Below are 69,718 nucleotides of genomic sequence, written 5' to 3'. Positions count from 1 at the left end.
TTTACACACACTGATTTGTTTGCATCATCAACACATTTTTCAATCACTTTTTTATGTCACATACATCACATCAAAAAAGTGCTACAGTACTTTTTCACAAAATTATCTCAAATAATTTACAACCCAAACAGAAAAAAAGACTAGAATAGAATAGATTATACAATAATTATTGTCTCCGAACAAAGAAAGACTAGGTTAGAGTAAAAATGTTGAAGAAGGATGTCATGAATATACTTTTGGTCGCATATGTAACAAAACACCGTTGAAAAGCCTATAAAAATTATATTACATGGTGTTTTTAAACTTCAAATGAAAATTGTGAAGTTTATAACTAAAATTTATAAGATCTATTTTGATGAAATTAGCATAGGAGCATAAGCGTTGCACATAGTGGGCATTTGTTTTAGGAATACGTTCTAAGATAATTTTTAAAATTAATTAAAAAGAATAGAAATTTAACTATTTAAATTTCTTATTGCTATCAATTTTCTCCTCCAACAAAACATATAAATCATTTGTTTAACAAAACATTATCGATAGTACGTCTTGGTAGCAAAGTATAGAAAATGGTTAGCTATATTGTCAAAACAATTATATTCTTGCCAGAGCAATTTCACTCTAAATAATAGTAATACCTTCACGGACCAAAAGTAATCATATTTTGTATTGTAAAGATCCACGGAATACAAAAGCGCCAAAATTGAAAACCAAGCGAAAGTGGGACTTGGTTCATCTCTAATTGATTCTCTCTCCATTTTCCACAGTATTCATCTAGATGTATGACATGTATTTTCATTTATTAATAAGAGTTAGAATTAGTCAAATTTAAAATGACCATGATGTGTGATGAAAGTGAGCCAGCATGTGTGATGAAAGTGGGGCATGACTTGAAAAGATTATTTACTGACAGTTAATATCCCTAACCTATAAAAGACTAATTGAGACATGATTTGCTGTAAAAAATCATAATCTCAACCTTTGGAAGTTCTGTAAAAAGATAACATACTCATTTATAATCTTGATATACTAAGCACAAAGTGTTATCAAGTAGTAGTAAAGAGAAATTTTCCATTGATTTGCAATAAATAGAGAAGCGAAAATAGATTGCGAGTTGAAGTCCATTCTCATCAATTCATCACAGGTATTCAGAACAAATCATTAGTTGAGATTAGGAACTCGAGAAATGCATGCGTGAAACAGTTGCTAAAATTTGGGCCTTACAAGATCAATACAATGTGGGTTGAGGTGAGAGAGAGTCCAAAATGTCCCGTAAACATTAAATGAGTCTATTTTTCAGCTTGAAAGGAGCATATGGGCTTACGCATCGTCCCTGAGAGCCCAGTTTTTTAGGGCGCCGTAGAACCCTATTTCCTGTTTGTTTTGGAAGTTTCAACGTTTAATCGTTTATGTGTTTCCTTTGTTTTAGGCCCGATGTTGGCAAAATGTGATTCCTATTTTATCCAATTAAATTTCATTCATGTATTTAGAAAGAGTGAGATTACTTTTTTGGTTCTTTTACGCATCACGAAGAATTTAGTTGGCTGCTCTTTTTTTTTATTTTTTTACACTATGAAAATCTCCAAATCTCATTTTTTTTTCTTTTGATTATATGTTAATTAGCCCAAAATTCATTGCACTCACTTGACATAGCGTATAAATAAAGGCATTGACCCATTGTACAATTGTGAAATTTATACTCGTTTTCTCTCCAATTTGGGTATATATCATCTAAAACATTTGGTGTGGAATTCAAAAATGGAAAATTAAATATTCATACAAACATATCACATTCAAAGCTCTTTGAAGAATCAATTATTTTACTAATGCCCTTTCGAGCAATTAGCTCAAGCAGCAGAAAAACCAAGTTGCAGACATCCTTCTTAAAGGAACTTAAGTCCCATACTTCATTCTTTGCAAAAATTCTCTAACTTGAAGAAGTAAAATGTGTGATTCTGAAAAGTTAGCAAATCTTCAACCAATTCTATTGCAATCCCCATTGCAATTTTTACCGTAAACCTGTTGTGAGCAGAAAAGAAATGATCATAGAGGTTTCCAAATTGGGCTATCATATTCTTCCAAGAATCATGAATTGTTAATCAATTCTATCAAAATGATGGAGTTTGAACCTCAAATAGAAAAAAAAAAAAAAAAAAAAGATAACAAAGTTCCTTGACGGCAAATTGACACATGTTTGGAAAGAAATAGCACAAAACCATCATTAAATTCAGCAAAACGAAATTACACAAAATAGGCCAACAGCAAAATATCTGAATAATCTCATTGATTGTTTCCACCATATCTTGACAAGAAAAGAGCCATCGATCCTTTCCAACTTTTACCTCAATCTTCCACAAAAGCACCAAAGAAAGCCAGACCAATTACAATCTCAAGAGCTTCCTGATGATAACATCAAGAGAAAAAATAGTGCAATAATTAGTTGTTTGTTCATCAATTTCAATGTGCTCCTGCATGCATTACAGGCAACTGAAGTACAAAAAAGCTACCAAATGGTAAATATAAATTAAACTTGTTTAAAAATAAAAAGCATGATTATTTCTACCAGCCAATTGATGGTGATGACAAAAAAAAAAAAAAAATACCAGATATTGCCTATGCTGATGATCTTCAAATTCTCATTTCCATTATTATATTCCTGTGCTGCTTCAATTTTCCGTACTAAAGATTCGACGCCATCTCTGCAAGATCTCACATTAATTGTTTCAAGAGTAGATATACTCCCTAAACAAGCAGGCATCGTTTCCAAATAAAAAATTCTTTTAAGATTTAATTGCTGAAGGCACGGGAAGTAATCACCACTGTCAGGGTCTGCCTCTGTCCACTCCACAACCTCTACTTCTTCCAAAGTCAAGACCCTGAGTTTAGGGAATCCTCCTTCCATCAGCTCCCATCTTTGGCCGACCATTGCCCGGCCTCTTAATTTGAGGACTTCAAGATTGGGTAGTTCTTCAATCAATGACATTTTACTTCAAGGAAGACCCAGAGCTTTAAGACTCAACTTCTTCAAATTCTTGGGAAAGGAAAGCTTAACATGTTCCCATGAACCTGAGGAGCAATAGCCCAACCAGGTGAGTGACTCTAGGCATTCTAGTCGACTCATGTTAAACACTTCATTTCCAGTCTGACGATCGGAAATTGTAAGTCGGCGAACGTTGGGAATCCTTCTCAATAAGTTCTCTCCCTCTTTATAAAGACACAAACAAGAGAGTGTGTCTAAATTGGGTAAAGTGGAGAGGTTTTCATCAACGTTGTCGTTGGAAGATACACAAATAACAACGCCAGTCCACAAACATACATGCCTCAACTTCTTCATGTTCCAGATGCTATCTGGCAATGAAACCTCCTCATTAGAATATAGACAAAAGGTTTCCAAATGTGAGAGCTTGGCTATAGATGGTGGAATGAATTCCATTTCCGAAGCTCTAAGGGCTAAGTACCTCAAACAAAGAAGTGATTCAACTTCAGCTGGAAGCTCCTTCAACATTAGGTTAATGCCCTCTAAATTCAAAACTTTAAGATGTTTGTAGATGCAAAAAAGGAAGGAGATATTAAGCAACTTCAACTTATTATATCCTGGAGTAGCATCAAAGAATAGCAGAGTACTTAAACATGGACAAAATAGCTTTGACTTCATAAAATCTTTGCCACTGGAGCAAATGGACAACCGAGGTAGGTTGGGAGGCTCATTAAAGGTAGAAAGCTCATCATATCCTCGCAGGACCTGAAGAAAATTCTTTTCTTTCGCCTCGTCCTTACAGAACTCAAATATCAAATCGTGAATGTAACAAGTTTTGACTCCACCAATGGATCTGTTCTTACCTACCATAACTAGGTTTCGGCCAATTAGGTCCATCAGATATTCTTCTGCAATATCCTCTGATCTCTTTCCTTCAATTTTTTCCACAAACCCTTCTGCAATCCAGAGACGCATCAACTTCTTGGCACCAATTTTTTCATCTTCTCGAAATGCAGCAAAATACAGCAGGCATGCCTTCAAGTGATATGGTAAATGCTCATAACTGAGCTCCAATGACTTCTTCCACTGGTCTGTACCAGACACCATGGTTGAAGTAAAACTTTCAGCAAACTTTTTCCAAACCAAAATATCATGCTCTATAGTTGCTAGGACTCCAGCTACAACAACAACTGCAAATGGCAATCCCCAGCACTTTTTGACAATCTCCATTCCCAATTCATGCAATGCTTGAGGACATTTTTCTTCTTCTCCAAACACCTTCTTCTGCAGCAATTTGAAACTTTCTTTCTCACTGAGTGGGTGAAGATAGTGAGGTTTTCCACCATCTTGAAACTCTGAAGCTACATTAGAAAATCGACTCGTAAAGATGATTCTACTTCCATTCTTGTCATTGGGGAATGCAGTTCTCAGCTCATTCCATACCTCAATGTCCCAGACATCATCAAAAACAACAAGATACCGATTCTTCAATAGCCTTTGATGGAGCTTTTCAAGCAACGCATGTTACATAGAATTATTTGCAATTATTGTATTCCATTCCCGCACAGTTTAATATGTTAAACTTTATGATTAGGAAGAACAGAAAATAAAGAAGCATCAAAATATAAATGATCAAAATATAATGAACCTTCAAGCTAGCTCTCTAATTTTCTTTCATTGTTTTCATTCTTGAGCAAACCACTAAATTTGATCACTTTCTCTTCTAATTATCTCGTATTAATAATCATAACCATTGATCTTGGAGATAAATAACCATGACCAACAAAGTAAAAAGTATGAGAAAAAATAATTGAGGGCTTCTTCAACCCTTGAAATTGTGGAAGCAGAGAATTTGGGATTTCTACAATTACTAGTGTCAATTATATCATAAAATATATGCATTACAATAATAAATGTAAACTCTAAGATAATAAATATAAACAGTAAAACGAGAACTTGCAAAATTAATGTTACCAATATACAATGGTCAAAGAAAATGATTGGATTAAAGAAGTGAAAATTGCTACTAATTAGTAGTAATACTTCTTTTCAAGAATCAGGACTTAAATGCACGCTAATTTTTGTACAAAATTATCTACTTATTTCATAAATATATTTTTCAATCACTTTTTTATTTCATATATATCACGTCAAAAAAAATGATACAATACTTTTTAAAGAAATTATTCCAAATAATCTCATATTCAAACACAAGTATATACCCATTTCAGTCTTACTTGGGCCATTGGAAATTAATTCTAGTCTTCTCATTACTCATTAGTCTTCCTTCCACATTCTGGGGGACCATTTGGAAAATGGGAGAGATGGGAGCAGGCTGTTCTTCGGGTCAGGCACGGCTAGGGAACCATCCCTTTCCTTGCTTTTTAATACAGGGGTCATGGGTATGACACCACAGACCTATTTTTAAATGTTTGATATCAATTCTTAGTATTTAAGCGGAATACTTCCACGAGTCGACTAAGAATTAGTGGTAATACTCTGAAGAGTTAGAACCGAAATGCAAGCTAATACAAGCATATACTATTTACTGGGCTATTTGAAATCAAGTCGACTCTAAACATTTTTAATATTCTTTCTTCCATATTCAGGGGGTCCATGTGGAGAATTCGATAGATTGGTGAAGACCGGATAGTGATCTGGTCAAGCATGGCTAGCGGACGATCCCTTTTCTTGTTCTTTAATTCAAGTTTCGGCCTTTAATTAAGGGACAATGTTTTAGATGGGAGAAGATATCATTCACAATGTGTAACCGATATCTAGCCTTGTGATTCTTACTTGCTCCATTTTTTATATGTGAGCAACTCTACTCAGGTTTTTGGAGACTCAAATGATACAGTGGGAGAGGATTTGAATTCAAAATTTCGTATTTATACTTTTTTCTCTGAACCAGCCAATCCATCTATTTCCTCTTGGCCAATTGATATATGTCCCATGAATATTTTCATATTCTCTTTTGATTAAATTTAAGGAATAATTTCAAAAACCTTGCCTGAGATTTCTAACAATTTCAATGAGATCCCTTGAGATTTTCAAAATTACACTTACCTCCTTGTCCATTTAAAATGACAATATTAGTCTTACCATTTTAATAAAACTCCCTTTGTTGGGTATGCATATAGAAAGAATGATATTTATAATTATTTTTTCTTTTTCTTTTCTCTTCTTATTCCTCTTTTTTTTTTCATATTTTACAAGTAAAACCACAGAACTATAAACTATAAATATTGCTTCTAGTTGTTATCATTACCAAATGTTGAATTAGTGACCTTTTTTTTGACAACTTTGAATTTGATCTAATTTTTTGTTGATCTTTTTTTCCTTTGCACCAAAAACAACAATGATTTAAAAAGAAACTGTCCAAAACTACAACTAAATTATTGATACCTCTAACATTTCAAAAATCTACAAACTCTAAAACAATTATGATACTACTTTCTTCTCCAACCTTCAGGGAATATGTATCCCTAGTAAAGCACTATGTACAATAGCCTGTCATAGTGATAAAACTATTGTAATAATTGTTTATTAAATAATAAATATAGGTATTGAAAATTTGATGCTTTTTTTTAATATTTGATGCTATATATTTTACAATTGTTTTGGAAAGCAATATAAACTATATAAACCAAGGACATTTTAGGATGTTCATTTAAATTTTGACCAGTTCTAAGGTTTGATTACCAAATGTATCAAATCAAGGGCGGTAAGTACAATTTTTAATAATTCAAGGTAGCTCAGTGAAATTATTTATAACCTTAGAGGACGTTTATGAAATTATCCCTACTTATAATCAACTTTGAAGTGCTACAATCAACATGGTGGGCAACGAGAATAAACTCCTAACTATGAAAGTACATGACTTGGAATATAATGCCTATTACACGCATAACAGTCACTACATGCATAATTGAAGCAAAAAAAGCTGAAAGAGTGGGTCTAATTTGTCCAATCATTCAAAGCTTTGCAACAGTTTCATTTTATCCAATTATTCAAAACTTTTGCAGTGGTCCCTTGAATCCAATTTTCAACATGTTTGCAATGGTAAAATAATGGTAGCATTGTTTCAATTTCATCAGTTTGCAACAGTGTTTTTTTTTCACTTTCAATTCTCAAAATTTTGTGTATAAATATTGTTAACGTTTCCTCAATTTCTTACTCTCCCACTCCATCATTTCTTCTACTGTATCATTTGTTTTCTTTAACCTCTTATCTAATTTTTTAAAGTGTTGGGTATTTGTTTAATAATTATCTAATTATTTTTAGAAAATAACAATGTATTATTTTTGAAATACATAGAAATATATACTATTAGTTTTCAAAAATTAATAATATTATTTTTTTAGAAAAAAAAATTTTAGAATGCAAAAATTTCAACAAAAGTTAATAAATTTGTTTTCCAAAAATAAATGAAATTACTTTTCAAAAAATAGATTTATTTATTTATGAAATATGTGTTGAAAACTATTAAGATAAATACTTGATTTGATTATAGGTCCATGCTATTATACTATGTAGAGTATAATTTACAGTGAGTGATAATATAATGAAAGAGGGGATAATAAAGTGATGATATAGCATATGAATTGCACTCTTTAACTCTAAAGAGTGCAATCCATTGTAAATGCTTTAGGACACCTTCAAGACTCTTTCTTGTTTTCATATATTTTTTTTTCAGGTTAAGCATCTAGATTTATCTTACGCTACTCCTACATTGTGGGAAGGAGAGTGCCCAAGTGAGTTGTGTGAAGGCACAAGAATATACACGTACCATCATTATTACAAGTACATGAATTTAGAAGTTATATGAAAGAACGAGTAAATTCGAAGAGATTCATGAATCTACTAATGAATCTAAAAGGGAATGAATGTATTAATGAAGCTTAGGAAAAATGGATGAAAAACACTTAAATTTAAGGCACAATTTTCAACACAAACATGTTATAATCAATATGTTTGTTCACATTATACTTCTATCTAATTTGAATGTCTAACTTCTCTAGCTATTTCTTCCATAAGAATATTAATTCTATTTAAACGAAGACTTTAAACTAGAAATATTCGTTTGTACATTTTATACACCAAAAAATGATAGTCATATGTTGTAAAATCTTTTTTGAGTTCACTAGGCTAATGTAGCAAGGTAAATTCCTTATTTTCTCTAAAAGAGAAATATGTTTTCAACTTTCTCTTAATATCTACATTCAAATACTTACAATTGAGTTAATTAAGGTACTCGACAATTACTAGTATGAAACAAGATGAAAGTTAATGCTTTATGTCAATAAACGAGTTGAAATATATAAAAATCATGTATCAACTCTTAAGCTTTATTCTTAGCGCAAAGGGTAAAGAGCACATTGATGGATAGAGCACGAGTAAAAATTGCAGTTTTTAGTCCTATGAATGCTTGGCTAGTCTTACTATAGCCTAGTATGTTTGACTTTAGATAATATTTTCTTCCTTAAGAATTGCATACTTCTCATTTAGATCTTCAATTCTTAATTTTTCTTGACATATTTGATCCCTCTTATTTCTAACATTATACTCTTGAAAAGCATGTTGGATGCTGGAGGAGTGGACTTGAAGTACAAATTTCATAAAGATAAGAGACCGAATTTAAAATTTTAAAAGGTAAAGGACTAAAGTTAAATTATTTATACCTTAAAGAATCATGTATGGTAAAGATGCAATATGGGGAACTAATAATGAAATTATTTTGTCATACGAGGAACCAAGACTGGTTCTTCCTACATTTTCTTTAATTTGTACTTTGCCCCATATGTGGTAGACATATCACATCATAGTTTTCTGCCTCTAGAGAATTTGAAATGTATCATAACGTGGCTTGTTATATAATGAGAATTTTAGCGTACCAAGTACCCTAGAAGTTTAGTGTATCAAATACTCTTGAAAGAGTTGTAATATACGAAGTAGTTATGTTCGGATTTTTATTTTTTTTTGGAGTTTTTTCTTGAAAAATATATTATAGCAATTTGATGTATATATCAAAAAAGTAATCGAAAATGTATCCGCGAAAAACGTGAAAATATTGTTTTAGAAAACTGCAATCCAAACAAAGGTAGTTTAGCACTAGGAGACATGATGTGCTTGGTTTCGCACCAGGGGACATGATCTGCGAATTTTGTTATCCTCCTCTGCTCCGGTGCTCCCGCATTTATGCCCACCTTTCCCTTCAAATTCAGGTCAGGGAGAGTTTCTCAGCAGAAGATCCTGAGTCTATTTTCAGTTCTTGAGTCTCCTTTTTCTCCGGAAGCAATTGAATCAAGCCTCTCAAAATAATATCAGCCTCATCCTTCTTGATCACTTGAACTTCATCAGGAGACACTTTATTCATCTTTACCAGGTCTTTGATTGCTTCAAGGCTGATTACGTTTGTCTCTCCCTCATTTCCACCTTCTTCCTCAAGCTCAAGGGGAACTGCAGCTTCGGGTGCTTGTTGATTACTTTTATGATTTTCAAATTCGACATTTTTCTTTTTTTCCTCAAGGAACTCAATCAGGCCTTCTAGTGCAGTTTCAGGCTCACCATTCTTCAATAACTGCTCCCCTACCTCTGCAGGAGTCACCTTTGTAACTTTCATCAGCTGCTCAACAACCAAGAAGAGTGGATGATCTGTGATTCCAAGGTAATTGGAAGCAAGCAATTTGAAACCGCACGGGGTGCAATACGACATGTAAATGTGCACATCCATACGACCAGGGCGCAATAAAGCTGGATCTAGCTTATCTTTATGATTAGTTGTAAACACTATGATGCGCTCATCCCCACAGCTCGACCATAGTCCATCAATGAAGTTCAGCAATCCAGACAAGGTAACCTGGAAAGATGGTGAGTTACAAAAGATTTTGCTGAGTGCTGACAATCTAATTTCTCCATGGCTGTAATAAATATATGCATCTCAGGGAGAGATGACTGCAATTACTGGATTCATAGTGAAAATGGAACCTACACTGTCAAATCAGGCTACAAGGAACTGTGCAAAGGGTTAACTGATCAAGAGGAGAGAAGAGGAGCTGAGGGAGAAACCAGCTCAGCTAAATCTGGCAGGAAAACCTGGAAGGTACTGTGGAAGCTGGACGTCAAGTGCAAGCTAAAACACTTTATTTGGAGGTGTATCAATGGAGCATTACCAGTCAATGGACTAATACATTGAAGAACTCAGACTGGTGATCCAATCTGCAAAGGATGCGGAGAGCAAGAGGAATCTATTGATTCCATTGCAGAAAAGCTCAAGAGGTATGGAAAATGTCATCAATACAATGGGATGGAGTAGTAGAGCATACAGGGAACTTTTTAGCTTGGTGGAATGCTGTTATGGGAGCAACAAGCAGGATAAATGGCGGCATGGCCCATATAGAGTTGACAGCCAATATACTCTGGCAAATCTGGAAAAATAGAAATGATTGGAATTTTAATGCCAAACAAAGACATCCAATGAAAGCTGTTCAAAAGGCACAACAGGAATGGCAGGAGCAGGTAACAGTCAGAAGAAAGAATGAGAGAATGAGCTCCGCTGATATCAGTGGAGCCAGGGAAGAGCCAGTGGCAGTAGAAGAGGGGAGTGCAGATATTCAAATCCGAGTAACAACTCAAGTGCAGAAAGATTCAAGCAGAGTTGGGATGGGGATCATTGCAACTAACAGCAATAAACAGGTGGTAATAGCTTGGGCACTTAATGATAGAAGCTCAGGAGGTCAACTACAGGTTACTGCTAAAGCTGTTAAGCTGGCCATCATCAAGGCCAAAAAACAGCAGTGGCAGGAAATTAAAGTACGTATCCCCATCATCCAAGTGCTGAAGGAGATAACATCAAGGAAAACCAGGGACATCAGAATGGCAACATCAATCGATGATATCAACAATCTGAGGTCCTTATTCCAGAAATGCTCCTTTTGTTTGGATAGGATTATAGATCATAGATGTAAATTGATTAATGATTATGCTTTAGGCATCTTTCAAGATGAGGAATGGATTAATCCTCAGTGTACTTTGCACTTTTGTATAGCATCACTTGAGTCTTTGCTCATATAAGTGTACATCTTTTGCCCATCAATACAAATTATATCGTCGCTGAAAAAAAAAGTAATAAATATATGCAAGTATCTAGGTCAGAGCCCAAGAGACTGACAAGGAATTCTGTGAATCTCCAGCCCTTGGTACTTCACTAACGAGAAATGGCAACTGGCATTTGGGTACCTGGCTAGGAGTCTAAGACATACCGTTGTAGATGGAACTTGTTTAGACATTCAATTTAATCGCCTTAAACCGTGATTATCACTTTCTGCCAACTTGTATGATAACATATATGCTTGATAAAGTCTTCTGGTATATGGTATTTGCAAAGCACTCTAGTTTGTCTTTGTGTCAAGAGTTCATCAAGCAATTTCAGCTCACGCAAAGGAGAGAGTCATGCAATGGGCAAAACTGAAACAATATGTATACCCTCGTAATAAAGCACACTGCAAGATTTAATGCTATGTTACTCCAAAGCAGCACAAATCACGTTGGAAACTTACCCTGTTTTCTTGACCATATTGGTGAGGGTGCATAGGTGCCCTTGATGCTTTTGGCCGGTTGTTCGTGAGCTCAATCGAGCAATCAATGTCCTCCACGACGAGTATCGACTGATTAGCTGTTGAAATCAGATACCTTCTCAGATCAGAGTTGGTCCTGATATCAGTGAGCTCCAAGTCATAGATATCAAATTTTAAATAATTGGCAATGGCTGCAATCAAACTTGATTTCCCTGTTCCTGGTGGCCCAAACAGCAAATACCCTCTTTTCCATGCCTTCCCAACTTTCCTATAAAGCTCTTTCCTTCGGACAAAGTTCTCAAGATCATTGATAACCATCTTTTTATCATCTGTATCCATCGCCAACGTGTCAATTGTGGCTGGATGATCAAGATTAACTGATTGCCACGGATTACCACTATGTCCCATCATCCGATCATTTCCCAACATAAACAATTTCAGTGTCTTCTTTTCAACTTCAACAGCCTTGGATCTTTCCAAAACATAAGGCAAGTACTCACCAATAACCATTTCCTTATGCTTCTTGTGAAAGATTAATTCATAATACCGGTGTTCAGATATCATAGTTGAATTGTAGTCACCAGGCATCGTAACGTATCTCGGTTGAATCTGCTCACGAACCATCCTCCATTTTAGCTGGATGCCGTTAAATTGTTGGGTGAGTTCTTCATTGCTTTCCATGCAAACGTTGATTTTCTTTTCTTTTTGAGGCAACGTGGCTCGAAGCCTTTTGGTGGACGGACTTAGAATGGATCCCAAGTAAACTTCTACAGCCTTGAAGAGTTGATTTTGGCCGAGGCCATCGAATTCATCGATGGCTAAGATGACTTCATTGGAGAATGCTGTGAAAAGCTGGTGAACTTTGGTGAAGAAGAAGTGTCTGAACTCCTGGGGGATGATATCATTGGCGAAGGACCTAATAAGCATGGCTGTGGCAGTTACAGAGGCAGCAGCAGAGATGATTGCTTTAGTTGATGGTATTTGGATGTTTGAAGGCATGGCTGACTGTTGAAAAGTTTATGCCCTTGGGGGAATTGTTTTCAGGAAGTCAGATCAATGGGGTTTGATGTAGCTGAAGAGGGTTCCAGGTACTTCAAAATATAAACAAAGAATCAAGAGGAATGACGCTGAGATTCAGTGGAATTCTTCTTGGAATTTTTTTGTTTCCAATCTGTGAAGCTGGAATGACGAGGAAATTAAGCAGAAATAGAAAAAGTCTCGAATAGTACCATTATTGGACAGTAAAGATCGAAGACTTTTGGTAAGTCTTTATGGAAATTGTATGGGAATTTGGGGAAAGACTGGAGAAAAGGTGACTGATCCCTCAATCAGCAAAGACTTGGTAAAGTCTCCCAAAGTTTTCTTCCCTTTGTAGATGACGTTTCTGAACAGCAACGCTGCCAATTAATGACTCCAAACTTCAATTGAGAGAAAAAAAAGAGAGAACAGCAACCCCTTGATAAATATAATATCCGCCAATAAATGAAAAAATAGAGAAATGAACAGACCGTTTAAGGCAAATAAATTGAAACCATTTTACACATCTTAAAATTTCGATCATCTGGAGCAACAAGAATATAAGCCTTGTGTCTGCTTTGTACCGTCACTCCCATCGTTGACAAGGCTAACCCGATTGACAGATAATTCCGCTTTGTAAGAATCAGAGTTCAGTACCTTCCTGCTAACGTTATTTTCTCCATTCATAAAAGTCTTGGGGTTGTTCTTGATTCATTATTGCAACAGATTATAGATTATGATGTTGAAAAATTAGTTTTTGTGACGTTTTTTATTGCTTATAGATTTGGTAGCTAAAATCTATAATACCCAAATAGTAGTTTTTACTGATACTAATTATTCTTTATAATCAATTTCTATAATCAAATTTTATAAAATCTAAAGCAATCGAAAAAACAAGACCTTAACAGGTATCGACTTCATTGTCACTTGGCTCAACAACAATGAGTGAATCATTATATGTTTTCGTCAAAGAGACGTTTACCAGAAAATGAGCATCTTTTGAAGCAGGTACTGGCTCTTTGATGCACTGCCATAACCATGGGACCTAATCTGCTAAAGAATCTCCACTGCAAAAACAATTGGTATATGATGGCAACATTAACAGAAAAGTTACAATTTCAAAGGAAGTGACTGGCGAAGGGTCTTACTAAACAAAGAGGAATATGAAATTATAATCAGAACATTTTGAAGTTGCAGACATCCTTCTTAAAGGAACTTAAAGTCCCATACTTCATTCTTTGCAAAAATTCTCCAGCTTGAAGAAGTAAAATATGATTCTGAAAATTTAGCAAATCTCGAAGTTGGATATCCTAAATCCAAACCCAAGAATATGGAGCAAGCCACGTAATGCCTTTTGCAATCCCCATTGCAATTTTTACCGTAAACCTGTTGTGAGTAAAAAAGAGATGATCATAGAGGTTTCCAAATTGGGCTATCATATTCTTCCAAGAATCATGAGCTCAAACATAAATTGTCAATCAATTCTATCAAAATGATGGAGTTTGAACCTCAAATAGAAAAAAAAAAAAAAAAAAAAAAAAAAAAAAAAAGATAACAAAGTTCCTTGATGGCAAATTGACACATGTTTGAAAACAAAGAGCACAAAACCATCATTAAATTCAGCAAAACGAAATTACACAAAATAGGCCAACGGCAAAATATCTGAATAATCTCGTTGATTGTTTCCACCATATCTTGACAAGAAAAGAGCCATCGATCCTTTCCAATTTTTACCTTAATCTTCCACAAAAGCACCAAAGAAAGTCAGACCACGCAGATGATCAATTACAATTTGAAGAGGAAAACCGCCGCAGCACTCCCTGATGATATCATCAAGAAAAAAACAGAGCAATAATTAGTTGTTTGTCATCAATTTCAATGTGCTCGTGCATGCATTACAGGCAATTGAAGTCCAAATAAGCTACCAAAAGGTAAATATAAATTAACTGAAAAAAGCATGATTATTTCTACAAGCAATTAATGGTAATGACAAAAAAAATTACCAGATATTGCACCAGCTGATGCCCTTCAATATTTTACATAATGATCTTCAGATTCTCATTTCCAAAATCTTTCTGTGCTTCTTCAATTTCCCGTACTAAAGATTTGACACCATCTCCACAAACCTTCAACTGAATTGTTTCAAGAGTTGGAATAAACCCTAAACAAGCAGGCATCATTTTCAATTTAGAAATTCCGTCCAGTTTTAATTGCTGAAGACACGGGAAGTAATAACCATCACTGTTAGGGTCTGCCTCTATCCACTCCGCAACTTTTACATATTCCAAAGTCAAGACCCTGAGTTTAGGGAATCCTCCTTCCATCAGCTCCCATCTTTGGCCGTCCATTGACAGCCATCTTAACTTGAGGACTTCAAGGTTGGGTAGTTGTTGACAGCCATCTTAACTTGAGGACTTCAAGGTTGGGTAGTTGTTCAATCAATGACATTTTACCACAGGGAAGACCCAGAGCTTCAAGACTCAACTTCTTCAAATTCTTGGGAAAGGAAAGCTCAACATGTTCCCGTGAATCTGAGGAGTAATTGCCCCGCCAGGTGAGTGATTCTAGGCATTCTAGTTGCCTCATGTTCAACACTCCATTTCCAGTCTGACGATCGGAAATTTTAAGTCTGCGAACGTTGGGAATCCTTCTCAATAAGTTCTCTCCCTCTTCATAAAGATACAAACAAGGAGCGTGTCTAAATTGGGTAAAGTGGAGAGGTTTTCAACACCGTTGTCGTTGGAAGAAAGACCAATAACAACGCCACCCCTCAAACAGACATGCCTCAACTTCTTCATGTTCCAGATGCTATCTGGCAATGAAACAACCGAGGTGGAATATAGACAAAAGGTTTCCAAATGTGAGAGCTTGGCTACAGATGGTGGAATGAATTTCATGTGCCGAGCTGTAAGGGCTACGTACCTCAAACCAAGAAGTGATTCGACTTCAGTTGGAAGCTCCTTCAGCCTTAGGTTAATGCCCTCTAAATTCAAAACGTTAAGATGTTTGTAGATGCAAAAAAGGAAGGAGATATTAAGCAAGTCAAACTCACATCCTGGAGTAGCACCAAAGAATAGCAGAGTACCTAAATATGGACAAAATAGCTTTGACTTTATAAAATCTTCTCCACTGGAGCAAATGGACAACCGAGGTAGGTTGGGAGGCTCATTAAAGGTAGAAAGCTCATCATATATTCATATCCTCGCAGGACCTGAAGGAAATTCTTTTCTTTCGCCTCGCCCTTACAGAACTCAATTATCAAATCGTGAATGTAACAAGTTTTGACTCCACCAATGGATCTGTTCTTACCTACCATAACTAGGTTTCGGCCAATTAGGTCCATCAGATATTCTTCTGCAATATCCTCTAATCTCTTTCCTTCAATTATTTCCACAAACCCTTCTGCAATCCAGAGACACATCAACTTCTTGGCACCAATTTTTTCATCTTCTCGAAATGCAGCAAAATACAGCAAGCATGCCTTCAAGTGATATGGGAGATGCTCATAACTAAGCTCCATCGACCTTTTGCATTGTTCTGCATCAGACACGGTGGTTGAAGTTAAACTTTCAGCAAATTCTTCCCAAACACAAATATCATGCTCTATAGTTGCTTGGACTCCAGCTACAACAACAAGTGCAAGTGGCAATCCCCAGCACTTTTTGACAATCTCCATGCCCCATCCATGCAATGCTTGAGAACATTCTTCTTCTTCTCCAAACACCTTCTTCTGCAGCAATTCGAAACTCTCTTCGACAGTAAGGCGGCGAATCTTGTGAGGTTCTCCACCATATTGAACCTGTGAAGCTACATTAGAAGATCGACTAGTGAAGATGATTCTACTTTGGTTTTTGCCATCTGGGAATGAAATTCTCAGCTCATTCCATACCTTAATGTCCCAGACATCATCAAAAACAACAAGATACCTCTTCCGCTTCAGCTTTTGTAGAGCTTGTCAAGTAATTCATGTTCATCCAAGTTTTTAAGCTCTTCATCCATCCCAGACTGCTCTTCATCGGAGCACAAAATTTGTATTAACAAGCTTTTCTTGTTAAATTCTTGAGAAACAGTGCACCAAAGACGAATGGGGAAGTGACAGGTTACTGAACTATTATTGTAAACTTTTTTGGCTAAAGTCGACTTACCAAGCCCAGCCATTCCCACAATGGGAACAATTTCCACCTGTTTTGATCCCCTTACAAGTCGTTCAATTACTTTTGCTGCCTCATCATCAAGACCAACCATGATTTCACGAGCTATTGGCATTTTACCTTGTGATAGCATGCGGCTAGAAGTCTGGCTAACTTCTGGTGCTCTTAAGCTATGAGAGGAATTAGGAAGACTCTGTATGGTACTTGAGACACTGAGCCGATCCTCAAAATCCTTGATAAGTGTTTCAATTACTTTTTCATTCTCATCATCGGGACCAACCATGACTTCATGGTCTATTGGCATTTTACCTTTTGATAGCATGCGGCTGGAAGTCTGGCTAATTTCTGGTGCTCTTAAGCTATGAGAGGAATTAGGAACTCTCTATAGTACTTGAGACACTGATCTGATCCTTAAAATGCTTGATATGGATGTTGGTATTGGCCAGCATATCACAAAAATCAAGAACCTGGGTGGATCCTGAGAAGCTAACTTCTCCTTCTATCACTCTGCTCAGAGTGGGCGAGAATATTAAAATGCCTGCCTCACCAAGGAGAGCTGTATGGTACTTGAGACACTGAGCCGATCCTCAAAATCCTTGATAAGTGTTTCAATTACTTTTTCATTCTCATCATCGGGACCAACCATGACTTCATGGTCTATTGGCATTTTACCTTTTGATAGCATGCGGCTGGAAGTCTGGCTAACTTCTGGTGCCCTTAAGCTATGAGAGGAATTAGGAAGACTCTCTATAGTACTTGAGACACTGATCTGATCCTTAAAATGCTTGATATGGATGTTGGTATTGGCCAGCATATCACAAAAATCAAGAACCTGGGTGGATCCTGAGAAGCTAACTTCTCCTTCTATCACTCTGCTCAGAGTGGGCGAGAATATTAAAATGCCTGCCTCACCAAGGAGAGCTCCAATTTTTTCATTTTGTTCATCCATCATCTCATGATGCTCCCTTAAAATGCTTCTCAAAAACCTCAGTCCTGCATAGAGTATTCGCATTTCATCTTTCATAGAATCCACAAAGCTAGAGCTGCAGCATAACAACTCCCAGAGACGACTTATCAGAGAATCATTGAAGTTGTTCAATATCTGCTCATCCATCACTGCTGTATGTAATGATGCTGAGGAGTACTTCATTATAAATCTCGTAGACATGAAAATCAACCGCTCTGATGCTGAGGAGTTCGAAGCTGCAAGTACTTCTGTAGTATAACCCAGGATTGTGAATTGCCTCAAAATCATCCCAAAAGGACCACATGTAAGAGAGGCGTGCTGCGGTCAAAGCCACCACTTCAAACTGAGCCAATAGTAAGGCAGGAATATCTGCGGTTCCTCGCATTTTGGCAAAGGGAATGAAGCTTTTCAAGAATGTCAGCTTTGCTTCAAGATCTTGGACTTGAGCACTCAAAGGACCATAATCACTAATATGCCAATCCATATCGTCATTTGTCAAATCTGCTAGATTTTGGAGGATGAGGTCTATGAATTCCAACAGTTCATCATCTGTCATACAAGAATTTGATTGAAATGACCTGCTGCTTGCCAAAGCAAAGTAAATTTGGATGATTTCTTGCTTCAGTGATTTGATCTGTTTCTCAAGTTCCCTGAACATGCTATCATAACTACCAATAGTATAGTTCTCAATTTCTGATCTAAGGGAAAGAGAGTGAATATCCTCCTCATATTTGTGAAAGGTATCTTCGATGCAAGATAAGAAAGATGGAAGACTCGCCTTCTTCACAACATTGTCAGATTCCAAGTAAAAATCATTGCTTTGGCTCCACTTTCTAGCACACATAAGAAATGTTTTGAGAAATTTCATGTCTTTGATTGCATCACGAACATCGCAAAGAACATAACTGTCTCGGGAGGTTTTCAGAATTAACTCTAGACCAGGTAAGACACGATCGATGCTGCAAGTGGAGGCCATCTCCATCTCTTTTGGAGGGATTTTCGTCAGTTTCATTCCCATATTTTAAGAGAGAAACAAATCTCACTAACTGCAGAGCTAGCAAGTATTTCTTTCCTGAAAATTGCTTATTTGTTTCTGGTGAGAAGGTGAAGAAAAGTATTGAGACAATCAACCGTTCAACTAGGTGGAATTGGCATCAAGGTGGCCCCCAGGCAATGATAATCAATTATTCAACTAGGTGGAATTGGAGCCAGGCACCCAAAATCCAAATTTATCTTAAACTAATTATAAATGAAAATTGATAAAAATTAGTTGACTCTGTCATCAACATTTTATTAGGGAAATTTGATATTAGGGATCACATAAAAGCCTATGTTTTAAGACAATAACAGCAGTGGCTAGGGTGATTTTTGATGATTTTATTGTCCAAAGCAAGAGTTGTCCAGAGGAACAGCCCCTTCTCTATTATACATTTATATTATTGCCTCAATAAAGCAAAAAAGAAAAAACCACTTGCAGACACATTCAAGTAGTGGGTCCGATTTCATAGATTGTAGGGTAAATTACATTTTACCCCCCTGTGGTTTACTCTTTTTTTACATAACCCTTCTATGGTTTCAAAAGCTATACATAACCCCCTCATGGTTTGGATTAAAGTGTCAAAGTAACGGAAATAGTCACTCGTAACGGAACTTCTAAAAATGTCGAAATTACCCTTATAAATACATGACACATTAACCCCCTATGATTTTTATATTTTACCATATAACCCCCTTATGGTTTAATACTTTACCATATAACCCCCTTATGATTTTTAAAATATACACATAACCCCCCTTGGTTAATACATAAATTTCAACCTTACATAAGGGTATTTTTGACATTTTAGGTGATGCCGTTAAGAGTGACTATTTCCGTTACTTTGACACTTTAATCCAAACCATAAGGGGGTTATGTATAGCTTTTGAAACCATATGGGGGTTATGTGAAAAAATGCTAAACCACAGGGGGGTAAAGTGAAATTTGCCCTAGATTGTATTCCATTCCCACACAATGGGGTCCGGTTTTAATATGTTTAATTCCACCTTCTTATCACGAGGCAATCAGTTTAATATATATATATATATTTTTTTTTCTTGCTCCACAGTTTAATACGTTAAACTTTATAATTAGGAAGAACAGAAAACAAAGAAACATCAAAATATAAATGATCCAAGAGACGTCACAATATAAATGATCAAAATATAATGAACCTTCAAGCTACTAGCTCTCTAATTTTCTTCCATTATTGTTTTCTTTCTTGAGCAAACCACTAGATTTGATCACTTTCGCTTCTAATTATTAATAATCATGACCATTGATCTTGGAGATTAATAACCATGACCAACAAAGTAAAAAGTATGAGAAAAAATAATTGAGGGCTTCTTCAACCCTTGAAATTGTGGAAGCAGAGAATTTGGGATTTCTGCAATGAATAGTGTCAATTATATCATAAAATATATGCATTACAATAATAAATGTAAACTCTAAGATAATAAATATAAACAGTAATACGATAACTTGCAAAATTAATGTTACCAATATACAATGATCAAAGAAAATGATTGGATTAAAGAAGTGAAAATTGCTACTAATTCATAGTAGTACTTCTTTTCAAGAGGTCAGGACTTAAATGCACACTCATTATTTGTACAAAATTATCTACGTATTTCATAAACATATTTTTCAATCACTTTTTTATTTCATATATATCACATCAAAAAAATAATATAATACTTTTTAAAAAAATTATTCCAAATAATCTCATATTCAAACACAAGTTATATGCCCATTTCAGTGTTACTTGGGCCATGGGAAATTAATTCTAGTCTTCTCATTACTCATTAGTCTTCCTTCCACATCTGGGGGACCATTTGGAAAGTGATAGGGTGCAATTTTTCTTTTTATTTTATTACTAATTTCCCCTATTACCTGATTTGATGTGGATTAATTACTGGATTCTACTCATTTTTCTTAATTTACACTTACCTCAGGGAGTAGATCAAAAATTACCACAACCACTGCTATTTTGACAGTCATCAGGCAGGAAGTAAAAGAGGAGGCTTGCAAGGGCATTTTTGGGAAAAGGGACACAAGTCCTTTTCGGTCATTTGACCAACGTCTTGTTTTACCTACCTGGGAGCGCCGCACAGTGGAGCGAGAGGGATCCATCAGATAAAAAAGGAAAAAAAGAGGATCAGAGGGGGGAGCTTTTTTCTGATTCGGAGCTTCCTCGGCTGCAGCTTAGCAGAAATGATAGCTTGACTTTTTCCCTTGTTTTCTATTTTTAGCTTCAGATACTCACGGATGATAGGAAAAAGCATTGCTTAGCTTGAGATTGTTGACTTTTCCCCTAGAAATGCTTTTTGCTTGTCATACGCATGGCAGGCATTAGAAATTGGTAGCTTTTGACTTTTCTTCATGTTAAATGTTTAGAGTTTTTCTACCTTTCCTCGTAAGCCATCCGTAGTGAGGCAGAGGATCATTTCATGTAACTTTGCTATTTCCCCCTGGTTGGAGCGGATTGAGTTCTCAAAAATCAATGACAATGGCCGCAGCTTTATCTTCAATTTCTGGTGGGTTTAGTTCATCAATTATGAACTAATTTTCCAATTCTAGTCAAGGAGCAACGAAGGCTCTGGTTCGCCTAAAAATTGTGAGATTGTTTTAATCTAAACTTTTCCTTTTATTTATGGATATCCGCATATTTCGTGATTGCTACGCTTATGGTTATTTAATTAATTGATTGTCTTGGATTCGGATAATTAATTGATTTGGTAACCTATAGTCAATTGGGGCATTAAATCCGTAATTGTTTAATTGTCCTGAAACAATGACAACTGGCACGATTAGATTCGTGTCAGGGGGATACGCGGGCTAATCTAAAATAACCCTGGTAGTGTGTTGTTTGGTTAGAATAGGGCTCCTCTAATACGTAAGGCAATTGGGGAATTAAATGCTACGGGCGTACCTAGGATTATTTCTCAATTAGAGCAGTGATTAACGGGCGTACCTTGATCACCGACACAGTAAGGAGGGGTTGACTGCCATCGCTTGTTTGGTAGTTATAACCTATTTATTGGTAAATAATTGGGATTGTCTTGCATCAATGATCAATTAGATGAACCATTGCTGAAGTTACTTCTTGGCTAGATCTTTAATTAATATTATCTTGATTTTAGTGAAGTGCCATTTGGTTTTTGGTTGTCTACTTTATTGCATTTTTAATTGTTCCCTTGTTTTAATAGATTTAGGACTTTAATTATTGTCATTCTAAGTTCAGTGAATCGTGATTTAATTTATAATTAGTCATTTATTTTTATTTTCTTATTTGAATTCATTTGGTTGTCGTTGTTCCTACAAAATCACCCCCTGTGTTATTTTGAATTTCTTAAGAAACAAATATACCCAATCCCTGTGGATACGACCCTACTTGCCCTGTCTTCAAATTCATAATTATTTGTGAAAATAAATAACCATTCCATTCGGGTATATCGGATCAAGCAAACTCTTCGGGAACAGGGTGAATCAAGTAACCCATTGCACACCTAGAGTCCCTGCTCCAGTACTTGGAATCGGGTTTGGTCATTTTAACTGGCAAATAGGTTTTATTTTATTATTGCACAGGCTTCGACAACCTGTCAATTTTTGGCGCCGCTGCCGGGGACTGGCGTTATTATTTGTTTCTTTTTTTAAATTCAATTTTTGTCCTAATTTTCTGGTTTTCTTCTAGTGTATGCCTCGATCTTCTCGCACAGGTGATTTGATTTTTGACCCTGAGGTAGAGAAGATCGCGCGTAGAACGAGAAAGGAAACCAGACAGCTCCGAGAAGAGCACTCCAGTGCTACATCTCAAAGACCCGAGTCAGAAGTTGAACCAACAGATTCGTTTGGTAACACTTCGAGTGACTCTGACCAGGAGGAGGGCACCATGGCTAATGCACAAACATTAAGGGAGTTGGCTGCTCCTGATTTAACTCAGCAGCCTTTATGCATTACTTTCCCCGCTTTAAATGACAACATTCCATTTGAACTAAAATCTGGTCTGATTCAGCTTTTACCCTCTTTTCATGGTTTACCAGGTGAAGAGCCGTATAAGCATCTGCAGGAGTTTGATGTCGTGTGCAATAGTATGAAACCCCCGGGAATCACAGAAGAGCAGATAAAAATGAGGGCATTCCCCTTCTCCTTGAAAGATTCTGCGAAGGACTGGCTGTACTACCTGTCACCAGATAGCATCACCACGTGGGGCCAATTGAAGAAAAAATTTTTGGATAAATATTTTCCTGCGTCCAGGGCTGCAAGTCTAAGGAAAGAAATTTGTGGGATCAAGCAGCATCCAGGGGAGTCACTTTACGAATATTGGGAACGGTATAAGAACTTGTTGCGCAGGTGCCCCCAACACCAAATAAGTGAGCAGTTGATCATACAATATTTTTATGAGGGGCTCCTTTTTAGAGACAGGAGCATCATTGATGCTGCAAGTGGAGGGACACTGGTGAACAAAACCCCTCAGGAACCACGGGAGTTAATAGAGGGGATGGCAGAGAATTCACAGCAATTCAGTACAAGAGAGGATGTTCCAATACGTAGGGTGAATGAGATAGAGACACCATCTATGCAGCAGCAGCTAAATGAGTTGACTGCGTTTGTTAGGCAACAGGCTGTGAGAAATGCATCACAAGCCAGGGTATGCGGGATTTGCACTGGTATAGGTCACTCTGCAGACATGTGCCCAATGATTCAGGAAGAAACTGCAGAACAGGTGAACATGGCTGACCACGCGCCCGCGCCAAGGAAGCAGTACGACCCTTACTCACGCACCTACAACCCCGGGTGGAGAGATCATCCCAACCTCAGTTATGGAGGGAATAGGCAACCCAACTTCACGCCGAACAGGCAGTCTAACTTTGTGCCAAATAAGTCACTAGGGTACCAGCAGCAATACCAACCCCGACCACCTCCGCCCCCTCAATCTGGTTCATCTATGGAGGAGATGCTGAAATAAATGATGACAACCATGGCGCAAAATCAGCAAAGGACGGAGGCAGCTATTATGCAAAATCAGCAAAGGACGGACTCCGAAATGCAGGACATAAGGAATCAGATAAGTCAAATGGCCACCAAAACTAACCGTTTGGAGTCCCAGAACCAAGGGAAGCTGCCATCTCAACCGGAGTTGAATCCGAAGAACGTGAGCGCAATGACCCTAAGGAGTGGGAAAGAAATTCAGAGGCCTGAACCTGTGATTCATAAGGACAAGGATGAAGAGAAGATCGAAAATGAGTTTGAAAGGGAGGACAGCAATGGTGCAGATCCAAAGGTACTTCCTGACCCAATAAATACAGTTAAAACTAACCCGCCTCCTTTTCCTAGCAGGTTGGAAAAATCGAAGAAACAGGATAAGGAGAAGGAGATCTTGGAGGTTTTTCGCAAGGTTGAGATAAATATCCCCCTCTTAGACGCCATCAAACAAATACCAAAATATGCCAAGTTCCTAAGGGACTTGTGTGTCAACCGAAGGCGATTGAGGGGGGATGAAAGGATTATTGTTGGGGAAAACGTGTCTGCGGTCCTACAGAGAAAGCTCCCACCAAAGTGCGGGGACCCAGGTATGTTTACTATTCCCTGTAGGATAGGTAATACTGTGATCAGAAGGGCCATGTTGGATCTGGGAGCATCAATTAATGTCATGCCTAAATCTATCTATGCTTCTTTGAAACTAGGTCCATTAAAAGAAATTGGAATAATTATTCAATTAGCTGACCGAACTAATGCATATCTTGATGGGTTGATTGAAGATGTGTTGGTAAAGGTTAATGATTTGGTGTTTCCAGCTGATTTTTATGTACTTGATATGGATGATGATCACTCCCCTGATCCCTCACCTTTGTTATTGGGTAGACCTTTTATGAGCACAGCACAGACGAAAATTGATGTTAATAAGGGTACCTTGTCCATGGAATTTGATGGGGAAATTGTGCATTTTAATATTTTTGATACTATGAAGTACCCCTCGAACTCCAACTTTTGCTCAATTTTCTCTGTGAGTACTATTGACCCTGTAGTGCAGGAAGTGTTTGAAACTGATGGCAGGGATGAGCTGGAGGTGGTTTTAACCAAGCACCTCGAGTTGGAGACAACTCCTCAGGTGGAGTGGAGTGAGGATTTAAAATGCACAATAGGTGCATTACACTCATTGCAGACCACCACGAAAAGGTATGAAGTCTTACCTATTTTTACTCCCGAGCCTCACCAGAGGGTATTGCCATCTGTGGTGCAGGCACCTGTACTGGAGTTGAAACCTCTACCAGAGCACCTGAAATATGCATATCTGGGTGATAATGAGACACTTCCAGTGATTATCTCATCAGCACTGTCAAAAATTCAGGAGGAAAAATTGATCCGGGTCCTTCGGGAGCATAAAGAGGCGATAGGCTGGACGATCGCAGACATTAAGGGGATCAGTCCGGCCATCTGTATGCACCGGATTAGGCTAAAAGAGGATGCCAAACCTGTTAGGCAGGCTCAAAGAAGGCTCAATCCCCTCATGATGGAAGTTGTAAAGAAAGAGATTTTAAAATTGTTAGATGTGGGGATTATTTTTGCAATATCAGATAGCCCTTGGGTGAGCCCGGTCCAGGTAGTCCCAAAGAAGGCAGGAGTGACGGTAGAGGCCAACCAAACGGGTGAGCTCGTGCCAGTGCGCAAACCCACTGGATGGAGGCAATGTATAGACTACCGTAGGCTAAACACCGTCACCAAAAAGAACCATTTCTCTCTCCCTTTCATTGACCAAATGGTTGAACATTTAGCTGGTAGAGCTTATTATTGCTTTTTGGATGGATTTTCAGGATACTTTCAGATAGCAATTGTCCCAGAGGATCAAGAGAAGACAACTTTCACGTGCCCGTTCGGGACCTTTGCCTACAGACGAATGCCATTCGGGTTATGCAATGCACCTGCAACATTTCAGAGGTGTATGGTAAGTATTTTTTCTGAATATGTGAAGAAAATTATTGAAGTTTTCATGGACGATTTCAGTGTATATGGTGATAGTTTTGATACGTGTTTAGATAACCTGAAATTGATCCTGATAAGGTGTATAGAGACTAATCTTGTGCTTAATTGGGAAAAATGTCATTTTATGGTTGAGCACGGGATAGTCCTGGGTCATATTGTATCGTCTAAGGGCATAGAAGTTGACAAGGCTAAAATAAACATTATTTCTGCATTACCTTATCCCGCGAGTGTGCGGGAGGTGCGTTCTTTTCTTGGACATGCAGGTTTTTATCGAAGGTTCATCAGGGACTTTTCAAAAATTGGAGCCCCGTTGTTCCAACTCCTACAAAAGGATGTGACCTTCGAATTCAATGACAAATGTGAGAAGGCCTTCGACAAGTTGAAAGAATTGTTGACTTCACCCCCAATCATCCAACCCCCTGACTGGAGTATACCATTTGAGATTATGTGCGATGCCAGTGATCATGCCGTAGGGGCTGTATTGGGGCAAAGAGTAGGGAAGGCAGCTCACGTCATCTATTATGCATCCCGAGCATTGAATGGAGCCCAGTTGAATTACTCCACCACTGAGAAGGAACTTCTTGCAGTTATTTTTGCTTTAGAAAAATTCAGGTCATATTTGCTAGGTGCTAAAGTAATTGTATTTTCTGACCATGCAGCATTAAGGTACCTAATGACCAAGAAAGATGCAAAGCCGAGACTCATCAGGTGGATATTGCTACTACAGGAATTTGACCTGGAGATAAGAGACAAAAAAGGCTCAGAAAATCTAGTAGCAGACCATTTAAGTCGCATACCAATTGGAGAGGATAATGAGCCGTTGAGGGATGCATTCCCTGAAGAGCATTTATTTTCCTTAAATTCTCAATTGCCTTGGTATGCTGATTTGGTCAATTATCTAGTAACGGGTGATTTTCCTGCAGGTTGGCCAAAATCGAAAAAGGATAAATTGAAGAGTGACGCCAAGTATTTCATCTGGGACGACCCGTACCTGTGGAAGAGATGTGCCGACCAAATAATGAGGAGATGTGTAAGTGAAGTGGAGTTTCAATCAATTTTAGCTTTTTGTCATACTTTTGCCTGTGGAGGTCATTTTGAACCTAAGAGAACTGCTCATAAAGTTTTAGAAAGTGGATTTTATTGGCCTTCATTGTTTAAAGATGCCTATGTGTTTTGTAAGTCCTGTGATCGCTGTCAAAGGGTAGGTAATATAGCCCGTAGGGATCAAATGCCCCAGGTTCCGTTGATTTTTGTTGAAATTTTTGATGTCTGGGGTATAGATTTCATGGGGCCTTTTCCTACTTCATTTGGTTTTTTATATATTTTGCTGGCAGTTGATTATGTGTCTAAATGGGTGAAGGCTAAGGCCACTCGAACTAATGACTCGAAAGTAGTTGCAGATTTTATCAGGTCTAATATTTTTGTGCGATTTGGAATGCCTAAAGCTATTGTCAGTGATAGGGGAACGCACTTTTGCAACAAAACCATAGCTGCGTTGTTTCGCAAGTATGGTGTACTCCACAGGGTCTCAACGTCATACCACCCTCAGACCAACGGTCAAGCGGAGGTGTCGAATCGGGAGATTAAGTCCATTTTAGAGAAAATGGTGCGCCCTGATAGGAAAGATTGGAGCCAAAGGTTGGAGGACGCACTCTGGGCCTATCGGACGGCGTACAAGACTCCTATAGGGATGTCACCGTACAGGTTGGTATTTGGGAAGCCGTGTCACCTTCCAGTGGAGTTCGAGCACAAGCCTTTTTGGGCGATAAAGCAATGTAATATGAATCTAGAAGAGGCCGGTGTTCAACGGAAGCTGGATTTGCAAGAATTGGAGGAGATCCGGAACGAAGCATACGAAAACGCCTTGATTTATAAGGAGAAAAGCCGGGCATTTCATGACCAACAAATTTCAAGAAGAACATTTGAAGTTGGTCAGAAGGTCCTCCTATACCAATCAAGGCTCAAGCTATTCCCAGGTAAGCTACGTTCCCGTTGGATTGGACCTTTTATTGTAACTCATGTTTTTCCCTATGGTGCAGTTGAAATCCAGAGTGCTAAGACAGACAACAAATTTGTGGTGAATGGACACCGTTTCAAATATTATTACGAAGGATTTTCAGGTAGGGAGGTGGAGACAATAAGGCTGACGCACCACCGTGTCCTAATTAGTGACACTTTACCATGTCTAGCCAAAGACATTAAAGAAAGGCGCTCATTGGGAGGCAACCCAACTGTTCCTTTTAATTGTTTGTTCAATTTCGTGTGGTAGTTTAGAGGTGTTCTCCTTGAATTCGACTGATTTTGGGTTTCAGTTTTCGTTTTTGCTGATTTATAGGTGCCCTTTAGTCATGACGCGCCCGCGTGGTGATGTGCAGGAGGCTCACGAACAGAAACTTCTGAAACTTCTGGGAGCTCTCTTGCTCTCTTGACTTGCCCGCGTCACGTTCGAGGGAAAGGTAAGGATTCAAAAAAAAAAAAAATTTTATTTAAAAAAAAAGTCGAAATCAATTTCAAGAAAAGAAAAAAAAAGAGAAAGGAAAATTATTTCCGTGGCTCAAAGAGCCTCATAATTGGAAGAAAAAAAAGAAAAGAAACATTTTTGGGGAAAAACAAAACAAACAGCAATTTCTCTCTTTTTCTTTTTCTTCTTTTCTTTCTTTCTTTCTTCTTCTTTCTTTCTCTTTTCTTTCTTTCTTCTCCCCTGTTTCCTCTTCTTCTCTGTTGTCCGATTCCCTTTGCCCGCCGCCGAACTCACGCACGCTGCCACACACCCACGGCCCCGCTGCCCCCCCACATCCGTTCGCCACCCACGGACGTCAACCCTCCGCCAGATCTGCTTCGCTGCTGAAGCTCCATCGACGCCGCCGCTGCTACATCTCCACCGTCGCCCACGCGACTTCCTCCGCACGTGGCCACGAGCCCACGGGTACGCGCAGCAGCCTCTATCCAGCAGCCGTGCTCCGCACACGGACACCGCCATCTACTTCCAGCCCGTCAGCTGCCTTCCACTCCTGCCCGCAACTTCTCGACAAGGCCCGCGACTCCAGTGGCCGGCGCAGCCGCCACTTCCCTCACGCTCCAGCCGCGGCCACACTGCGAGCCACCGCCGCTCTCTCGCGGCTGCCCAGCTCTGCTCCTCCACCCATTGCGCGCCGCCGCGGGCTGCCTCTGATAGGTTGCATTTTAGTGGGTATTTTGGGCATTATTGCACAATTAATTGACTAAATATTTTCGTTAATTGGATGGATTCTACTGATATTTTGTTTTGGTGCTAATTGCAGGAATGGTTGCTGAAAAGCGCTTAAATTTAACTTTTAGAAGATTCATCGGACGTGGGGCCCGTTTGAGAAGCTGAAGAAACCTAATTGTAATAGATTTTATTTTAATATATTTCTAGAGAGTCTGGCTGCAATTTTAAGAAGTAACAATTTGTAATTTATCTCTGGTGCGGCTTAGGTTGAGGGGGTGGTTGTTTTTCCTTTGTTTTAGTTTTTCTTCTCTGGCTCCGGAAAAGGGGAGAGACGGCCGCAGTTTGGTAGAGGGAAAAGGATTGAGAGCCGCATTCTGCACTTTGTATCATTTTTTCCATCTTTCGTTGAATGTGGAGCTCCTGGAGTTTTTAACTATCTTTGACCAAGAAATCAAGCAATTGAAATTGTTTTCTCGTATGCTTGCCTAGCACAAAACACAAAAGGAAGAAAGCAAGGCAGCCGCAATTGTTGACTTGCATCCTTGCTTTTCTAGCTTAAGCAAATTGATTGAAAACAAGGCCAATAAAAGCATTCCCTTTGGTACGCCTGGTGAGAACAAGGCAGGAGAAAAAGGTAAATCTCGCATGACCGCGTAGGCCACTCTGGAAAAAGGCAACAAAAGATCCGATCTGGCAACTTTTTCCAATTCTCCACGCGCCGCTTGCCCTTCATTAATGGAGGGCTAATTCTCCAATTCTAGTCAAGGGGGCAACTGACGAATTGGTTCATCGATTACTGTGAGATCTAAATCATTCTTTATTATTTTCTTCATTTATTGGTATTTATATATTTCCTGTTCCTAATTGTTATAGCCTTATGTATGATTGATTAGTGCGCAATAATTAATTGTTTATATAGGCTATTTTGCTATATAGGGGTAATTGAATCCGTAATTGTTCGTTATCCCTATTCCAGTAGCAACTGGCATAATTGGATTTGTGCCAGGAGAATATTTGATCTGGCTTGAATAAACCCTCGTAGCGTGTTTGTTAGTTAGGATTGGGCCTTTCTAATTATTAATGCAAACCAGAAATTAAATCCTACGGTCGTACCTATGGTTGTTTTTGGGTTAGGGAAATAGTTAACGGTCGTACCTTGACTATCGATAAATTAAGGAAGGGTTGGTTGTTTATCGCGTGTATAACAACTATAACTGATCTATTAATAAATGTTGGAATTATTTCTGTATCAATGATCAGTGCATGAACCATTTCTGAAGTGTACCCTTGGTTAGACTCTCCTAATTATTTCTTTTAATTAATTACTTTTCTGCAGTTAAATTGTTTAGTTAGAATTTAATCCTAAAACCCCCCATACCTTGGACTCTAGAAGAAACGAATTATCCCAAGTCCCTGTGGATTCGATCCTACTCACCGCTATATACAAAATCTGTATTTTTCTCGAGTAGGTATTTATTATTGAACAGGTTCGGCACCTGTCAGCCTCCCCAATTCCAGCTCTTCGCGCACCACCCAGCTGCTCTGCACGCGAAGCTCTCCTCTCTTCGATTCGCCACCAGCCGCGCGCCTCCCTCGGCCCTTCCCCGCTACTATCCCATTTCGTTTGGCTACCCTCTACGGTGAAAGTATTTGGAACCTGTTCCTCAAATTCTTAATATTGCTTGGTATTGTTGGGGTTGCTTAATAGTGGTGTCGTTGCTTATTGGGGGTTATTTCTTCAATTGTGTGATTTCCGCCAGTGGTACTGGATGGTCTATTTTTGCTTGGAACTGCTATTTCTCTTGGGTTGTGTTAAATTATGCAATTAATTGGCCAACTGGAGCCATTTGTTGGGACTTTGGGTGAGCTGAATTGCTGTGATTGTTTGTTGACTTTGGGGGACACTTTGAACCTCACGTTGCTTGTGGACATTGGTTGACTCCTTATGCATTACTGGGCACTATTTTGCTTGAATTGCTGGATAATTTGCTGAGGTTTCTTTTGGGATTTTAGTCGAGTTATTTCTGCAATTTCTTGATGCTTTAGAGAGACTGGCCGCGTGCATTACTTGTTGAGATTGGTAATATTCAGTTTAATTACTTGTTAAATTGCTGATTTGGTGAAGGAGCCTTACTGCATCGGGCTACTTATTGACTGCGGTGGACTGGCATACTTGCTGGGGTTACTTTCATTGCTATAGTCACTGAGCTCATACCAGTTGGTTCGCCATCTGTGGGGCATTGGGCAGTTTTACTTGCTAAAATTCTTTCGTTTGTTATTAATTGGGTTACTACTGGGAGATTTTTGCTTTGTTGTTTGCTGAGTTTCTTTTGCTAGTTGCTTCTGCTGGTTTCTATACTTGTTGGATCTTCTGTTGCTTTGAGTTAACTGGTGGGAGACATGGTGAGACCAAAATCCTCCTCTAGGTCTAGGGCCTCTCAGTCTCAACCCCCTCCACAAGCCTCTATTCCTGTCAACTCACCTACCAACCTACCCTCCTCTTCTAGTGTTCGAACCCGTTTGGGTAGGGGTAGGGGTGCGCAGGTAGATACCCCAACTCACTTTGGGGGGCACCTAACCTTCACTAGACCCGCCGATCAGCAGAGATATGCTAAGGTCTGCGAGCGGCGTATTACACCAAGCAAGACTTGGGAAAAATTAACCGTCATGGGTCTAGGCATACGAGAGGAGGTCGAGCAGATGTTTACAGCCATCGGGTGGCGCTCATATCTCGATATCTTATGCCCCGCCTTTGTCGAGTTGACTCGGGAGTTTTACTCCACCTTTGAGTTCGAGTTACCTACGAGATACACCGTTGACACACCACAGGTCATTCATTTCCGGCTCATGGGTCGAGAGTTCAATTTCTCCATTACCCAATTCAATCGGGCATTTGGGTTTATCACTAGAGAGTATGCTGGGACTAGGGAGTATGCAGAGAGTGCCTGTGACTACATAGAGCCGTTCCTCTCCCACTACCATGATGTGTGGGAAGACATGTCCGTCGATCAGCAGCGCTACGATCCTTCCCGGTCTAGGAGCTCCTTTCTTAAGGACCCTAGTGCCCGCTATGTTCAGCGTTTCTTAGCCTACAGCTACTCGGGGCGCAAGGACAGCTCTGGCATACTCTCTCGCTCTGAGTTCTTCTTCCTCTGGAGTATGAAGAACAATATCAAGGTTAACTTGGGTGTTGGTTGGCCGCACAGTTCAAGACCGTCTTGGCCAAAAAGAACAAACCCCTTATCCTTGGGTCCTATATCACTCACTTGGCGATACAGTTGGGGGTTCTTAACCTGGAGGACCACGACCTACATTTGGCGTGCGAGATGGAGCTCTTGGACGTAGACTGCTTGGAGAGGATGGGAGTCATCGAGCGCCTGCCTGATGGTTCCTACCAGTTCACCCCCCCGGGACCACTTAGAGCTCCGGGTGCGCATCATTTGTCCCGGGCAGGGCCCTCCTCCTTTCCTGGATCAGCCGAGGACACAGCTGGACCATCTTCTTCTGCGCCACCTCCACCGCATGGGACTACTGAATGGCAGCAACTCCGGGGCCAAGTTCAGGCTTTGGAGGCTCGGATGGTCAACGTTGACGCCAATGTTGCTGGCATGGCACAGAATTTGGCGCAGTTTCTGATGCATACAGGCTTTGCACCTCCGTTTCCACCTCGCCCTCCGCTATGACCCGTTTCAGGGAAGTTTGGTTACTTTCACCCTCACTTTTGCTGTTTTATTTGACACATTGAGGACAATGTGTCCTATAGGTGTGGGGGGGCTATAGTCTTTCTAGTTTTTAGTTTTTAGTAGTTTTTAGTTTCATTTCGAGTTGCGTATTTTCTTTCTTTTCTTAGTGCTTATTCCTCATGTGAAAAAAAAAAAAGAGGGAAAGAAAAGGGGGATGTTGGTTTATTGCCTCTAAATCTACTTTTGCCAAGTTTTTAAAATAAAGTGCATCGGGTTAATGTGGTTGGGTCCTGAATATCTCCTTAGTGAATATTGAACTGCTTGACTCTTTCGATTTCTTTGTTAACTTTTCTAGGCATAGGGAATGACTATGGCCTTTTAATGTGAACTGGTCCAATATTGACTCCAATTCTCCATGTTTGGCAATAATGAGGCGAGCTGCTCCTATGTTTGATTGTTAGTGCTGTTATTTTGCGTTTGTGCATTGTTTGGCTGTGAATAAGCTTGCTGTACTCCGCTATTAAGTTACTACTGAGTAATCGGGGATCGGCACCTAAAAGTGTCGATTCTCGCGTCAAAAGGTGGTACTTTATATGAGTACGTGGTCGTATAGCAGTAGGAGCTGAGTAACCGGGCTCCGTCATCTAAAAATGTTGGAGTTCGCGTCAAAAGGCCCCAACGGCTGACGACTAAGTCTTTTTGTGTTAATTATTATTTCTGCGATAAAAAAAAAAAGAGAAAAACAAAAACGAAAAAAAGAGAGAATAAATAATGGGAAGGCTTGCCGGTTTATGGACTTAATATGGAGACTTGTGTGAATATTCGGACCATTAGCTGATAAATGTTGCGTGTCATTCCCTTTTCTTAGAGTAGTTAACCTGGAATTGAAGGAATTTGCAGTTTAGGGGCTAACTGGGGGGATGCTTCTTGGATTTTAATCCCCAATGCTCGATATATGTTTTCCTCTTGAATATCTTGGCAATATAGGAGATTGGGCAATGGCCATCATCGAATTTTGGTGTTCGTTTACTATTCTTATGTTTGAGGACAAGCATGGTTTAGGTGTGGGGGAAATTGATAGGGTGCAATTTATCTATTTATTTTATTACTAATTTTCCCTATTACCTGATTTGATGTGGATTAATTACTGGATTCTACTCATTTTTCTTAATTTACACTTACCTCAGGGAGTAGATCAAAAATTACCACAACCACTGCTATTTTGACAGTCATCAGGCAGGAAGTAAAAGAGGAGGCTTGCAAGGGCATTTTTGGGAAAAGGGAAACAAGCCCTTTTCGGTCATTTGACCAACGTCTTGTTTTACCTACCTGGGAGCGCCGCACAGTGGAGCGAGAGGGATCCATCAGATAAAAAAGGAAAAAAAGAGGATCAGAGGGGGGAGCTTTTTTCTGATTCGGAGCTTCCTCGACTGCAGCTTAGCAGAAATGATAGCTTGACTTTTTCCCTTGTTTTCTATTTTTAGCTTCAGATACTCACGGATGATAGGAAAAAGCATTGCTTAGCTTGAGATTGTTGACTTTTCCCCTAGAAATGCTTTTTGCTTGTCATACGCATGGCAGGCATTAGAAATTGGTAGCTTTTGACTTTTCTTCATGTTAAATGCTTAGAGTTTTTCTACCTTTCCTCGTAAGCCATCCGTAGTGAGGCAGAGGATCATTTCGTGTAACTTTGCTATTTCCCCCTGGTTGGAGCGGATTGAGTTCTCAAAAATCAATGACAATGGCCGCAGCTTTATCTTCAATTTCTGGTGGGTTTAGTTCATCAATTATGAACTAATTTTCCAATTCTAGTCAAGGAGCAACGAAGGCTCTGGTTCGCCTAAAAATTGTGAGATCGTTTTAATCTAAACTTTTCCTTTTATTTATGGATATCCGCATATTTCGTGATTGCTACGCTTATGGTTATTTAATTAATTGATTGTCTTGGATCCGGATAATTAATTGATTTGGTAACCTATAGTCAATTGGGGCATTAAATCCGTAATTGTTTAATTGTCCTGAAACAATGACAACTGGCACGATTAGATTCGTGTCAGGGGGATACGTGGGCTAATCTAAAATAACCCTGATAGTGTGTTGTTTGGTTAGAATAGGGCTCCTCTAATACGTAAGGCAATTGGGGAATTAAATGCTACGGGCGTACCTAGGATTATTTCTCAATTAGAGCAGTGATTAACGGGCGTACCTTGATCACCGACACAGTAAGGAGGGGTTGACTGCCATCGCTTGTTTGGTAGTTATAACCTATTTATTGGTAAATAATTGGGATTGCCTTGCATCAATGATCAATTAGATGAACCATTGCTGAAGTTACTTTTTGGCTAGATCTTTAATTAATATTATCTTGATTTTAGTGAAGTGCCATTTGGTTTTTGGTTGTCTACTTTATTGCATTTTTAATTGTTCCCTTGTTTTAATAGATTTAGGACTTTAATTATTGTCATTCTAAGTTCAGTGAATCGTCGTTTAATTTATAATTAGTCATTTATTTTTATTTTCTTATTTGAATTCATTTGGTTGTCGTTGTTCCTACAAAATCACCCCCTGTGTTACTTTGAATTTCTTAAGAAACAAATATACCCAGTCCCTGTGGATACGACCCTACTTGCCCTGTCTGCAAATTCATAATTATTTGTGAAAATAAATAACCATTCCATTCGGGTATATCGGATCAAGCAAACTCTTCGGGAACAGGGTGAATCAAGTAACCCATTGCACACCTAGAGTCCCTGCTCCAGTACTTGGAATCGGGTTTGGTCATTTTAACTGGCAAATAGGTTTTATTTTATTATTGCACAGGCTTCGACAACCTGTCAGAAAGTGGGAGAGATGGGAGACAGGCTGTTCTTCGGGTCAGGCACGGCGGCTAGGGAGCCTTCCCTTTCCTTGCTTTTTAATACAGGGGTCATGGGTATAATACCACAGACCTATTTTTAAATGTTTGATATCAATTCTTAGTATTTAAGTGGAAAACTTCCAAGGGTCGACTAAGAATTAGTGGTAATAGTCTGAAGAGTTAGAATCGAAATGCTGGCTAATACAAGCATATACTATTTACTGGGCTATTAGAAAACAAGTCGACTCTAAACATTTTTAATATTCTTTCTTCCACATTCAAGGGGTGCATGTGGAGAATTCGATAGATTGGTGAAGACCGGGTAGTGATCTGGTCAAGCATGGCTAGTGGACGATCCCTTTTCTTGTTCTTTAATTCAAGTTTCGCCCTTCAATTAAGGGGCAATGTTTTAGATGGGAGAAGATACCATTCACAATGTGTTACTGATATCTAGCCTTGTGATTCTTACTTGCTCCATTTTTTATATGTGGGCAACTCTACTCAGGTTTTTGGAGACTCAAATGATACAGTGGGAGAGGATTTAAATTCAAAATTTCGTATTTATACTTTTTTCTCTGAACCAACCAATCCATCTATTTCCTCTTGGCCAATTGATATATGTCCCATGAATATTTTCATATTCTCTTTTAATTAAATTTAAGGAATAATTTCAAAAACCTTCCCTGAGATTTCTAACAATTTCAATGAGATCCCTTGAGATTTTAAAAATTACACTTACCTTCCTTGCCCATTTAAAATGACAATATTAGTCTTACCATTTTAATAAAACTCCCTTTGTTGGGTATGCATATAGAAAGAATGATATTTATAATTATTTTTTCTTTTTCTTTTCTCTTCTTATTCCTCTTTTTTTTTCATATTTTACAAGTAAAACCACAGAACTATAAACTATAAATATTGCTTCTAGTCGTTATCATTACCAAATGTTGAATTAGTGACCTTTTTTTTTTTGACAACTTTGAATCTGATCTAATTTTTTTTTATCTTTTTTTTCTTTGCACCAAAAACAACAGTGATTTAAAAAGAAACTTTCCAAAACTACTACTAAATTATTGATACCTCTAACATTTCAAAAATCTACAAACTCTAAAACAATTATGATAATACTTTCTTCTCCAACCTTCAGGGAATATGTATCCCTAGTAAAGCAATATGTACAATAGCCTGTCATAGTGATAAAACTATTGTAATAATTGTTTATTAAATAATAAATATAGGTATTGAAAATTTGATGCTTTTTTTTTAATATTTGATGCTATATATTTTACAATTGTTTTGGAAAGCAATAAAAACTATATAAACCAAGGACATTTTAGGATGTTCATTTAAATTTTTGACCAATTCTAAGGTTTGATTACCAAATATATCAAATCAAGGGTGGTAAGTACAATTTTTAATAATTCAATGTAGCTCAGTGGAATTGTTTAAAACCTTAGAGGACGTTTATGAAATTATCCCTACTTATAATCAACTTTGAAGTGCTACAATCAACATAGTGGGCAACGAGAATAAACTCCTAACTATGAAAGTACATGGGAAAGTTTTGGGAGAGTTTCAACTGGGAAAGTTTTGGACTTTTTTTTGGGTGTTCGAAAGGATTCGTATTTGGTGTTCGAAAGCCGTACAATTTAGTTCATTGAACCCTAGTTTTGGCTCTTTTGGGGTCAAATATTGTTTGGAGTATCTACAATTACCCTTTATTACACCCCTGCATTGTAAACCCATGCATTGTAAACTCTCCCATAGTAAGAATATAATGCCTATTACATGCATAACAGTCACTACATGCATAATTGAAGCAAAAAAAAGCTGAAAGAGTGGGTCTAATTCGTCCAATTATTCAAAGCTTTGCAACAGTTTCATTTTGTCCAATTATTCAAAAGTTTTGCAGTGGTCCCTTGAATCCAATTTTCAACATGTTTGCAATGGTAAAATAATGGTAGCATTATTTCAATTTCATCAGTATTTTTTTTTCACTTTCATTTCTCAAAATTTTGTCTATAAATATTATTAACGTTTCCTCAATTTCTTACTCTCCCACTCCATCATTTCTTCTACTGTATCATTTGTTTTCTTTAACCTCTTATCTAATTTTTTAAAGTGTTGGGTATTTGTTTAATAATTATCTAATTATTTTTAGAAAATAACAATGTATTATTTTTGAAATACATAAAAATATATACTATTAGTTTTCAAATTTTAATAATATTATTTTTTTAGAAAACAAAAAATTTTTAGAATGCAAAAATTTCAACAAAAGTTAATAAATTTTTTTCCCAAAAATAAATGAAATTACTTTTCAAAAAATAGATTTATTTATTTATGAGATATGTGTTGAGAACTATCAAGATAAATACTTGATTTGATTATAGGTCCATGCTATTATGCTATGTAGAGTGTAATTTACAGTGAGTGATAATATAATGAAAAAGGGGACAATAAAGTGATGATATAACATATGAATTACACTCTAATCCATTGTAAATGCCTTAGGACACCTTCAAGACTCTTTCTTGTTGTCATATATTTTTTTTCAGGTTAAGCATCCAGATTTATCTTACCCTACTCCTATACGGTGGGAAGGAGAGTGCCCAAGTGAGTTGTGTGAAGGCACAAGAATATAGATACACGTACCATCATTATTACAAGTACATGAATTTAGAAGTTATATGAAAGAACTAGTAAATTCCAAGAGATACATGAATCTACTAATGAATCTAAAAGGGAATGAATGTAATAATGAAGCTTAGGAAAAATGCATGAAAAACACCTAAATTTAAGGCACAATTTCCAACACAAACATGTTATAATCAATATGTTTGTTCACATTATACTTCTATCTAATTTGAATGTCTAACTTCTCTAGCTATTTCTTCCATAAGAATATTAATTCTATTTAAACGAAGACTTTAAACTAGAAATATTCGTTTGTACAATTATACACCAAAATATGATGGTCATATGTTGTAAAATCTTTTTTGAGTTCACTGGGCTAATGTAGCAAAGTAAGTTCCTCAATTTCTCTAAAAGCGAAATATGTTTTCAGCTTTCTCTTAATATCTACAATTGAGTTAATTAAGATACTCGATAATTACTAGTATGAAACAAAATGAAAGTTAAAGCTTTACTTCAATAAAAGAGTTGAAATATATAAAAATCATGTATCAACTATCAAGCTTTGTTCTAAGCGCAAAAGGTGAAGAACATATTGATGGATAGAGCACGAGTAAAAATTGCAGTTTTTAGTCCTCTGTATGCTTGACTAGTCTTACTATAGCCTAGTGTGTTTCACTTTAGATAATATTTTCTTCTTTAAGCATTGTATACTTCTCATTTAGATCTTCAATTCTTAATTTTTTTGACATATTTGATCCCTTTTATTTCTAACATTATACTCTTGAAAGACATGTTGGATGCCGAAGGAGTGGACTTGAAGTGCAAATGTCATAAAGATCAGAGACCGAATTTAAAAAATTAAAAGGTAAAGGACTAAAGTTAAATTATTTATACCTTAAGGAATCATGTATGGTAAAGATGCAATATGGGGAACTAACAATGAAATTATTTTGTCATACGAGGAACCAAGACTGGTTCTTCCTACATTTCCTTTAATTTGTACTTTGCCCCATATGTGGTAGACAAATCACATCATAGTTTTCTGCCTCTAGAGAATTTGAAATGTATCATAATGTGGCTTGTTATATAATGAGAATTTTAGGATCAAATGCTCTTGAAAGAATTGTAATATACGAAATAGTTATGTTTGGATTTCTATTTTTTGGAGTTTTTTCTTGAAAAATATATTATAGCAATTTAATGTATGCATCAAAAAAGTAATTGAAAAATGTATTTACGAAAAACGTAAAAATATTTTCTTAGAAAACTGCAATCCAAACAAGGTAGTTTAGCACCAGGACACATGATGAACTTGGTTTCGCACCAGGGGACATGATCTGCAAATTACGTTATCCTTCTCTACTCAGGTGCTTCCAGATTCATGCCCACCTTTCCCTTCAAATTCAGGTCAGGGAGAGTTTCTCATCAGAAGATCATGAATCTATTTTCAATGCTTGAGTCCCCTTTCTCTCCAGAAGCAATTGAGTCAGGCCTCTCAAAATAATATGAGCCTCATCCTTCTTTGATTGCTTCAAGGCTGATTACGTGTGCCTCTCCCCAAGTGTTTGGATTGTCTTCTATTTTACTTTATTTACACCTTATTTACATACAGTGATTTGCTTGCATCATCAACACTTTTTCTTTGTTTTCAGTTCTGTCTTCTATTTCTAATATGGGGTTTTGAATTGGTTCTATTGGTATTTTTGAACTTGAGGCTAATTGACTTTGTAGTATAGTAATCTTAGTTTCTAAACTTAAATCTTTTGTATATAATTCTAATATTTCTTTTTGTAGAACTTTTACCTGTTGTTTTAATTCATTGATTTCCTTTTGTAAAGAATGAGTTGTATCTTTTTTAATTATTCCTTCTATAGGATATTTATCTAATAATCTAGAAATACTAAAGGGTTTAGTTATTTTTGGAATTTTTTCTTCTGCTAATATTATCCCTTTTAATTTTTCTAAATACGTCTTCCTTACTTCTATATTATCTATTTTCTCTGTTAGATCTAATAAAAATTCTTTATCTTCCTTTGTAGTTATAACATTTATATATTTTTTATCTTTGCAATTACATTCATATGAATGTATTTCTTTATCATCATTGTAATCCTCAGATCCATTTGATATATATTCTTCCTCTTCCTCATTTATCATAATTGCTAATATTTTCTCCTTTAATTCTAAATCATTTGAAAATATTCCATTTATCTTTTCCTTTACTTTGCAATTGTTAGCTTTATGTCCTAATCTTCCGCATTTCCAGCAAGTAATATTTCTATTATTTTGAAATCTTTTCTTAAATTTCTTATAATAGGGTTCATGGGAAATCCTAGAAGGTTGTCTTCTCCCTTTTTTAATATAATCAGATTTTTTGTAAGATTTTCTTTTTAATGCAGAAGGTGATCTAATACCTTGAATACCAAAAGCTTCACAAAATGATCCTACTTCTTTTTTTTGTGATCCATACTTCTGTTGCATTTTTAATTCTGTGCATAATGCTAATCCTTCTTTTTTAATAAATCCTAATAATTGTCCCATAGTGACTCCTTCTAATGATAATATATCTGTACCCATTTCTTTTTGTAAATTAGTCATAATTCTTTGAGAAAATAAAGTTGGTAGTCCAGTGATAAATTTTTCTTTCCAAAATGACATATTACAATCAGGTCTTCTTAATACATGTGTTAAAACATATCTTTGTACCATCTGTAATCTGTAAGAGTTGGACATCTTAAATTGGTTAAAAACATTTTATTAGAGTGTAATTCTTCTTTTGGGTTCCCTACAAAATACATTGCAATTGTTACTATTAAGAATTCTGCTGCATCTGATTTGGTAGTGATGTTACCTTGCTCATTTTCAACTTCTATAGTGTGATTTAATATTGCAGTTTTACTTTCTAATGTTAATGCATTATCCCACCAATTTTTTAATTGGCCTGTGAATCCTGATATTAATATTGTTGCAATTGATTTTTCATCTGCATGTCTTACTTTATATGCTAGTCTTGCCATTCCTATTTCTTGTAATGTATTTAATATCTCATATTCTGCTTTGCCGTCTATATTCCATTCATATAATGATTTTCTATCATATTTACTGGTGTGAAATTTTGATCTTTCTTCATATTGAATATCTGGAGATGTGGGTCTTGTATAATAATTTTTAGTGTCTATCCGTTTCCAATTTTTATAGTTTCTTTTTTTTTTATATTTTTTTCTCGAAATTTTATTTATGGTATTATCAAATTGTCCTTCAACTACATCTATTAACTGATTTGCTTGCATCATCAACACATTTTCCAATCACCTTTTTATGTCACATACATCACATCAAAAAAATGCTACAGTACTTTTTCACAAAATTATCTCAAATAATTTACAATTCAAACAGAAAAAAAGACTAGGATAGAATAGATTATACAATAATTATTGTCTTCGAAAAAAAAAACACTAGGTTAGAGTAAAAACGTTGAAGAAGGATGTCGTGAATATACTTTTGGTCGCATATATAACAAAACACCGTTGAAAAGCCTATAAAAATTATCTTACATGGTGTTTTTAAACTTCAAATGAAAATTGTTAAGTTTATAACTAAAATTTATAAGATCTATTTTGATGAAATTAGCATAAGCGTTGCACATAGTGGGCATTTGTTTTAGGAATACGTACTAAGATAATTTTTTTAAAATTAATTAAAAAGAATAGAAATTTAACTGTTTAAATTTCATATTGCTATCAATTTTCTCCTCCAACAAAACATATAAATCATTTGTTTAACAAAACCTTATCGATAGTACGTCTTGGTAGCAAAGTATAGAAAATGGTTAGCTATATTGTCAAAACAATTATATTCTTGCCAGAGCAACTTCACTCTAAATAATAGTAATACCTTCACGGACCAAAAGTAATCATATTTTGTATTGTAAAGATCCACGGAATACAAAAGCGCCAAAATTGAAAACCAATCGATAGTGGGACTTGGTTCATCTCCAGTTGATTCTCTCTCCATTTTTCGTAGTATTCATCTAGATGTATGACACGTATTTTCATTTATTAACAAGAATTAGGATTAGTCAAATTTAAATTGACCATGTTCCTTCTTTGTAATTGAAGATGTGTGTCATACATCTAAATGTGCATTATACGAAATGAAGAGAGAATTCATTAGAGATGACCCAAATTCATTAACTAAGCCTTAGCCAGAATGTGTGATGAAAGTGAGGCATGACTTGAAAAGATTATTAACTGACAGTTAATATCCCTAACCTATAAAAGACTAATTGAGACATGATTTGCTGTGAAAAAATCACAATCTCAACCTTTGGAAGTTCTGTAAAAAGATAACATACTCATTTATAGCCTTGATATACTAGCACAAAGTGTTATCAAGTAGTGGTAAAGAGAAATTTTCCATTGATTCGCAATAAATAGAGAAGCGAAAATAGATTGCGAGTTGAAGTCCATTCTCATCAATTCATCGCAAGTATTCAGAACAAATCATTAGTTGAGATTAGGAACTAGAGAAATGCATACGTGAAACAGTTGCTAAAATTTAGGCCTTACAAGATCAATACAATGTGGGTTGAGGTGAGAGAGAGTCCAAAATGTCCCATAAACATTAAATTAGTCTATTTTCAGCTTGAGAGGAGCACATGGGCTTGCACATGGGCCCTGAGAGCCCAGTTTTTTAGGACGCCATAGAACCCCATTTCCTGTTTGTTTTGGTAGTTTTAATCGTTTAATCAATACAATGTTTTACTCTCTTTTTTTTTTCTTAACTATGAAAATCTCCAAATCTCATTTTTTTTCTTTTGATTATATGTTAATTAGCCCAAAATTCATTGTACTCACTTGACATAGCGTATAAATAAAGGCATCGGCCCATTTTACAATTGTGAAATTTATACTCGTTTTCTCTCCAATTTGGGTATATATCATCTAAAACATTTGGTGTGAAATTCAAAAATGGAAAATTAAATATTCATACAAACATATCACATTTAAAGCTCTTTGAAGAATCAATTATTTCACTAATGCCCTTTCAAGCAATTAGCTCAAGCAGCAGAAAAACCAAGTTGCAGACATCCTTCTTAAAGGAACTCAAGTCCCATACTCCATTCTTTGCAAAAATTCTCCTATTTGAAGAAGTAAAATGTGTGATTCTGAAAATTTAGCAAATCTCAAAGTTGGATATCCTAAATCCAAACCTAAGATTGAGCATACATCTTCAACCAATTCTATCCTGATCAGGCCACGTAATGCCTTTTGCAATCCCCATTGCAGTTTTTACCGTAAACCTGTTTTGAGCAGAAAAGAAATGATCATAGAGGTTTCCAAATTGGGCTATCATATTCTTTCAAGAATCATGAGCTCAAACATAAATTGTTAATCAATTCTATCCAAAATGATGGAGTTTGAACCTCAAACAGAAAAAAAAAAGATAACAAAGTTCCTTGACGGCAAATTGACACATGTTTGAAAAGAAATAGCACAAAACCATCATTAAATTCAGCAAAACGAAATTACACAAAATAGGCCAACAGCAAAATATCTGAATAATCTCATTGATTGTTTCCACCATATCTTGACAAGAAAAGAGCCATCGATCCTTTCCAACTTTTACCTCCATCTTCTACAAAAGTATCAAAGAAAGCCAGACCACACAGATGACCAATTACAATCTGAAGAGGAAAAACCACCGTAGCATGCACTCCCTGATGATATCATTAAGAAAAAAAATAGAGCAATAATTAGTTGTTTGTTCATCAATTTCAATGTGCTTGTGCATGCATTACAGGCAACTGAAGTACAAAAAAGCTACCAAATGGTAAATATAAATTAAACTTGTTTAAAAATAAAAAGCATGATTATTTCTACAAGCCAATTGATGCCCTTCAAAAAAATTACCAGATATTGCACCAGCTGATGCCCTTCAATCTCTGATGCTGATCTTCATATTCCCATTTCCATAATTATATTCCTGTGCTTCTTCAATTTCCCGTACTAAAGATTTGACACCATTTGTGCATTCATGCACCTGAATTGTTTCAAGAGTAGATATACGCCCTAAACAAGCAGACATCATTTCCAAATTATAAATTCTGAAAAGAATTAATTGCTGAAGACAAGGGAAGTAACCATCATCACTGTCAAGGTCTGCCTCTATCCACTCCGCAACTTCTACACATGCTAAAGTTAAGACCCTGAGTTTAGGGAATCCTCCTTCCATCAGCTCCCATTTTCGGCCGTCCATTGACCGCTTTCTTAATTTGAGGACTTCAAGGTTGGGTAGTTTTTCAACCAATGACATTTTACTACAGGGAAGACCCAGATACTCAAGACTCAACTTCTTCAAATTCATGGGAAAGGAAAGCTCAACATGTTCCCGTGAACCTGAGGAGTAATTGCCCCACCAGGTGAGTGATTCTAGGCATTCTAGTCGACTCATGTTCAACACTCCAGTCTGACGATCGGAAATTTTAAGTTGGCGAACGTTGGGAATCCTTCTCAATAAGTTCTCTCCCTCTTCATAAAGGCGCAAACAAGAGAGTGTGTCTAAATTGGGTAAAGTGGAGAGGTTTTCAACACCGTTGTCGTTGGAAGGCACATGAATAACAACGCGCCATCTTACATGTATATGCCTCAACTTCTTCATGTTCCAGATGCTATCTGGCAATGAAACAATCTCATCAGAATTTAGACTAAAGGTTTCCAAATGTGAGAGCTTGGCTATAGATTGTGGAATGAATTCCATGTTCCGAGCTTTAAGGGATAAGTACCTCAAACAAAGAAGTGATTCGACTTCAGCTGGAAGCTCCTTCAGCCTTAGGTTAATGCCCTCTAAATTCAGAACGTTAAGACGTTTGTAGATGCAAAAAAGGAAGGAGATATTAAACAACTTAAACTCATTATATCCTGGAGTAGCATCAAAGAATAGCAGACTGGCTAAATGCGGAAAAAATAGCCTTGACTTTATAAAATATTCTCCACGGGAGCAAATGGACAACCGAGGTAGGTTGGGAGGCTCATTAAAGGTAGAAAGCTCATCATATCCTCGCAGGACCTGAAGAAAATTCTTTTCTTTCGCCTCACCCTTACAGAACTCAAATATCAAATCGTGAATGTAACAAGTTTTGACTCCACCAATGGATCTGTTCTTACCTACCATAACTAGGTTTCGGCCAATTAGGTCCATCAGATATTCTTCTGCAATATCCTCTGATCTCTTTCCTTCAATTTTTTCCACAAACCCTTCTACAATCCAGAGACGCATCAACTTCTTGGCACCAATTTTTTCATCTTCTCGAAATGCAGCAAAATACAGCAGGCATGCCTTCAAGTGATATGGTAAATGCTCATAACTGAGCTCCAATGACTTCTTCCACTGGTCTGTACCAGACACCATGGTTGAAGTAAAACTTTCAGCAAACTTTTTCCAAACCAAAATATCATGCTCTATAGTTGCTAGGACTCCAGCTACAACAACAACTGCAAATGGTAATCCCCAGCACTTTTCAGCAATCTCCATTCCCAATTCATGCAATGCTTGAGGACATTCTTCTTCTTCTCCAAACACCTTCTTCTGCAGCAATTCGAAACTCTCTTCGACAGTAAGGCAGCGAATGTTGTGATGTTCTCCACCATATTGAACCTCTGAAGCTACATTAGAAAATCGACTCGTAAAGATGATTCTACTTCCATTCTTGTCATCTGGGAATGCAATTTCCAGCTCATGCCATGCCCCAGTGTCCCAGACATCATCAAAAACAACAAGATACCGATTCTTCTTTAGCTTTTTGTACAGCTTTTCAACCAGCGCATGTTCATCCAGATTTTGAAACTCATCATCCATCCTGGAATGTTTGCCATCAGAGCACAAAATTTGTGTTAACAAGCTTTTCTTGTTATATTCCTGAGAAACAGTGCCCCAAAGGCGAATGTGGAAGTTATAGATAATTGAATTATCATTGTAAACCTTTTTGGCTAAAGTTGTTTTACCAAGCCCAGCCATTCCCACAATGGGAACAATTTCCACCTGTTTTGCTTCCCGTACAAGTCGTTCAATTACTTTTTCTGCCTCATCATCAAGACCAACCATAATTTCACGAGCTATTGGCATTTTACCTTTTGATAGCATGCGGCTGGAAGTCTGGCTAACTTGTGGTGCTCTTAAGCTATGAGAGGAATTAGGAAGATTCTGTCTAGTACTTGAGACACTGAGCTGATCCTCAAAATGCTTGATCAGTGGTTCAATTACTTTTTCTGCCTCATCATCAAGACCAACCATGACTTCATGGTCTATTGGCATTTTACCTTTTGATAGCATGCGGCTGGAAGTCTGGCTAACTTCTGATGCTCTTAAGCTATGAGAGGAATTAGGAAGACTCTGTATAGTACTTGAGACACTGAGCTGATCCTCAAAATGCTTGATATGGATGTTGGTATTGGTCAGCATATCACAAAAATCAAGAACCTGGGTGGATCCTGAGAAGCTAACTTCTCCTTCTATCACTCTGCTCAGAGTGGGCGAGAATATTATAATGCCTGCCTCACCAAGGAGAGCTCCAATTTTTTCATTTTGTTCATCCATCATCTCATGATGCTCTCTTAAAATGCTTCTAAAAAACCTCAGTCCTGCATAGAGTATTCGCATTTGATCTTTCATAGAATCCACAAAGCTAGAGCTGCAGCATAACAACTCCCAGAGACGACTTATCAGAGAATCATTGAAGTTGTTCAATATCCGCTCATCCATCACTGCTGTATGTAATGATGCTGAGGAGTTTGAAGCTGCAAGTACTTCCTTATAAATCTCGTAGACATGAAAATCAACCGCTCTGATGCTGAGTTTGAAGCTGCAAGTACTTCTGTACTCAACATTTTTCCAAAAGGACCACATGTAAGAGAGGCGTGCTGCGGTCAAAGCCACCACTTCAAAGTAAGCCAATAGCAAGGCAGGAATATCTGCGGTTCCTCGCATTTTGGCAAAGGCAATGAAGCTTTTCAAGAATGTCAGCTTTGCTTCAAGATCTTGGACTTGAGCTTCAAGATCTTGGACTTGAGCCCTAAAAGGAGCACTCAAAGGACCAGAATCAAAAATTTTCCAATCCATATCGTCATCTATCCAATCTGCTAAATCTGCTAGATTTTGGAGGTTGAGGTCTAAGAATTCCAACAGTTCATCATCTGTCATAAAAGAATTTGATTGAAATGACCTGCTGCTTGCCAAAGCAAAGTAAATTTGGATGATTTCTTGCTTGAATAATATGATCTGTTTCCCAATTTCGCGGCACACTCCATCAACAATAGAACAGTGAATATCCGTTTCATTTTTGTCCATTTCTAATCTAAGGGAAAGAGAGTGAATATCCTCCTCATATTTGTGAAAGGTGTCTTCGATGCAAGATAAGAAAGATGGAAGACTCACCTTCTTCGCAACAGTGTCAGATTGCAGGTACAAATGAACAAGGCTCCACTTTCTAGCACACATAAGAAATGTTTTGAGAAATTTCATGTGTTTGATTGCATCACGAACATCCGAAAGAACTCTATCACCACCACACAAAAGAAAAAAATTGCCTTGGAATCTGTTCAGAATTAACTCTAGACCAAGTAAGACACGATCGACGCTGCAAGTGGAGGCCATCTCGATCTCTTTTGGAGGGATTTTCGTCAGTTTCACTCTCAAATTTTAAGAGAGAAACAAATCTCACTAACTGCAGATCTAGCAAAGTATTTCTTTCCTGAAAATTGCTTATTTGTTTCTGGTGAGAGTATTGAGACAATCAACCATTCAACTAGGTGGAATTGCCATCAAGGTGGACCCCAGGCAATGATAATCAATTATTCAACTAGGTGGAATTGGCATCAAGGTGGACCCCAGGCAAGGCACCGAAAATCCAAATTTATCTTGTAATAATTGTTTATTAAATAATAAATATAGGTATTGCAAATTTGATGCTTTTTTTTAATATTTGATGCTATAAATTTTACAATTGTTTTGGAAAGCAATATAAACTATATAAACCAAGGACATTTTAGGATGTTCATTTAAATTTTTGACCAGTTCTAAGGTTTGATTACCAAATGTATCAAATCAAGGGCGGTAAGTAAAATTTTTAATACCTCAAGGGAGCTCAGTGAAATTGTCTAAAACCTTAGAGTACGTTTATGAAATTATCCCTACTTATAATCAACTTTGAAGTGCTACAATCAACATAGTGGGCAACGAGAATAAAATCCTAACTATGAAAGTACATGACTCGGAATGATTATAACAAAACCATTAATACTCTTCACCTAGGTTGCTGAAAATTATTGGGCCACACAGGATCGGTTAGAGGTGGGTTGAAGTGAGAAAAAGTCCACAACACACCACAACTTTTAACTGGGGAAGTTTTGGACTTTTTATTTGATGTTCGAAAGGTTTAGTATATGGTGTTTGAAAGCCGTACAATTTAGTTGATTGAACCCTAGTTTTGACCCTTTTAGGGTCAAATATTGTTTGGGGTATCCACAATTACCCTTTATTACACCCATGCATTATAAACTCTCCCATAGTAAGAATATAATGCCTATTACATGCATAACTGTCACTACATGCATAATTGAAGCAAAAAAAGCTGAAAGAGTGGGTCTAATTTGTCCAATTATTCAAAGCTTTGCAACAGTTTCATTTTATCCAATTATTCAAAAGTTTTGCAGTGGTCCCTTGAATCTAATTTTCAACATGTTTGCAATGGTAAAATAATGGTAGCATTGTTTCAATTTCACCGGTTTGCAACAGTGTTTTTTTTCACATTCAATTCTCAAAATTTTGTCTATAAATATTGTTGACGTTTTCTCAAATTCTTACTCTCCCACTCCATCATTGCTTCTACTGTATCATTTGTTTTCTTTAACCTCTTATCTAATTTTTTAAAGTGTTGGGTATTTGTTTAATAATTATCTAATTATTTTTAGAAAATAACAATGTATTATTTTTGAAATACATAAAAATATATACTTTTAGTTTTCAAAAATTAATAATATTAATTTTTCAGAAAATAAAAAATTTTTAGAATGCAAAAATTTCAACAAAAGTTAATAAATTTGTTTTCCAAAAATAAATGAAATTACTTTTCAAAAAATAGATTTATTTTTTTATGAGATATGTGTTGAGAACTATTAAGATAAATATGAATTGCACCTTCAAGACTCTTTCTTGTTTTCATATTTTTTTTTCGGGTTAAGCATCCAGATTTATCTTACGCTACTCCTACATTGTGGGAAGAAGATTGCCCAAGTGACTTGTGTGAAGGCACAAGAATATACACGTACCATCATTATTACAAGTACATGAATTTAGAAGTTATATGAAAGAACTAGTAAATTCCAAGAGATACATGAATCTACTAATGAATCTAAAAGGGAATGAATGTATTAATAAAGCTTAGGAAAAATGCATGAAAAACACTTAAATTTAAGGCACAATTTTCAACACAAACATGTTATAATCAATATGTTTGTTCACATTATACTTCTATCTAATTTGAATGTCTAACTTCTCTAGCTATTTCTTCCATAAGAATATTAATTCTCTAGCTATCAATATGTTTGTTCACATTCGTTTGTACATCTTATACACCAAAAAATGATAGTCATATGTTGTAAAATCTTTTTTGAGTTCACTAGGCTAATGTAGCAAAGTAAATTCCTTATTTTCTCTAAAAGCGAAATATATTTTCAACTTTCTCTTAATATCTACATTCAAATACTTACAATTGAGTTAATTAAGGTACTCGACAATTACTAGTATGAAACAAGATGAAAGTTAGTGCTTTATGTCAATAAACGAGTTGAAATATATAAAAATCATGTATCAACTCTCAAACTTTATTCTAAGCGCAAAGGATAAAGAGCACATTGATGGATAGAGCACGAGTAAAAATTGCAATTTTTAGTCCTATATATGCTTGGCTAGTCTTACTATAGCCTAGCATGTTTGACTTTAGATAATATTTTCTTCCTTAAGAATTGCATACTTCTCATTTAGATCTTCAATTCTTAATTTTTTTTTGACATATTTGATCCTTTTTATTTCTAACATTATACTCTTGAAAGGCATCTTGGATGCTGGAGAGTGGACTTGAAGTGCAAATTTCATAAAGATCATAGACCGAATTTAAAAAATTAAAAGGTAAAGGACTAAAGTTAAATTATTTATACCTTAAGGAATCATGTATGGTAAAGATGCAATATGGGGAACTAATAATGAAATTATTTTATCATACGAGGAACCAAGACTGGTTCTTCCTACATTTTCTTTAATCTGTGCTTTGCCCCATATGTGGTAGACGAATCACATCATAGTTTTCTGCCTCTAGAGAATTTGAAATCTATCATAATGTGGCTTGTTATATAATGAGAATTTTAGCGTACCAAGTATTCTAGAAGTTTAGTGTATCAAATGCTCTTGAAAGAGTTGAAAAAGTTGCAATATACGAAATAGTTATGTTCGGATTTCAATTTTTTTTTTTGGAGTTTTTTCTTGAAAAATATATTATAGCAATTTGATGTATGTATTAAAAAAATAATCGAAAATGTGTCCGCAAAAAACATGAAAATATTTTCTTAGAAAGCCGCAATCCAAACAAAGGTAGTTTAGCACCAGAAGACATGATGAGCTTGGTTTCGCACCAGGGGACATGATCTGCGAATTTTGTTATCCTCCTCAGCTCCGATGCTCCCGCATTTATGCCCACCTTTCCCTTCAAATTCAGGTCAGGGAGAGTTTCTCAGCAGAAGATCCTGAGTCTATTTTCAGTACTTGAGTCTCCTTTTTCTCCAGAAGCAATTGAATCAAGCCTCTCAAAATAATACCAGCCTCATCCTTCTTGATCACTTGAACTTCATCAAGAGACACTTTATTCATCTTTACCAGGTCTTTGATTGCTTCAAGGCTGATTACGTTTGTCTCTCCCTCATTTCCACCTTCTTCCTCAAGCTCAAGGGGAACTGCAGCTTCAGGTGCTTGTTGATTACTTTTATGATTTTCAAATTCGACATTTTTCTTTTTTTCCTCAAGGAACTCAATCAGGCCTTCTAGTGCAGTTTCAGGCTCACCATTCTTCAATAACTGCTCCCCTACTTCTGCAGGAGTCACCTTTGTGACTTTCATCAGCTGCTCAACAACCAAGAAGAGTGGATGATCTGTGATTCCAAGGTAATTGGAAGCAAGCAATTTGAAACCGCACGGGGTGCAATACGACATGTAAATGTGCACATCCATACGACCAGGGCGCAATAAAGCTGGATCTAGCTTATCTTTATGATTAGTTGTAAACACTATGATGCGCTCATCCCCACAGCTCGACCATAGTCCATCAATGAAGTTCAGCAATCCAGACAAGGTAACCTGGAAAGGTGGTGAGTTAGAAAAGATTTTAATTAGTGCTGACAATCTAATTTCTCCATGGATGTGATAAATATATGCAACTCAGGGAGAGATGACTGCAATTACTGGATTCATAGTGAAAATGGAACCTATACTGTCAAATCAGGCTACAAGGAACTGTGCAAAGGGTTAACTGATCAAGAGTAGAGAAGAGGAGCTGAGGGAGGAACCAGCTTAGCTAAATCCAGCAGGAAAACCTGGAAGGTACTGTGGAAGCTGGACATCAAGTGCAAGCTAAAACACTTTATTTGGAGGTGTATCAATGGAGCATTTACCAGTCAATGGACTAATACATTGAAGAACTCAGACTGGTGATCGAATCTGTAAAGGATGCGGAGAGCAAGAGGAATCTATTGAGCATGTACTCTTCCATTGTAGAAAAGCTCAAGAGGTATGGAAAATGTCACCAATACAATGGGATGGAGTAGCAGAGCATACATGGAACTTTTTAGCTTGGTGAAATGCTGTTATGGGACCAACAAGCAGGATAAATGGCATGCACCATATAGAGCTGACAGCCAATATACTCTGGCAAATCTGGAAAAATAGAAATGATTGGAAGTTTAATGCCAAACAAAGACATCCAATGAAAGCTGTTCAAAAGGCACAACAGGAATGGCAGGAGCAAGTAACAGTCAGAAGAAAGAATGAGAGAATGAGCTCTGCTGATATTAGTGGAGCCAGGGAAGAACCAGTAGCAGTAGAAGAGGGGAGTGCAGATATTCAAATCCGAGTAACAACTCAAGTGCAGAAAGATTCAAGCAGAGTTGGGATGGGGGTCATTGCAACTAACAGCAATAACCAGGTGGTGATAGCTTGGGCACTTAATGATAGAAGCTCAGGAAGTCAACTACAGGTTACTGCTAAAGCTGTTAAACTGGTCATCATCAAGGCCAAAAAACAGCAGTGGCAGGAAATTAAAGTACATATCCCCATCATCCAATTGCTGAAGGAGATAACATCAAGGAAAACCAGGGACACAAGAATGGCAACATTAATCGATGATATCAACAATCTGAGGTCTTTATTCCTGAAATGCTCCTTTTGTTTGGATAGGAGTATAGATCATAGATGTAAATTGATTAGTGATTATGCTTTAGGGATCTTTCAAGATGAGGAATGGATTAATTCTCAGTGTACTTAGCACTTTTGTATAGCATCACTTGAGCATTTGCTCATATAAGTGTACATCTTTTGTCCATCAATACAAATTATATCGTCGCTGAAAAAAAAAAGTAATAAATATATGCAAGTATCTAGGTCAGAGCCCAGGAGACTGACAAGGAATTCTGTGAATCTCCAGCCCTTGGTACTTCACTAACGAGAAATGGCAACTGGCATTTGGGTACCTGGCTAGGAGTCTGACAGGTGCCGAACCTGTGCAATAATAAATACCTACTCGAGAAAAATACAGATTTTGTATATAGCGGTGAGTAGGGTCGAATCCACAGGGACTGGGGATAATTCGTTTCTTCTAGAGTTCAAAGTATGGGGGGGGGTTTTGGATTAAATGCTAACTAAATAAATTAACTGCAGGAAATAATTAATTCCAAGAAATAATTAAGGGGAAACTCTAGCCAAGGGTACACTTCAGAAATGGTTCATGTACTGATCATTGATACAGAAATAATTCCAACATTTAGTAATAGATTAGTTATAGTTGTCATGCACGCGATAAACAACCAACCCTTCCTTAATTTCTCGATAGCTAAGGTACGACCGTTAGCTATTTCTCTAACCCAAAAACAACCCTAGGTACGACCGTAGGATTTAATTTCTAGATTGCATTAATAATTAGAAAGGCCCAATCCTAACCAACAAACACGCTACGAGGGTTTGTTTAGACTAGATCATATGCTCCCCTGACATAAACCCAATTACGCCAGTTGCTACTAAGATAGAGATAACGAACAATTACGGATTCAATTACCTCTATTTAGCAAAATAGCCTATATGAATAATTAATTATTGCGCACTAATCAATCATACATAAGGACTATAACAATTAAAAACAAGAAACACATAAATACCAATAAATGAGGAAGCGATTAAAATAATTTCGATCTCACAGTAATTGTTGAACCAAATCTTCAGTTGTTCCCTTCACTAGAATTGAGAAGCTAGTTCTCCATTAATGGAGAACCAGTTGTGCAAGAAAATAAAACAATCGGAGCTTTCTAATGTTCTTCGATGGGAAAAAGAAACTAAAAAAACTAAGCTCTAACTATCGGTCCCGAAAACTTCTGCACGTTCGTCCTTTTAAAGCCAAAGGGAAATGACTTCCTGCTATCCAGTGGTCCCCGCCGACTAAGGAGTCCAAAAGCCAAAGAATTGAGGCTCTGCCGAAATTCCTCCTTGTTTAGTTTCCTATTGCTAGTCAAAGACTCCCATCAGCACAAAGAAAAGGAATTCGTTTTCTTCTTCTCCTTGTGGGCCATCAACCGAAAAAGGCTTCCTTGTAGCACCATATGGGGCCCAACTGTTTGAAGTCTCAATTGTATAGTGAAAAGTCCCTCATTTGTTGTAGTTTTCTGTTCCACTTCCTGAAATTGAGTCCAATACCAAATATAAGTAAATATTAATAATTAAAACGATATTTGGCAAGGATAAAGGGGAAAATTACCAATAAAATAACCAACAATTAACACCCTATCAGAGTCTAAGACATACCGTTGTAGATGGAACTTGTTTAGACATTCAATTTAATCGCCTTAAACCGTGATTATCACTTTCTGCCAACTTGTATGATAACATATATGCTTGATAAAGTCTTCTGGTATATGGTATTTGCAAAGCACTCTAGTTTGTCTTTGTGTCAAGAGTTCATCAAGCAATTTCAGCTCACGCAAAGGAGAGAGTCATGCAATGGGCAAAACTGAAACAATATGTATACCCTCGTAATAAAGCACACTGCAAGATTTAATGCTATGTTACTCCAAAGCAACACAAATCACGTTGGAAACTTACCCTGTTTTCTTGACCATATTGGTGAGGGTGCATAGGTGCCCTTGATGCTTTTGGCCGGTTGTTCGTGAGCTCAATCGAGCAATCAATGTCCTCCACGACGAGTATCGACTGATTAGCTGTTGAAATCAGATCCCTTCTCAGATCAGAGTTGGTCCTGATATCAGTGAGCTCCAAGTCATAGATATCAAATTTTAAATAATTGGCAATGGCTGCAATCAAACTTGATTTCCCTGTTCCTGGTGGCCCAAACAGCAAATACCCTCTTTTCCATGCCTTCCCAACTTTCCTATAAAGCTCTTTCCTTCGGACAAAGTTCTCAAGATCATTGATAATCATCTTTTTATCATCTGTATCCATCGCCAACGTGTCAAATGTGGCTGGATGATCAAGATTAACTGATTGCCACGGATTACCCCTATGTCCCATCATCCGATCATTTCCCAACATAAACAATTTCAGTGTCTTCTTTTCAACTTCAACAGCCTTGGATCTTTCCAAAACATAAGGCAAGTACTCACCAATAATGCAATTTCCTAACCAATAGTTACAATTTCAGAGGAAGTGACTGGGGAAGGATCTTACTAAACAAAGAGGAATATGAAATTATAATCAGAACATTGTAGAGTTGGAGAAAAAATCGCATGGCTAAAATGTAGTCATGATTGGAGTTACTTCACCATTCCACGACTTCAAAATTACAGCTTATACTTTCTGTACCTAGACCTCTTTGTCCCAATATCAACTTTGTCTCTCTTTGTTCTTCTTTCTTCCCTATTGCATTCTCTCTAGCAAAGTTATTAAACCCAACCCGACTAGACGATTGAATTGGTCAACTCAGTGACCCGACCATGGGACTGGGATGGCAGACTAGACCCACCAGATAAGGGCAGCAGCCATTTGGACCCAGTGAAACCTACTGGTAAATTGGGAGACTGGGAACTCGGCTGGTTTGAGCAAACATCCCGCAATGACTTCTTTAAGCCAAACTTTTATCATTCAATAGAGAATCATATCACTTTCCATCTTTTTGCTCTTTATTTCAAACTTTTCGATTGATTTCTTATAGTTCACAAACATACTTCTGGTATTCTACAGCTTCTAGCTATCCAATATAAAACCAAAAGGACAACAACAACAAACTTACATTTGGAACAAGTACATTTTGATTTAGAAATTTGACTATGTAACTTCTTACAAGTTGGAATTATCAAAATAGTTGGCTTTTATCTTTCAAAATCTTAATGATTTGAATGTTAACAACTGAATTATATTGTTGTACTATTTTATGGAAACCAACAATTTAACCAGTGATCCATCAGGTTGAAAAATTAACCCGCTGACCAAGGTTTGTAAAATCGGGATCCTACATAGGATCGATTTTAGTTTCACAGAATCGGATCGTAGGATCGTAAGATCCTACCAAAAGGTCCTAATTGCAATTAAAGGTTGCAATTCTTTGATAAATTACAAATATACCACAAATATTTTCATTTACTTGCAAAATGGAGCTTCGTATTTCACAAAATTACAAAAAAATTGTAGGATCGTACGATCCTACCGATCCTGCTATGATTCTATGCGATCCTACAGAGATTAATATGATTTGCGACTCTGAATACGATCCGGATCGTACGATCGTACGATCCGGATCGCGATTTTGACAACTATGCCGCTGACCAGCCCCATGCCTGGTTGATCGTTGGATTAATTTTTTTACCATTTCTAAATTGACTAGTCTCACTGTGTTTCCTTTCCTCAAGTCAAAGTTGACTAAGTTTAAGTGATTTGCTTTTGCCTTTCTTTGGGTCACCCAAATGGGATGGACCCAAGCCCAACAATCTCCCCCTTCAGCTTGTACGAGGGCACCACCAATCTTGCTCCCCATCTGTAAAACAAGAACTTCCCCCTTACTCAACATTTCAGCACCATCAACTATATGTGCGTTTTCAAGTGACAAAAGCTTGGATCCATCTCACTTGAGTGGCCCAAAGAAAAATAAAAGTTCATCAACTTTGACTTCAGCAAAGGAAGGCCAGGTGAGACTAATCACTTCAGAGAAAGCATAAGTAGTGTGAGCACAAAAAGAATGAAGAGAGAAAATTGAAATTGGCATAAGAGCTCCAGAGATAAAGTAAAGCAGCAACTTTGAATCCATGATCCAATGTTGAAACAAAGACCATTGAAATGAGATTTTAGTCACATAATCCTCTCATCAAACTCTACACATGTAACCATTCCAAGCTTCAGATTCCTCTTTATTGGTTAACATCCTTCCAAACCCTCTTCTTTTGAAGTTGTACTTTTTGGAAGAGAAATTGTAGTAGGTCCATGATGTTAATGTTTTTGTCATCTAATTGTCCCAGATAGACCTTTGTATCATGTTATTTTCAATGTGGAGAACTTTTAGCTAGCCTAGGTCCAATGATTTTTCCCAGAATGGGTTTTCCATAGGTTCTCTCAAACTCTTGATATGATGATACCTCAAATTTGACAATGGAGTTCTGTTTAAGAAATGCTTTCTGTGATTCATCAAATGCCATATGAATCTTTAGGAGTTCATGCTATCTCATTATCTCTTTTCTCGATAGTTATCTATCTATTGCATTAGACAGCTAAAAGGCAAATACGCATATCCTATTTAAAGTATCGGCTCTTTACAGATATTTTATTTTCAAATATTTAATTTATGATAAATATATTAACATTTGTAATTAAAAATTAAAAAGTGTTAAAGTAATATTCTTGCAAAAAAAATCAGTAGGTTATCTATTTAATATAAATTAAATATTTTTTAAAAAATAAATGGCCTCATAAACTATTAATCTTTTATGACTTTCATTCATTACATGAGTAAAGTATTGGCTCTTTATGGATATTTTATCCTGAATCATTTAATTTATGCTAAATACATAAATATTTATAACTAAAATTGAAAAAGTGTTATATTAATATTTCTACGAAAGAAAAACTGGTAGGTTTTGTGTTTAACAAAAATTAAATATTTGAGAGTAAATACAAATCTGTATTTGAGAATAAATATTTGTGATAAAGTAAATGTTTGAAAGTAAAATACATGTAAAGAGCTGGTACTTTAAATAGGTAATACGTATTTGCCTATAAACTACGCTCGTTAAAGTTTATTAATTGTTAATTAATTTGTAATACTTTGTCATTCATTGGACATGTGGCACAAATGACAAATCAGGTACAAAATTCTAATTTCACTCTCTAAAATAATATTTTAATCATTTGGACTAAATTTATAAAGGATTAGTAACCTCAGGGGAGGTCAGTGTAATTGTTCAAATCACAGGGAAGGTAAGTGTAAATGTCAGAAATCTCAGGGGAGGTTTCTGAAATTATCCCTATTTTCAATGTGGAGAACTTTTAGCCTCTGTTTTGAAACTCGGACCGGGCCGGCCGGTCGAACCGGGAACCGGCCAGGTAGCCGGTCCGAGTCTTATTAAAAAACCGGAAATTTAAAACCCGGTCAAAGTCGGTCAAAAACCGGGTTTGACCGGGTTTGACCGGGAAAAAACCGGTTTTTCCGGTTCAACAGTAATTTTTTAAAAAAAAATTCAAACTTTATAATATTATGTTTTGACCCCCTAAATTGTTAAAACTTATCTATATACCTCAAATATTTGATACTTTATAAATATTGTCCTAAAATTTGATGTTATTTTTCAATTAAACTCATAATTTTAATTCTAAACTTGTTAATATTTATTAAATAATATAAATTGCTACTTAATTGTTCTAATTTCTTTATATTTTCTTGTTAAATATATTTGAAACATCAAATATATATGAATATACCTTTATTAATATCAATATATTATTAGATATTATAAATATAATATTTTAATTTTTAAATAATTTTTATTTATGACGTCATCCGGTTCAACCCCTATCGACCCCCGGTCGAACCCATTGACCCCTGACCCCTGACCTTGGCCGAGTCGCTATCCGGTCCGGTTCTGAAAACATAGCTTTTAGCTAGCCTAGGTCCAATGATTTTTCCTAGAATGGGTTTTCCATAGGTTCTCTCAAACTCTTGATATGATGATACCTCAAATTTGACAATGGAGTTCTGTTTAAGAGATGCTTTCTGTGATTCATCAAATGCCATATGAATCTTTAGGAGTTCATGCTATCTCATTATCTCTTTTCTCGATAGTTATCTGCTTACAAACCATCCTCCATTTTAGCTGGATGCCGTTAAATTGTTGGGTGAGCTCTTCATTGCTTTCCATGTAAACGTTGATTTTCTTTTCTTTTTGAGGTAACGTGGCTCGAAGCCTTTTGGTGGGAGTGAGCGGGACTTGGTTAATCTCTAGTTGATTCTCTCTATTTTATGCAGTATTCATTTAGATGTATGACACATATCTTCATTTATTAACAAGAGTTAGAATTAGTCAAATTTAAATTGACCATGTCCTTTCCTAGTAATTGAAGACATGTATCATACATCTAAACGTGCATTATACGAAATAAAGGGAGAATTCATTAGAGAGGACCCAAATCCATCTAAAGTGATGTCAGCAAATTCTATCATATTTTGTATTGTAGATTCACAATTAGTTGAGAAGGGCCAATCTGACATCGTCTTACAAATTTGTTCATTTTTTGTTAGGTAAGACTTGCACCTTCCGCGTGTCCTAGTTTTTGCCAATCATTTCATTGTTGTTACTTGTTACCCTTACTTTCTCATTTGGTTAAAGTTAACTAAGTCTTAGCCAGCATGCATGATGAAAGTGGGGCATGACTTGAAAAGATTATTAACTGACAGTTAATATCCCTAACCTATAAAAGACTAATTGAGACCTGATTTGCATCGACCCATTGTGCAATTGTGAAATTTATACTCGTTTTATCTCCAATTTGAATATTTTATCCCTAGCTCTATAAATCATCCAAAACATATGGTGTGGAATTCAAAAATGGAAAATTAAATATTCATACAAACATATCACATTCAAAGCTCTTTGAAGAATCAATTATTTTGCTAATGCCCTTTCGAGCAATTAGCTCAAGCAGCAGAAAAACCAAGTTGCAGACATCCTTCTTAAAGGAACTCAAGTCCCATACTTCATTCTTTGCAAAAATTCTCCAACTTGAAGAAGTAAAATGTGATTCTGAAAATTAAGCAAATCTCGAAGTTTGAGCATACATCTTCAACCAATTCTATCCTGAAAAATTAGCCACGTAATGCCTTTTGCAATCCCCATTGCAATTTTTACCGTAAACCTGTTTTGAGCAGAAAGGAAATGATCATATTGGGCTATCATATTCTTCCAAGAATCATGAGCTCAAACATAAATTGTCAATCCAAAATGATGGAGTTTGAACCTCAAATACAAAAAAAAAAAAAAAAAAAAAAAAAAAAAAAAAAAGATAACAAAGTTCCTTGACGGCAAAATGAAATTACACAAAATAGGCCAACAGCAAAATATCTGAATAATCTCATTGATTGTTTCCACCATATCTTCACAAGAAAAGTATCAAAGAAAGTCAGACCGCACAGACGACCAATTACAATCCTCCTAGCACTCCCTGATGATATCATTAAGAAAAAAAAAATAGAGCAATAATTAGTTGTTTGCTCGTCAATTTCAATGTGCTCGTGCATGCATTACAGGCAACTACTGAAGTACAAAAAAACTACCAAATGGTAAATATAAATTAAACTTGTTTAAAAATGAAAAGCATGATTATTTCTACAAGCCAATTGATGGTGATGACAAACAAAAAAATACCAGATATTGCACCAGCTGACAAAAAATATTACTCTTCAGTCTTCAATGATGATGATCTTCAGATTCCCATTTCCATAATTATATTCCTGTGCTTCTTCAATTTCCCGTACTAAAGATTTGACGCCATCTGTGCAATAACTCACCTTAATCCTTTCAAGAGTAGATATACGCCCTAAACAAGCAGGCATCATTTCCAATTCAGAAATTTTGTCGAGTTTTAATTGCTGAAGGCACGGGAAGTAATCATCACTGTCAGGGTCTGCCTCTATCCACTCTTCAACTTTTGTAGAGTCCAAAGTCAAGACCCTGAGTTTAGGGAATCCTCCTTCCATCAGCTCCCATCTTTGGCCGACCATTGCCCGGTCTCTTAATTTGAGGACTTCAAGGTTGGGTAGTAGTTCAATCAATGACATTTTACTACAGGGAAGGCCCAAAGCTTCAAGACTCAACTTCTTCAAATTCACGGGAAAGGAAAGCTCAACATGTTCCCGTGAACCTGAGGAGTAATTGCCCAGCCAGGTGAGTGATTCTAGGCATTCTAGTCGACTCATGTTCAACACTCCATTTCCAGTCTGACAATCGGAAATTTTAAGTCGGCGAACGTTGGGAATCCTTCTCAATAAGTTCTCTCCCTCTTCATAAAGACGCAAACAAGAGAGTGTGTCTAAATTGGGTAAAGTGGAGAGGTTTTCAATACCGTTGTCGTTGGAAGAAAGACCAATAACGACGCCAGCGCACAAACATACATGCCTCAACTTCTTCATGTTCCAGATGCTATCTGGCAATGAAACAATCTCATCAGAATTAAGAAAGAAGGTTTCCAAATGTGAGAGCTTGGCTATAGATGGTGGAATGAATTTCATGCACTCTGCTTCAAGGGCTAAGTACCTCAAACAAAGAAGTGATTCGACTTCAGCTGGAAGCTCCTTCAACATTAGGTCAATGCCCTCTAAATGCAGAACGTTAAGATGTTTGTAGATGCAAAAAAGGAAGGAGATATTAAACAAATTAAACGTATTATCTCCTGGAGTAGCATCAAAGAATAGCAGACTGGATAAATGCGGACAAAATAGCCTTGACTTTATAAAATCTTCTCCACTGGAGTAAATGGACAACCGAGGTAAGTTGGGAGGCTCATTAAAGGTAGAAAGCTCATTATATCCTCGCAGGACCTGAAGGAAATTCTTTTCTTTCGCCTCGCCCTTACAGAACTCAAATATCAAATCGTGAATGTAACAAGTTTTGACTCCACCAATGGATCTGCTTTTACTTACCATAACCAGGTTTCGGCCAATTAGGTCCATCAAATATTCTTCTGCAGTATCCTCTGATCTCTTTCCTTCAATTATTTCCACAAACCCTTCTGCAATCCATAGACGCATCAAACTCTTGGCATGAATTTTTTCATCTTCTCGAAATGCAGCAAAAGACAGCAAGCATGCCTTCAAGTGATATGGTAGATGCTCATAACTGAGCTCCAAGAACTTCTTCCACTGGTCTGTACCAGACACCGTGGTTGAAGTAAAACTTTCAGCAAACTTTTTCCAAACCAAAATATCATGCTCTATAGTTGCTAGAATTCCAGCTACAACAACAACTGCAAAGGGTAATCCCCAGCACTTTTTGACAATCTCCATTCCCAATTCATGCAATGCTTGAGGACATTCTTCTTCTTCTCCAAACACCTTCTTCTGCAGCAATTCGAAACTTTCTTCCTCACTGAGTGGGTGAAGATAGTGAGGTTCTCCACCATATTGAACCTGTGAAGCTACATTAGAAGATCGACTCGTAAAGATGATTCTACTTCCATTCTTGTCATTGGGGAATGCAGTTCTCAGCTCATTCCATACCTCAATGTCCCAGACATCATCAAAAACAACAAGATACCGATTCTTCAATAGCCTTTGATGGAGCTTTTCAAGCAAGTCATCCATCCTAGAGTGTTTTCCATCAGAGCACAAAATTTGTGTTAACAAGCTTTTCATGTTAAATTCTTGAGAAACAGTGCACCAAAGACGAATGTGGAAGTGACAGGTTACTGAAATATTATTGTAAACTTTTTTGGCTAAAGTTGTCTTACCAAGCCCAGCCATTCCCACAATGGGAACAATTTCCACCTGTTCTGATCCCCATATATCCCCATATAAGTCGTTCAATTACTTTTGCTGCCTCATCATCAAGACCAACCATGATTTCACGAGCTATTGGCATTTTACCTTTTGATAGCATGCGGCTGGAAGTCTGGCTAACTTCTGGTGCTCTTAAGCTATGAGAGGAATTAGGAAGACTCTGTATAGTACTTGAGACACTGAGCTGATCCTCAAAATGCTTGATAAGTGGTTCAATTCCTTGTTCTCCCTTATCATCAAGACCAACCATGACTTCATGGTCCATTGGCATTTTACCTTTTGATAGCATGCGGCTGGAAGTCTGGCTAACTTCTGGTGCTCTTAAGCTATGAGAGGAATTAGGAAGACTCTCTATAGTACTTGAGCCACTGATCTGATCCTTAAAATGCTTGATATTGGCCAGCAGATCACAAAAATCAAGAACCTGGGTGGATCCTGAGAAGCTAACTTCTCCTTCTATCACTCTGCTCAGAGTGGGCGAGAATATTATAATGCCTGCCTCACCAAGGAGAGCTCCAATTTTTTCATTTTGTTCATCCATCATCGCATGATGCTCCCTTAAAATGCTTCTCAAAAACCTCAGTTCTGCATAGAGTGTTTGCATTTCATCTTTCATAGAATCCACAAAGCTAGAGCTGCAGCATAACAACTCCCAGAGACGTCCTATCAGAGAATCGTTGAAGTTGTTCAATATCCGCTCATCCATCACTGCTGTATGTAATGATGCTGAGGAGTTTGAAGCTGCAAGTACTTCCTTATAAATCTCGTAGACATGAAAATCAACCGCTCTCATGCTGAGGAGTTTGAAGCTGCAAGTTCTTCTGGAGTAGAACCCAGGATTTTTATTTTCGTCATCATCATCCCAAAAAGAACACATGTAAGAGAGGCGTGCTGCGGTCAAAGCCACCACTTCAAAGTGAGCCAATAGCAAGGCAGGAATATCTGCGGTTCCTCGCATTTTGGCAAAGGGAATGGAGCTTTTCAAGAATGTCAGCTTTGCTTCAAGATCTTGGACTTGAGCACTCAAAGCAGCATAAATGGACGATTTAGTAATTTTCCAATTCAAATCGTCATTTGTCAAATCTGCTAGATTTTGCAGGATGAGGTCTATGAATTCCAACAGTTCATCATCTGTCATACAAGAATTTGATTGAAATGACCTGTTGCTTGCCAAAGTTGCCAAAGCAAAGTAAATTTGGATGATTTCTTGCTTGAATAATATGATCTGTTTCCTAATTTCGCGGAACACTACATATATCTTATCACGGGAAAGAGAGTGAATATCCTCCTCATATTTGTGAAAGGTATCTTCGATACAAGATAGGAAAGATGGAAGACTTACCCTCTTCACAACATTGTCAGATTGCAAGTACAAATCATTGCTTTGGCTCCACTTTCTAGCACACATAAGAAATGTTTGGAGAAATTTCATGTGTTTGATTGCTTCACGAACATCGTAAAGAAGATAAAGGGATATTCCGGAGCTGTTCCGGAGCGACTCTAGATCAAGTAAGACACGATCGATGCTGCAAGTGGAGGCCATCTCCATCTCTTTTGGAGGGATTTTCGTCAGTTTCACTCTCAAATTCTAAGAGAGAAACAAATCTCACTAACTGCAGAGCTAGCAAAGTATTTCTTTCCTGAAAATTGCTTATTTGTTTCTGGTGAGAAGGTGAAGAAGAGTATTGAGACAACCAACCATTCAACTAGGTGGAATTGGCATCAAGGTGGACCCCAGGCAATGATAATCAATTATTCAACTAGGTGGAATTGGAGCTAGGCACCCAAAATCCAAATTTATCTTGAACTAATTACAAATGGAGGAAATTGATAAACAAGATTAGTTTACTCTGTCATCAACATTTTATTAGGGAAATTTGATATTAGGGATCACATAAAAGCCTATGTTTTAAGACAATAACAGCAGTGATTTAAGACTCTTTGATGATTTTATTGTCCAAAGCAAGAGTGGTCCAGACGGAGCAGCCCCCTCTCTATTATACATCTAATTATTGCCTCAATAAAGTAGTGGGTCCGATTTCAAAGAATTATTGGGAATGATTGTATTCCATTCCCACACAATGGCGCCCCTTCTCTTATAGCGCGTCCCTGTTTTAATATGTTTTTTTTTTTTGCTTCAAGCATCCACAGTTTAATATGTTAAACTTTATAATTAGGAAGAACAGAAAACAAAGAGACATCAAAATATAAATGATCCAAGACACGTCACAATATAAATGATCAAAATATAATGAACCTTCAAGCTAGCTCTCTAATTTTCTTCCATTGTTTTCTTTCTTCAGCAAACCACTAAATTTGATCACTTTCTCTTCTAATTATCTCGTTTTAATAATCATGACCATTGATCTTGGAGATTAATAACCATGGCCAACAAAGTAAAAAGTATGAGAAAAAAAAAAATTGAGGGCTTCTTCAACCCTTGGTATTGTGGAAGCAAAGAATTGGGGATGTCTGCAATTACTAGTGTCAATTATATCATAAAATACTAGTGGAAAAAGCCGGCGCCATGCACGGGAGTTTAGTACCTATAAGTAAAGATAGTTAATAATTATTATTTAGTATTTTGTAGTATAAGAATTGAAGTATGACAATTTTATTATGTGATATTAAACAGAAAAATCATAAATTACATATTGAGTCAAAATATATAATATGCAATAAAATATAATTATAAAATATGATTAATTACTTTGTGTCTAATCTAATAGAATAAAAGATCTACTTATATCTGCTCATGCATTTTGGGAATGTTAAATTTTGTCGTTTAGTTTGAATTTGATCTTGATATGAGGGCAATCTATCTCATTATCTTATCATATAAGTGAGATTTGAAAAATTAGCATACTTGAAGAAATCATTGCTAGTGAAATTTCGGTTCTTACAAGCCAAATTCTTTGATTTATATTGATTCCAAGAACATATCATCATGAAAGTTTCACATTGACAAATCAATCAATTATGATTTATTATATAATTTAGGACATATAGCAAAGCACCTCCTTCTCGATAGGGGTTACAATCACAAAACATCAGTTTTTTATCTAGTTGCAAAGATATACAATAACTAACACGCTAATCTAGATGAATAATTACCTCAAAAAAAGTACTAAAACATCTTAATCCACTCAATTTAAGAAAACAATTAAAAGTAATGAAGTACATACTTTAGATTTGCAGCCAAATAGTTTTAAGTAGATAGTTAAACATATTGGCAAATCAAATGAAGTGAAAAATTGCCTAAATGGAATCATCAAAAAAGTAGCAAATGATTTGAAAATTACCGTAACTAATAGTTAAAACAACAAAAGAAGTAGATGCAATCTATTAATGAAAAAATTTATGATGACAAACTTATTCTAAACCACAAATAACAATTAACAAATGTGATCTCCTCCCTATCAAGTCTATCTAACATGGGCAATTGAATTAAAACACTAAAAAAAGTATTGCACATACAACTTGCAAGATTACAAATTTCTTACAACCAAAAAAGTAGATTAGCTAAAGAAAACAAACCTATTGAGAAAGATGTTGCAAAATGGGAAAGAGTAGTAGCTAATATAGCAACATCTGAATTTAATATACTACATGATTGTAGTGGAACAAAGTTATAGGTAAATGAAATTAATTTGAATAGATAGGGGTTACTATGGTAACGGCCAAGAAACCAAACTTCTCTACTAATCAGCATTAATTGTGCCTTAACATCTATATATCATAAGTTTGCAAATAACTGTTGAGAAAGGCTTTAAGAAATTAAGAGACTTAGATGTTAATACAATTAAATGATTAAAAGGATTTTTATATAATTCCACTAAAACACAAGCTGAATTCAATTGTACAGAATATTTAATTGGATATCGAATATTGTCACATGTTAAACTTATCCATAGCTTTAAATGTCTGAAAGAACATTTAAGTAATTATAAAAAAAACCAAATCAGTTATAATGATTCATATTCAATACTCAAATTACACTTCAAATACTCTCATATTCCCAAAATAGCCCTATCCTTGCGGTTGAAATCTTTGCCCTACAGTCATTCTTATATAGTATAAGGATATGCATTAAAATAATAAATGTAAAACTCTAAAATAATAAATATAAACAGTAAAATGATAACTTGCAAAATTAATAATGTTACCGGAGTGCATTAATGTTACGTACAACGGTCAAAGAAGATGATTGGATTAAAGAAGTGAAAATTTCTACTAATCAGTAGTAGTACTTCTTTTCACAGAAAAAATGCATTCTTGAAACATTTTCTATTGGGGTCATTTCGATAACCAATGTTGTATTACAAACACATTAATTTTGTACTCTGAAAAAAATTCGAAGGATCTCAGCCTCAAATACTTGTCTACTCTTATGCAGGGATTTTCCTCAATGTCACTCTCAAATATTAGTACAGGTAAAGGAGAAACAAATCTCACCCCAGGGCCAACAAGTCTTTCTTCCATCAAATTTACTCTTCTTTCATTTTATTTTATATTATTATTTTTTTGTAGGGTAGTGAAGAAAAGAAATTAGATACTCAATTGTTTAACAAACAAACAGAGTAAGAAACAAAAGATCAGCAAGGCAAAAGAGAAAATGTTGGAATTATCATAAAGTCATCTTGTGTTTAGTAGATTAAAGATGTTTTCATTGACAAGTTTATTATTTTTGGACTATTTCATACTCATATTGGAGTTGAGAAGGACCACTCTGGTATTTTCCATTAGCAAAGGTCCCTGCACCCACACTGAAAAAGCGTAAAAATTTAACCAATTGCTCAATTCAGACTTGTTTTACCCTAATCTTTATAAATTGATTGTTTCTTTGAAAAATTTAAGCATTTTTACTCCATATAGCCACATCCTATTATTACATACATAAATTCTATGAAATAACAATTTTCATTTTTGTTGCTTTGGAAAAAGTAAAATGACATTAGAGGTTTTAGTTTAATGGATTCTTTCAGTTGAATATAAATAAGTACAACTGAGCCAGGCCTTGAAAGCTTGAACTGCCAAAACAAAGTAGTTAATTCTACCGTTTTGCACTCTAATTCTTTCAAAATAGTAGTATGGTTTCACACACTATTCGTGCAAGTTTAGGAATAACATGGAGCTGTATGCTAGCTTCTCTTTTTCCACAATCGGAAATTAATACACACACACTTATAAATTAAACTAAACACACAGGAGCTGTATGCTAGCTTCTCATTAACAGAAGATAAATTATTCGTTCGTACGAGGAAAAGCCTTTGTTTTAGTCGACTTTCATTCACAATAACTGTAGCTTAGGGGATTTGAGACACTTCGATGATTTTACGGTCCAAAGCATGTAGAATAACTAAATTAAAGGTAGGATTAATCCCTACCAAGAATGGTCCAGACGGATCAGTCCCTCTCTATTATAAACGTATAATAGAGAGGAATATAAAGTGGAATATATAAGTTGTATTAGCAGACATATGCGAGTGGTGGGCTCAGTGCATCTGAACCTTTGATGAGTGGTGGGCCGGTTTCATAGAATTATTGGGAATTATTGTATTCCATTTCCACGCAATGGGGTCCCGGCTCCACAGACCAGAATTATTGCGGACAGAGGGCAGGGCGTGAAGGTTTTGTGTAAAATGCATAACGTGTGACTATATATGAACACGGTGTAACTTATTTTCAATAACATATCATTACAAGATAAAATTTTATAAGTCTTACATATGGTGTGAAAAATAATATATAAGATACAATTTGAATCATATATTTTTTTTTTTATCAAATCTTAACCATGAACCTAGGATAACGGTAACCGTTCCTGCCCCTTCTCCAATTATTGTAAGCCCCTGTTTTTGCAATAATTCCACTTCTTGTCACGAGGCAATCAGTGAGTAGGAAAAAATCGACTATCCACAGTTTAATTTGTTAAACTTCGTAATTAAGAAGCCTTGTTTTGATAGCAGATGTGGAGTAAGGGTTGAGTATTTTAATTCATCCATGTTTGAAATATGAATAGAGTATTATTTGAAATATTATTTGGAATAAATATAGATTATATAGATATAGATTACCAAAACTATTGAGTTGTAAAACTAATTTAATATTCACAGGACTATAACATTAAAACTAAACATAAACAAGTAATAGTTCTTAAAAAGTACATAAATCAAGAATTTTTGAACAATATTTATATCTAATTCGTTCAAAGTATATGAAAAATAGTAATAAATTATGCGGTCATAAGCTAATACATTTTCAAAAGTTGGAACTTCTTCGTACCTTTGTAACTTAAATCCAAACATGCTTGATGATTTATGTTACTAGACCAAAAATAAATCAACCAAAAAATTTATTCAACCAATAAGAAAAGTTAGACTTTTAGTCACGCAATATCAATATCGGCTCTCAAGAAAGTTAGTAGAGAAGTCTTCAAATGTATTTTTGTGTTTTGTAATTTGTATATATTTAATATTTAGTAATAATATTTTTGGATATATAATTATATTATATATATAGCTAATTTAAGGGTTGGACCTATATTGGATTTGAGCCTAATGAGGTCTAAACTCGGCTCATATTTAATTCGAGTGCAATTTTTAGGGTCAAACTCAAATCGGCTCAGTGAAAGGTCGAGTTCATCGGATTTTTTTTGGGCCGAACCAGCCGAGGTCAGGTGGCCTGACCCCATTGACAGTCCTAATCATAATAAATATAAACACTAAGATAATAACTATAAAGAGTAAAATGATAACGTTCAAAATTAATGAGTGCATTAATGTTACCAATATACAATGGTCAAAGAAAATGATTGGCTTAAAGAAGTAAAGAACTCTACTAATTAGCAGCAGTACTTCTTTTCAAGAGTCAGGACTTAATTGCGCGCTAATTATTTATACTAATTTATTTACTTGTATCATAAATATATTTTTTAATTATCTTTTTATCTCATATATATTATATAAAAAACTGATACAATATTAAAAAAAAATCATCCGAAATAATCTCCTATCCAGACACAAGTATTTGCCCATTTTAGTGTTACTTGAGTCATTGGAAATTAATTGAAAGTCTTCTCATTACTCTTTCTTCAACATTGAGGGTGTCCATTGGAAAATGAGAGAAGGGGACTGGCTGTTCTTCGGGTCAAGCACGGCTAGAGAACCCTCCCTTTCCTTGCTTTTTAACACAGGGGTTCATGGCTAAGGCATACCCATATTTTTAAATGTTTGATATCAATTCTTATTATTTACGTTGAAAACTTCCACGAGTTGATTGAGATTTTGGTCCTGTTTAATAATTCAATTTAATACTTAAATTTAATAGATTCAGATTTTAACATATTCAA

General features: G+C 36.5%; 8 protein-coding genes across 16 annotated transcripts; 1 reads left to right on the top strand and 7 right to left on the bottom strand.

The window, feature by feature from the left end:
• Positions 1 to 2,340: 2,340 nt before the first annotated feature.
• LOC140037825 (putative late blight resistance protein homolog R1A-3) lies at positions 2,341 to 2,980 on the bottom strand. Its single transcript, XM_072082964.1, has 3 exons — positions 2,601 to 2,980; positions 2,479 to 2,500; positions 2,341 to 2,397 (listed from the first exon to the last, which is right to left on the bottom strand). Exons 1-3 carry the CDS (start codon positions 2,978 to 2,980, stop codon positions 2,341 to 2,343), a joined length of 459 nt encoding a protein of 152 aa, XP_071939065.1.
• Positions 2,981 to 2,986: 6 nt separating this feature from the next.
• LOC140037824 (putative late blight resistance protein homolog R1B-8) lies at positions 2,987 to 6,052 on the bottom strand. Its single transcript, XM_072082963.1, has 2 exons — positions 6,041 to 6,052; positions 2,987 to 4,480 (listed from the first exon to the last, which is right to left on the bottom strand). The coding sequence occupies exons 1-2, from the start codon at positions 6,050 to 6,052 to the stop codon at positions 2,987 to 2,989; spliced, it is 1,506 nt and encodes a 501-aa protein (XP_071939064.1).
• Positions 6,053 to 8,978: 2,926 nt separating this feature from the next.
• LOC113722574 (AAA-ATPase At3g50940) lies at positions 8,979 to 15,671 on the bottom strand. Of its 4 annotated transcripts, none has more exons than XM_072082277.1 (6): positions 14,571 to 15,671; positions 14,302 to 14,387; positions 13,550 to 13,953; positions 12,780 to 12,947; positions 11,533 to 12,641; positions 8,979 to 9,833 (listed from the first exon to the last, which is right to left on the bottom strand). In XM_072082277.1, exons 5-6 carry the CDS (start codon positions 12,547 to 12,549, stop codon positions 9,195 to 9,197), a joined length of 1,656 nt encoding a protein of 551 aa, XP_071938378.1. In that variant the 5' UTR covers positions 12,550 to 12,641; positions 12,780 to 12,947; positions 13,550 to 13,953; positions 14,302 to 14,387; positions 14,571 to 15,671; the 3' UTR covers positions 8,979 to 9,194. The 4 variants fall into 4 exon arrangements, with proteins under 4 accessions (XP_071938378.1, XP_027101655.2, XP_027101654.2 ...); XM_027245854.2 differs by having other exon boundaries at positions 11,533 to 12,947; positions 13,550 to 13,634; positions 13,716 to 13,953; XM_027245853.2 differs by having other exon boundaries at positions 11,533 to 12,947; positions 14,571 to 15,379; positions 15,490 to 15,671.
• Positions 14,941 to 17,022, bottom strand: LOC113722571 (putative late blight resistance protein homolog R1B-8). Its single transcript, XM_027245849.1, has 4 exons — positions 16,713 to 17,022; positions 15,877 to 16,518; positions 15,320 to 15,652; positions 14,941 to 15,236 (listed from the first exon to the last, which is right to left on the bottom strand). The coding sequence occupies exons 1-4, from the start codon at positions 17,020 to 17,022 to the stop codon at positions 14,941 to 14,943; spliced, it is 1,581 nt and encodes a 526-aa protein (XP_027101650.1).
• A 6,680-nt stretch (positions 17,023 to 23,702) lies between these two features.
• Positions 23,703 to 28,051, top strand: LOC140037823 (uncharacterized). Its single transcript, XM_072082962.1, has 6 exons — positions 23,703 to 24,630; positions 24,751 to 25,371; positions 25,969 to 26,880; positions 27,040 to 27,681; positions 27,745 to 27,825; positions 28,041 to 28,051. The coding sequence occupies exons 1-6, from the start codon at positions 23,703 to 23,705 to the stop codon at positions 28,049 to 28,051; spliced, it is 3,195 nt and encodes a 1,064-aa protein (XP_071939063.1).
• Positions 28,052 to 43,407: 15,356 nt separating this feature from the next.
• Positions 43,408 to 47,889, bottom strand: LOC113722575 (putative late blight resistance protein homolog R1A-3). Of its 3 annotated transcripts, XM_027245857.2 has the most exons (3): positions 47,505 to 47,640; positions 43,985 to 47,263; positions 43,408 to 43,791 (listed from the first exon to the last, which is right to left on the bottom strand). In XM_027245857.2, exon 2 carries the CDS (start codon positions 47,187 to 47,189, stop codon positions 44,010 to 44,012), a length of 3,180 nt encoding a protein of 1,059 aa, XP_027101658.2. In that variant the 5' UTR covers positions 47,190 to 47,263; positions 47,505 to 47,640; the 3' UTR covers positions 43,408 to 43,791; positions 43,985 to 44,009. The 3 variants fall into 3 exon arrangements, with proteins under 3 accessions (XP_027101658.2, XP_071938376.1, XP_071938377.1); XM_072082275.1 differs by having other exon boundaries at positions 43,985 to 47,889; XM_072082276.1 differs by lacking the exon at positions 43,408 to 43,791 and having other exon boundaries at positions 44,610 to 44,746; positions 44,857 to 47,889.
• A 2,729-nt stretch (positions 47,890 to 50,618) lies between these two features.
• Positions 50,619 to 55,475, bottom strand: LOC140037822 (protein HYPER-SENSITIVITY-RELATED 4-like). Its single transcript, XM_072082961.1, has 3 exons — positions 55,397 to 55,475; positions 54,480 to 55,012; positions 50,619 to 51,473 (listed from the first exon to the last, which is right to left on the bottom strand). The coding sequence occupies exons 1-3, from the start codon at positions 55,473 to 55,475 to the stop codon at positions 50,835 to 50,837; spliced, it is 1,251 nt and encodes a 416-aa protein (XP_071939062.1). The 3' UTR covers positions 50,619 to 50,834.
• Positions 55,476 to 59,918: 4,443 nt separating this feature from the next.
• On the bottom strand, positions 59,919 to 64,245 carry LOC113734624 (putative late blight resistance protein homolog R1A-3). 4 transcript variants are annotated; one of them, XM_072082273.1, is made up of 3 exons: positions 62,319 to 64,245; positions 60,239 to 62,173; positions 59,919 to 60,035 (listed from the first exon to the last, which is right to left on the bottom strand). In XM_072082273.1, the coding sequence occupies exons 1-2, from the start codon at positions 63,914 to 63,916 to the stop codon at positions 60,274 to 60,276; spliced, it is 3,498 nt and encodes a 1,165-aa protein (XP_071938374.1). In that variant the 5' UTR covers positions 63,917 to 64,245; the 3' UTR covers positions 59,919 to 60,035; positions 60,239 to 60,273. The 4 variants fall into 4 exon arrangements, with proteins under 4 accessions (XP_071938374.1, XP_027117034.1, XP_071938373.1 ...); XM_027261233.2 differs by having other exon boundaries at positions 59,919 to 62,173; positions 62,319 to 63,498; positions 63,710 to 63,849; XM_072082274.1 differs by lacking the exon at positions 59,919 to 60,035 and having other exon boundaries at positions 60,803 to 61,016; positions 61,127 to 62,173.
• Positions 64,246 to 69,718: the final 5,473 nt, after the last annotated feature.

This window comes from Coffea arabica, chromosome 3c, assembly GCF_036785885.1.
Source record: "Coffea arabica cultivar ET-39 chromosome 3c, Coffea Arabica ET-39 HiFi, whole genome shotgun sequence".
Lineage (NCBI taxonomy): Eukaryota > Viridiplantae > Streptophyta > Magnoliopsida > Gentianales > Rubiaceae > Coffea > Coffea arabica.
Note: the sequence above shows the minus strand (reverse complement) of the source record. Positions and strands in the feature narration are given on the sequence as shown.

What these genes read in the sequence shown, in the direction of transcription:
- LOC113722575 (XM_072082275.1), bottom strand. Translation starts at nt 47,723, where the DNA reads ATGGCCTCCACTTGCAGCGTCGATCGTGTCTTACTTGGTCTAGAGTTA.
- LOC113722571 (XM_027245849.1), bottom strand. Translation starts at nt 17,022, where the DNA reads ATGCCAATAGACCATGAAGTCATGGTTGGTCCCGATGATGAGAATGAA. An exon ending in TGTGGGAATGGCTGGGCTTG is followed by an intron (nt 16,519 to 16,712) that starts GTAAGTCGACTT and finishes TTACTTGACAAG; the next exon opens with CTCTACAAAAGCTGAAGCGG. An exon ending in CCGAAACCTAGTTATGGTAG is followed by an intron (nt 15,653 to 15,876) that starts GTAAGAACAGAT and finishes GTCCATATTTAG; the next exon opens with GTACTCTGCTATTCTTTGGT.
- LOC140037823 (XM_072082962.1), top strand. Translation starts at nt 23,703, where the DNA reads ATGGCGCAAAATCAGCAAAGGACGGAGGCAGCTATTATGCAAAATCAG. An exon ending in GAAAATTGATGTTAATAAGG is followed by an intron (nt 24,631 to 24,750) that starts GTACCTTGTCCA and finishes TTGACCCTGTAG; the next exon opens with TGCAGGAAGTGTTTGAAACT. An exon ending in AAGGCTCAAGCTATTCCCAG is followed by an intron (nt 27,682 to 27,744) that starts GTAAGCTACGTT and finishes CCTATGGTGCAG; the next exon opens with TTGAAATCCAGAGTGCTAAG.
- LOC113722574 (XM_072082277.1), bottom strand. Translation starts at nt 12,549, where the DNA reads ATGCCTTCAAACATCCAAATACCATCAACTAAAGCAATCATCTCTGCT. An exon ending in AATATGGTCAAGAAAACAGG is followed by an intron (nt 9,834 to 11,532) that starts GTAAGTTTCCAA and finishes CCATCTTTCCAG; the next exon opens with GTTACCTTGTCTGGATTGCT.
- LOC140037822 (XM_072082961.1), bottom strand. Translation starts at nt 55,475, where the DNA reads ATGATAAAAGTTTGGCTTAAAGAAGTCATTGCGGGATGTTTGCTCAAA. An exon ending in CCCAGTCTCCCAATTTACCA is followed by an intron (nt 55,013 to 55,396) that starts GTAGGTTTCACT and finishes ACTATTGGTTAG; the next exon opens with GAAATTGCATTATTGGTGAG. An exon ending in AATATGGTCAAGAAAACAGG is followed by an intron (nt 51,474 to 54,479) that starts GTAAGTTTCCAA and finishes CCACCTTTCCAG; the next exon opens with GTTACCTTGTCTGGATTGCT.
- LOC140037825 (XM_072082964.1), bottom strand. Translation starts at nt 2,980, where the DNA reads ATGTCATTGATTGAAGAACTACCCAATCTTGAAGTCCTCAAATTAAGA. An exon ending in ATCAGCATAGGCAATATCTG is followed by an intron (nt 2,501 to 2,600) that starts GTATTTTTTTTT and finishes ACCATTTGGTAG; the next exon opens with CTTTTTTGTACTTCAGTTGC. An exon ending in TTTTTGTACTTCAGTTGCCT is followed by an intron (nt 2,398 to 2,478) that starts GTAATGCATGCA and finishes TGTTATCATCAG; the next exon opens with GAAGCTCTTGAGATTGTAAT.
- LOC113734624 (XM_072082272.1), bottom strand. Translation starts at nt 63,916, where the DNA reads ATGGAGATGGCCTCCACTTGCAGCATCGATCGTGTCTTACTTGATCTA. An exon ending in TGTGGGAATGGCTGGGCTTG is followed by an intron (nt 62,174 to 62,318) that starts GTAAGACAACTT and finishes AAAACACTCTAG; the next exon opens with GATGGATGACTTGCTTGAAA.